At 36.9% G+C, this 72,089-nt stretch overlaps 1 protein-coding gene across 13 annotated transcripts; it reads left to right on the forward strand.

The window, feature by feature from the left end:
• The first annotated feature begins 3,679 nt into the window (after positions 1–3,679).
• On the forward strand, positions 3,680–60,246 carry LOC143024622 (putative RNA polymerase II subunit B1 CTD phosphatase RPAP2). 13 transcript variants are annotated; one of them, XM_076183573.1, is made up of 12 exons: positions 4,389–4,406; positions 7,451–7,577; positions 7,694–7,816; positions 32,982–33,096; positions 35,788–35,949; positions 36,073–36,241; positions 40,129–40,589; positions 41,886–42,009; positions 50,722–50,897; positions 54,230–54,471; positions 59,133–59,288; positions 59,503–60,246. In XM_076183573.1, the coding sequence occupies exons 3-12, from the start codon at positions 7,701–7,703 to the stop codon at positions 60,101–60,103; spliced, it is 2,322 nt and encodes a 773-aa protein (XP_076039688.1). In that variant the 5' UTR covers positions 4,389–4,406; positions 7,451–7,577; positions 7,694–7,700; the 3' UTR covers positions 60,104–60,246. The 13 variants fall into 13 exon arrangements, with proteins under 13 accessions (XP_076039638.1, XP_076039648.1, XP_076039618.1 ...); XM_076183550.1 differs by lacking the exon at positions 4,389–4,406 and adding an exon at positions 4,524–4,875; XM_076183565.1 differs by lacking the exon at positions 4,389–4,406 and adding an exon at positions 5,087–7,312.
• Positions 60,247–72,089: the final 11,843 nt, after the last annotated feature.

The raw sequence follows: 72,089 nt of genomic DNA on the forward strand, positions 1-72,089 counted from the left end.
CACGCCGACAGGAGACCCCGGCCCACATCTAGGTCGGATGCAAAAAAAATCATAATAATAATAATAGAATAATAAATAAAAACTACAAGAATGTAAATAACAAATTAAACACATAAATAAATGCACAGGCACAGTCAAATAACAAACAAACAGGCAAACAGCAAATAATAATAAATTGACATATAACTAATAACAAATGAAAATCAAACAGACAAATGATAACAAAACAAAAACAAATAATATAAGATAAATTATAATCATTACAGCATCTTGCTTAGGTGTTTATCTAAATGATTCTTAAAGCTTTGAACTGAACTACTTTGCACTACCTGTGCAGGAAGTTTATTCCATTCATTAACTACACGGTTGGCAAAGTTGTTTCTACCTACTTCCAAATTGAATCTATTTCCGGACAGTTTCAGACCATTGTTTCTTGTCTGATTCTCATTCAATGTGAAAATTTTGTCACTTTTGATGTCAATTCCCTTTAGAATCTTAAAGACATGTATCAAGTCACCTCTGAGTCTACGCTTTTTTTAGGGAAAACAGATTCATATGTTTTAGTCGATTTTCGTATGATTTATTTTTTATATTTGGAATCAGTTTTGTGGCTCGCCGTTGTACTTTCTATTTCGTCTCTCCTGCTGTTAATTTGCATGGTCCTTCTTCTTTTGATTAGGTTAGCTGTAGCTTTGGAGTATTTGTTTTCTCTAATACTTTTTGTACTTCCTACTTTCTCTGCCGATTCCCTAACGATATTCATTAAATTCAAAATCATATCTTCGACGGTGCCCTCGTTAGTTCTTAGAGCTTCGAATCGATTTTTAATTTCTAACTGAAATTACCTCTTATTATCATTAACCTTCGCAAAGCTTATTTTCTTTTTAAAACTAGTTTATTTCTCTCGGCTCTGAAATTGAATTTAGGCGTCCAACCTACCATTCTATGGTCACTAGATCCACTCATTCTAGGAGGATAGACCCCATCATCAACAAAGCCTGCCGCATTATAACGGGGGGCCCTTCGCCCGACTCCAACAAACTACATATACAGGCTCTCTGGTATATCTCCACTTGCGTTGTGAAGAGACACAATCAATAGAATTGAGAAAAGAAAACAAGATAACGACCCACGGCACCCACTCTACGGCCTTATACCAGCCCCGGCACGACTAAAATCTAGGAAAAGTTTTCCAACATCCATAATCTTGCCAACAAACGTAACACCCAGGAAATTTTGAATAAAACAATGGAACGGGACTGAACAAGCAATCATACAGCACCCAACCATCCCCGGGAAAATTGCCTAAAGGAACTATACACTGCAGAGAAGGGAATGGTGTGCGCTGAATCGGGCAAGAACCGGGGTGGGAAAAAACAAAACCAACCAGGGAAAATGGGGACTTGGCGAGTACACAACCTGTGAATGCAGACACCAAAGTCAGACCATGGATCATCTCACTACCTGTCCACCCGATACACATAACATCCGCTGACCTTTGTCAGGTCGACGACAGAGCAAAGGCATGGCTGTCTTTCTGGCGTGATGCGATATGATATGATGGTCACCTATGTTGATTTTATCTATGACCGTAACATTGTTAACGTTCTTGCTCTCATCTCCTAATATGAAGTCTGCTCCATTCTTTGTTGTTCCATTTTGACTAATCCAGGTCCATTTACGACCTACACGCTTTTGGAAGAAAGTGTTCATTATTCTCATGTTGTAATTCTCTGCAAAATTGACTCACATCTCGCCTCTGTCATTTATTTCATCTACTCCAGACTTCCCATTGCATAACTCATCTTCCATCTTCTTCCCCACTTTAGCATTAAAGTCGCCTATTACCAACGTGTACATATTTTTTCTTGATCCATTACCTAACTCAAATCATCATAGAAGGACTCAATTTCATCGTCTGAACTCTGTGAAGTTGGTGCATAAACCTGGACTATTTTTAGAGTGTACCTTTTACACAGCCTAATCACAGTCCAAGCTACCATGTCTGATAAACTACTGAACTTGACTATGTTACCAGCAACCTCTCGGTTTATCAAGAATCCTACTCCACTAGATCTTTCTTCGTCCTTACCTCAATAGTAGAACAGGTGGTGACCATCTTGTATCAGCTCTTCTTCCGCTCTTCGGACTTCGTTCAGTCTCACGATGTCCCACTTGATGTTTTCTAGTTCTTCCATTAAATTCTCCAGCCTGATTGGGTTCTTACGTTGTAAGTATAGATCTTCATTTTCTTCGTGTTGTTTAATGTCCAAGACTTGGGTCTGCTTGGACAGTGCTTACTCTTATTCGGTGGCACACTGCCCATAAGCACACAAAACAATGCGGTTGGATCTTTAGGAGACAATGATCCAACATAACACCCGGTTTTGTTTTGGTTGTACTTTTCATTGCTCTATGAAGGGATTTTGGCAATAATCTCACCTCCGTGCCAACTGGTTTCTGGTGAGACATTTCTCTGGTGTCCCCTTATTCATTATGTTCATATCTAGAGGGTGCCCAATGGTCCACGCCGTCATTATGACGGTACCCCATATATCTATGAGGAATTTCCCTGTTCACCATCAGGGACGTGCCAGTTAGCAGTGGGTCTTGCGACTCTGTGTGTGTGTGTGTGTGTGTGTGTATTCACCTTGGTCTTTGGATCACGTGTTGGGCTCGTGATCGACAGCTATTTCCCTCCCGGAAGAGAGCTCAAAGCTCGTATGACCGATCTATGGGTAATGCTATGTGTGTATTTACCTAGTTGTATTTACCTAGTTGTATTTTACGGGAAGGGGAGCTATGCTCGTGGGGTCCCGTCTTCATATCTCATTTTATCTAAACTATTTTTAAATTCATGTATTGTTTTTGCACACACCACTTTCTCATCTAACTTGTTCCAACTGTCTATTACTCTGTGAGGAAAGCTGTTCTTTTTCAGATCTCTTATATAGCTGTCTTTCTTGATTTTCTTTCCGTGTCCTCTTGTATTTCTATCATCCCATTTTATCAGATTCTCTCTATCAATAATTTCTATGCCTTTCATGATTCTGTAAATAGCTATCAAATCTCCTCTCTTCTTTGCTCTAGTGTCTGTAGTTCAAGTTTTGCTAGTCTCTCTTCATATGATAGTTTTGAGAGTGTTGGTGCCAATTTTGTAATTGCTCTTTGTATTCTTTCAAGTTTTTTTTTATACATTTTTTTGTACTTGGTGACCACATCGTTGCTGCATATTCCAATCTTGGTCTTATCAGAGTGATTAGAATTTTCTTCACTATTTCTTCATCCAGGTGTGTGTGTGTGTGTGTGTGTATTCACCTCGGATCTGCTGCAGTCTCTGTCGAGACAGCCAGACACCACCCTACGGCAGTGAGCTCAGAGCTCATTATTTGCCGATCTCTGGGTAGGTCTGAGACCACTCACACACCACACACCGGGACAGCAAGGTCACAACTCCTTGACTAACGTCCCGTACCTACTCACTGCTAGGTGAACAGGGGTTACACGTGAAAGGAGACAAACTCAACTTATCTCCGCCCGACCGGGGAATCGAACCCCGGTTCTCTGGCTTGTAAAGCCAGTGCTTTACCAATCCGCCACCGAGCCGTGTGTGTGTGTGCGCGCGCGCGCGTGCGTGCGTGCGCTCTGCTCTTTGTCTGATCTTTCTTACAAAACCTGTTCGATACGGGTGACCATGCAGAGGTTTCATTTCTATCGACATAGCATTTGTAATCATTAATTAAGATTCTCAAGCATATCCGCCACGTCAAGGTGTCAACTCTTGGATAGGTCTAATGCACAATCTAAAATAATGGTGCCATAATATATCCCGAATAACTAACCTCCTGGGCATTGGATGGCAAATTGCCGTGAACCTGGGAATAACTTAGATGTTCAGGTGGTGTATTTTTAAATCGTAATTGCAAATGAAATTCCGATGTATTACGCTGTGCTTATTAACTATTGTCGCAAAGAATGTCAAAAGCCATTGAAAGTGACAAAGTCAATAAATGACAACGATAGTTTCGTCTGAAGTTATTAGTCTTGTCCGGATTCATAGGTCTCGAAACGTTGTCCAATAAATATACTCATGTGTTCCAAAAAGGCCAAACCCGGGAAGGTCCCTGCTAATATATTTAGGGATTGGTAATACATATGATTGCGTTTGATTCATTGTCTCCACGATTACGTCATCGATTATTGTATGATATGATTCTCAATTACAGTTACAGTACTTTAGGTAGATGCATACTTTTGTAATATAATATATGGAGGTAGATATTGAGCAGTATATGTAAGGTAGGGGTATTTATTCTATTCATCGGTACCCGTGCCAAGGTGTATGAATTAACATAAACATCGCAACTTTTTTTTTTTTCCTAATGAAACTTCTGACCACAAGACAAGTATTAACATAAGCTAAGGACAGGTTATTTTGATGTGTTGTGTAGCAACACACAACAGTTCTCTTACGTGATTTTCCCATGGACTGACGTTTTATCGAAACAGTGAAACCCATTAAAACCCTCCACTTTATGTTGTCATATCTTGCTGAGAGTTCTTGTGTACAGTTGTTTTTACCCGTTCTTTCTATTAGCGAAACCAGATATTACTTTTGATGATGTGTAGATGTATATATTTGTGAAATGGTAGCCAGTTTCGTAATATTCCACCAGTATCGCTTGTAAAGATCATGATCATGAAGTTTTCTACTTGTTATATGATAGAAACACTAACATTTTATTTTATAGTGTAACCATTTTGTCACAGTTGAGGGTTTTTTCAAGATTGTGGGGTTTGGTGGATATCACGAAACTGGTCAATATCTCATGGACCTAGGCAGTTAGGCAAAAAAGGATAATAGTTTTTGGAAAGGTGAGTAAAATTCAGACAGCAGGTTATTTCATGATTTAAACACATTTTATGGGTATAAGCCAGTTTTACTGATTACTAGCAGGTTTTGTTTTGCTTAGATTTGGCTGTTTTTGACAGTGTCAACCAGTTTCCCACCCTTGCATCAAATGCTGAAGAGCAGCAAAAAACCACACTGGTGGTAATAGGAACCGGAAGTCAGATATATTCCAGTATCATGCTAACACATTATCACTTCTTGTTTACATTTGAAAAATGTAATTTTTCCATGGACAACTTAATGTCAAGTTGGAAATCTGTGATTATCATTATGTGATTCTGGAAATGATTTTGTATTTTGCAATTGCCGATGCCTCCACTACTTTTGCATTTGAAAGATGTAATTTTTCCATGGACAACTTAATGTCATGTTGAAAATCCGTGATTGTGTGATCCTGGAAATGATGTATTTTGCATTCACCGATGCCTCCTCTATTTTTGCATTTGAAAGATGTAATATTTCTATGGAATAGTTAGGTTAGGTTACATAGCTTAGGATTCATTGGACAACATTAGTTTCATGTTGAATATCTGTGTGTGGTTGTAGTATTTTACCAGATGTTGCCTTTTGCAATTGAACAATCATCTTTTTCTATGGAAAGGTTAGGTTATAAAAAAAGTTGGTGAGCATCCCTGCCCACCTGTAAAAATATGTCCGACTAAATTTTTTATTTTTTTATTTTCTATTTAATTTTTTTTTTTATAGCCTACCTAATCAGTTGGTGTGATGAAGTCATGATGCTCTAAACACAATTTATCTTATTTCTGTTACCTTAAAGAGTCACTGCAGAAATTGACTTTGCTGGAACTACATGGATCATGACAACTTTGAAATTTATGTTGTTTCTAATGTCTCTATTACTTCACTAGTAATTCACATGTAATCTTGAAGTAATATGATAATATGTTTTAAATCTTGATCCTTGTAATTCCATGCACAATCATTTAGGAACTTCAGTTCCCCTTAATTTTCTATTGCAAGGGTGTTTTTATGTGAATGCTGAGGAATGTCATCAAATGATAAACCCTAGATTCTCATGAAAAATAGAAATAATAATCTCCCTCCTATTTTTGAAAAATTGAAAGGACAATCACCAACTAATTTTTTTTATGTTGCAACATTTGTTTCATGTTAAATATTAGCTTAAGAACTATTGGACAACATAAGTTTCATATTAAATATGTGCGTTTCCAAGCAAACACAGATATTTAACATGAAACTTACTTTGTCTAATAGTTTATAATATAACCTAACCTAACTGAAACTATTACAGTGAGTCCTCGTTATACGGTACATATGCATTACTGAAAACCTTACCGCAAATTTAAATAACTGTATACTGAACCTAAGTTTTGAGTTATGGCAGATGTACCTTCTCCCTGCTCTTTCCTCTTCAAAATATCTAATTCTACCTCCAAAACACGAGTGGATACTGTATCTGTGAATTTTTCTTACAGTAAATAGAATCGAGGGTAGTAATTACCAAATACTGTAACTGTGAGTTTACCGGATAAAGAATTACTATATAAGGAGGACTTGCTGTATAGTGCATAGATACGTATCAGACAAAAGGGGGTGCTGTTGGGAAAGCCAACACCTGAGCAACATAAACGCGTGCAAACGAAGGTACACACAGATTGGAGAAAGGAAAAAACATTTTCAAGTTTTCATTTATGTGAGGTTTTTGTAGATTATAAATGGTATACATAGTGAATGAAGTTCTGATATTCATGTAGCAACAGAAAGAAAGAATGTAGGCAACATAAGGCAGGTTAAAGAAGCTTACTGGTACTGTTAAGGTTAGCCAAAGTTACCTTGAGACTGTAGGCCTACCATTTATGCTACAGTTACCAAAAATCCATGAATTGTAACACATTCAAAAACATTACCTATGTATAATGTGACCCCTTATTTTTTGAGTTAAAGAATCATAAAATCTCTCACTATACACAAGTATGTACAGTAGATCTGTCACTGCGTGGGGATCATACTATTGATGCATATTCCAGTCTTGGATGTATCAGTATTTCTACGAGTTTTTTCATCATCAGTTGTGTAGTGATCCCCTCCCTTAGAAAATGACCAAAATTCTGCAGAATTCTGAAGAAAATTTAATCAAATTAATTCAAAAGAGCGGTTGGGGGTTATTATCAGTACCACACTTGTATTTCCTAAACATGGTATGGGGATCATACTTCTGATGTATATTCCAATCTTGGATAGATCAGGGTTTCTAAGAATTTTTTCAACATCAGTTGGGTAATGATCACATTATTTTCTTGTATATTTAGTATGAGAGAATGCCCAAAATTCTGCAGAAAAATGAACAAATGAATCAAATGAATTCATAAAAGAAATTAGGGGTCATCAACAGTACTGCATTTGTATTTCCTAAACATGGTATGAAAAATTATGTTTTTCTGAAGTATATGGGTATATGATGAATAGTGTAGAGTAGGGAATATAAGATTTTATCAAAATTTGTATTGGATATGCCCCTGTAACACTGAGGTGATTTTTTTCTTTTCTTTCTCCAAGCTAAAAACAATTGGTAGCTCCAGGTCTCTCTTTGAGGAGACCCGCCCTCTCAAAGAATGTCAAAAATCAATGTTTCATAATTTGATTGATATGATATTGATTTCTGTATGACTGCCATCTAACCCAGGTACCTTACCAGCTTTCATCTCTTATCATCATTCATAAAATTCATTATACAACAAAGAGGTTTCAACCTGAAGCTCAGAAGGGTTATAATGATATGAATAACTGTTTCTTTAACAGGGTGACAATGGATAGAAATAAGTCTAAAAACAAAAGCAATCAAAAGAAGCAAGGTAGAAAATGTAATGGAAACAAATCAAAGCCAAAAAAGCCTCCTATCCAGCCAAAGCAGCCTTCGGAAAGGTAAATTTATTTATTCAAAATTGTGTTCATGTTCATTGCTATGCAGTTTCAGACATTTCTTTCTTGATTTCAATTACATCTTTGGAGACACACACACACACACACACACTTCAACGAATGGACGGCTTAGAAGACGTTCTGAAGAAAAGTGAAGTCTGTGGATCCCAACGCAAAGAGAAGTGCCTAGTGTTTTTGCAGGGTGGGGGGGAAATTGCTCGTGGAGTAGTGGGAACGTAGGGAAAGAGGAAAAGGGGAGGGATTACTGAGGGAAATGGAAGGAAATGAGGAGGGAGTAGACTTTGACCAGCCAGACAAGCGGAAGGTAAACAAAAGACTTAGCGAGGATCAAATGTCTAATAAAAATGTAAAGATTAGAAGTATAGAGAGGAGCAATACAGAAGAAAGTGACGAGAATATGTTCCAGGGATTTAAAGAGGGTGGGGGGGACACAACCCCCCCCCCCCCCCCCCCCCCCCCCCGACTGATAAGACTAGAGGAGAGAGTTGATAAGGTGATCGAGGACTTGGAGCGTAAGTTAGGTAACGTAGACTCCATTTTTCAAAGAATTGAAAGGTTGGAACAACTAGAGAAGGCTAACAGAAACTTAACTGAAGAAATAGAGGACCTAAAAAGACAGTTAGGAAATGTAAAGGAGGAGAATGAGAAATTGAAGAAGAATAGTAATGAAAACAGAGAGAAACTAGCTACAGAAGCTAAAAATTGGAGAATAACTCAAGAAGGGAATAAGGTTTCATTCACTGACATAGTCAAACAGCAATTGAAAGAACATAATGAAGACTCAGTTATTAAAGTGATGAGACAGAAGGAGAATATAGTAAGAGAATTAGCTGACAAAAAGAAATGTATAATTATATTAGGAATGGAAGAGAAACATAACCCAGATAGAACTGCAAGAATCAAGGAGGAAAAGGAAAGAGTAAGCAGTTTATTAAAATTAGTCCAGGAAGATGAACCAGAAATTATAAAGGAAATTGAGGAAAAATTCAGACTCGGAAAATATAGTACAGATAAGACCAGACCAATTAAGATTAAATTCAGGTCACAAACAACAGCAGAGAAAATTCTATCCAAGACAGGGAAACTAGCAACAAATGATCAATATAAAAAGGTATGGATAAAAAGAGAAATGAATAAGGAGGAAAGAGAGGCAGAAAAGCAGAAAAGAATTGAAGCTAAGGCAAAAAACGAGGAAAGAACGGAGTCAGAGAAAGAGAGATTCTATTGGAGAGTAGTGAACATGAAAATAAAGCAGTTCGACATACTAAAGAAAAACATAAGGGAAACAGAGAATACAATGGAAGTGGCAGAAAACTAAGAGTGTCTTACACAAATATAGATGGATTGATAACAGGATTGAATGAACTGAATGATTATTTGAAAGAAAAAGAACCGGACATAATGGGAATTGTAGAAACAAAATTAAAAGGCCCACTACCACCCAACAGTGTAGGACATGATACATACAATTATTGGATTAGAAACAGAGAGAAAAAACAAGGGGGTGGAGTTATGTTCCTGACTAAGAAGGATATAAACGTGAAAGGTGTCATATATGGAAAGAATACAGTAGAGATGATTATGATAGAAGTGGAAGACCGAGATAAGAAGAGCAGAAAATTTGTGATCAATTATGTGCCTCCGAAAACAGCCTCATGGGAGGAGAGTGAACATAAAAGTATGTTAGAGGACACAAAGATAGCATTAACTAAAATAATGGAAGACGGAGGAAGAATAGTTATGATGGGCGACTTTAATTGCAAAGAAATCTGCTGGGAAGAAATGACAGTAAAGAGTGGTGATGACTCATGGGGAAATGCTCTACTTGAGATGATTACTGACCATTCAATGACACAATGGATACAAGAGAACACTAGGTATAGAAATGAAGAAGAACCATCGAGGCTAGACTTAATAATTACATCTGAACCTAGAATAGTGGACAAGATTGAATATAAAACACCAATAGGTAAAAGTGACCACATATTGATTGAACTGGAACTTAATGAAGAAAAATATATGAAAAGAAATGAACAATATAGAAAAGGAAGAATGATGTATGAAAAAACAAACTTTGATAAAATAAGAGAATTCTTCCAACAAGAAAACTGGGAAGAAATATACAAAGAAGAAACAACAGTGGAAGAGAAATGGAATATTTTGACAAAAATTTACAAAAAAGGAGTGGAAAAGTATGTCCCAAGACAAAAACAAGAAAAAGAATATGTAAAATGCTGGTACAACAAAAGTTGTAGGGAGTTAAAGGACAAAAGAGACAAAGACTGGAACAGATGGAAAAAAGACAGAAGACCTGAAAAATGGAAAATATATACTGGTTATAGAAATGAATATGTACAAAAGTGCAGAGAGGAAAAAAGAAAATATGAAAAAGATGTTATAGAAAAGTGTAAAGATCAACCAAAACTATTCTACAGATTTGTAAACAATAAACTGAAAAACAAACAAGACTTAGAGAAATTAAGACAAGGAGGAGTTGAATACACTGAGGAAATGGAAATGGCAGTAATTATGAACAAACATTTTAAATCAGTGTTTACAAGGGAAAATATACAACCTGAAGAGATTGAGTGGAAGGAAAAAGTCCCCCCTATGGAAGAAATAGAAGTAACAAAGAATGAAATATTGACACACTTGGGTAATTTTGATGTCAGAAAATCGCATGGGCCAGATGAAATAACAAACTGGATTCTGAAAGAATGCAGGAATGAACTGGCAGACAAAATACATAGCATAATAAGCAGTTCCTTAAAAGAAGGAAAAGTTCCAGAAGATTGGAAAAAAGCAAATATAGTACCTATATATAAAGGAGGAAATAAAGAAGAACCTACCAACTATAGACCAGTCTCTCTAACAAGTACAATAGCAAAAATATGTGAAAGAATTATCAAAAGTAGATGGGTAAAATACTTGGAAAAAAACAACGTACTAAATCCAAGGCAATTTGGATTCAGACAAGGACGATCATGCGTCACCAATTTAATATGTTTCTATTCAAGGCTAATAGATATAATACAAGAAAGAGATGGATGGGCTGATTGTGCATTTCTAGACCTAAAAAAAGCTTTTGACAAAGTACCACATAAGAAGTTGCTTAAGAAATTAGAATATGAAGGAGGAATACAAGGTAAATTGCTAAATTGGATGGAAGACTTTTTGCAAGAAAGAAAAATGAGAGTAGTGATAAGAGATCAGCACTCAAAATGGAATGAAGTAATAAGCGGTGTCCCGCAGGGAACAGTTCTGGCCCCAATAATGTTTGCTATATATATTAATGATATGGATGAAGGAATTGAAAGCTATATGAGCTTCTTTGCAGATGATGCAAAATTACTGAAAAGAGTGAAAACTGAAGAAGATTGTGAATCACTACAGAGAGATCTAAATAAAGTACAAGAATGGAGTAGGAAGTGGGAGATGGAGTTCAATACAAAAAAGTGTAGTATAATGGAATTTGGAAAAAGCAAAAACAGAATAACAGGATCATATAATTTGGGAAAAGAAGGAATAAAAAAAGTAGAAAATGAGAAGGACCTGGGAGTCATTGTTATGAATAATATGTCACCTGAGAAACATATAAATAAGATTTTTGGAGAAACTTATAATTTAATAAGAACAATCAAAGTGGCATTTACATACCTGGATGAAGAAATGGTGAGGAAAATCCTAATCACCCTGATAAGACCAAGATTGGAATATGCAGCAACGATATGGTCACCAAGTACAAAAAAATGTATAAAAAAACTTGAAAGAATACAAAGAGCAATTACAAAACTGGCACCAACACTCTCAAAACTATCATATGAAGAGAGACTACAAAAACTTAAACTACAGACACTAGAGCAAAGAAGAGAGAGAGGAGATTTGATAGCTATTTACAGAATCATGAAAGGCATAGAAATTACTGATAGAGAGAATCTGATAAAATGGGATGACAGAAATACAAGAGGACACGGAAAGAAAATAAAAAAAGACAGCTATAGAAGAGATTTGAAAAAGAACAGCTTTCCTCACAGAGCAATAGACAGTTGGAACAAGTTAGATGAGAAAGTGGTGTGTGCAAAAACAATACATGAATTTAAAAATAGTTTAGATAAAATGAGATATGAAGACGGGACCCCACGAGCATAGCTCCCCTTCCCGTAAAATACAACTAGGTAAATACAACTAGGTAAATACACACACACACACACACACACACACACTTCAACGAATGGACGGCTTAGAAGACGTTCTGAAGAAAAGTGAAGTCTGTGGATCCCAACGCAAAGAGAAGTGCCTAGTGTTTTTGCAGGGTGGGGGGGAAATTGCTCGTGGAGTAGTGGGAACGTAGGGAAAGAGGAAAAGGGGAGGGATTACTGAGGGAAATGGAAGGAAATGAGGAGGGAGTAGACTTTGACCAGCCAGACAAGCGGAAGGTAAACAAAAGACTTAGCGAGGATCAAATGTCTAATAAAAATGTAAAGATTAGAAGTATAGAGAGGAGCAATACAGAAGAAAGTGACGAGAATATGTTCCAGGGATTTAAAGAGGGTGGGGGGGACACAACCCCACCCCCCCCCCCCCCCCCCCCCGACTGATAAGACTAGAGGAGAGAGTTGATAAGGTGATCGAGGACTTGGAGCGTAAGTTAGGTAACGTAGACTCCATTTTTCAAAGAATTGAAAGGTTGGAACAACTAGAGAAGGCTAACAGAAACTTAACTGAAGAAATAGAGGACCTAAAAAGACAGTTAGGAAATGTAAAGGAGGAGAATGAGAAATTGAAGAAGAATAGTAATGAAAACAGAGAGAAACTAGCTACAGAAGCTAAAAATTGGAGAATAACTCAAGAAGGGAATAAGGTTTCATTCACTGACATAGTCAAACAGCAATTGAAAGAACATAATGAAGACTCAGTTATTAAAGTGATGAGACAGAAGGAGAATATAGTAAGAGAATTAGCTGACAAAAAGAAATGTATAATTATATTAGGAATGGAAGAGAAACATAACCCAGATAGAACTGCAAGAATCAAGGAGGAAAATGAAAGAGTAAGCAGTTTATTAAAATTAGTCCAGGAAGATGAACCAGAAATTATAAAGGAAATTGAGGAAAAATTCAGACTCGGAAAATATAGTACAGATAAGACCAGACCAATTAAGATTAAATTCAGGTCACAAACAACAGCAGAGAAAATTCTATCCAAGACAGGGAAACTAGCAACAAATGATCAATATAAAAAGGTATGGATAAAAAGAGAAATGAATAAGGAGGAAAGAGAGGCAGAAAAGCAGAAAAGAATTGAAGCTAAGGCAAAAAACGAGGAAAGAACGGAGTCAGAGAAAGAGAGATTCTATTGGAGAGTAGTGAACATGAAAATAAAGCAGTTCGACATACTAAAGAAAAACATAAGGGAAACAGAGAATACAATGGAAGTGGCAGAAAACTAAGAGTGTCTTACACAAATATAGATGGATTGATAACAGGATTGAATGAACTGAATGATTATTTGAAAGAAAAAGAACCGGACATAATGGGAATTGTAGAAACAAAATTAAAAGGCCCACTACCACCCAACAGTGTAGGACATGATACATACAATTATTGGATTAGAAACAGAGAGAAAAAACAAGGGGGTGGAGTTATGTTCCTGACTAAGAAGGATATAAACGTGAAAGGTGTCATATATGGAAAGAATACAGTAGAGATGATTATGATAGAAGTGGAAGACCGAGATAAGAAGAGCAGAAAATTTGTGATCAATTATGTGCCTCCGAAAACAACCTCATGGGAGGAGAGTGAACATAAAAGTATGTTAGAGGACACAAAGATAGCATTAACTAAAATAATGGAAGACGGAGGAAGAATAGTTATGATGGGCGACTTTAATTGCAAAGAAATCTGCTGGGAAGAAATGACAGTAAAGAGTGGTGATGACTCATGGGGAAATGCTCTACTTGAGATGATTACTGACCATTCAATGACACAATGGATACAAGAGAACACTAGGTATAGAAATGAAGAAGAACCATCGAGGCTAGACTTAATAATTACATCTGAACCTAGAATAGTGGACAAGATTGAATATAAAACACCAATAGGTAAAAGTGACCACATATTGATTGAACTGGAACTTAATGAAGAAAAATATATGAAAAGAAATGAACAATATAGAAAAGGAAGAATGATGTATGAAAAAACAAACTTTGATAAAATAAGAGAATTCTTCCAACAAGAAAACTGGGAAGAAATATACAAAGAAGAAACAACAGTGGAAGAGAAATGGAATATTTTGACAAAAATTTACAAAAAAGGAGTGGAAAAGTATGTCCCAAGACAAAAACAAGAAAAAGAATATGTAAAATGCTGGTACAACAAAAGTTGTAGGGAGTTAAAGGACAAAAGAGACAAAGCCTGGAACAGATGGAAAAAAGACAGAAGACCTGAAACATGGAAAATATATACTGGTTATAGAAATGAATATGTACAAAAGTGCAGAGAGGAAAAAAGAAAATATGAAAAAGATGTTATAGAAAAGTGTAAAGATCAACCAAAACTATTCTACAGATTTGTAAACAATAAACTGAAAAACAAACAAGACTTAGAGAAATTAAGACAAGGAGGAGTTGAATACACTGAGGAAATGGAAATGGCAGAAATTATGAACAAACATTTTAAATCAGTGTTTACAAGGGAAAATATACAACCTGAAGAGATTGAGTGGAAGGAAAAAGTCCCCCCTATGGAAGAAATAGAAGTAACAAAGAATGAAATATTGACACACTTGGGTAATTTTGATGTCAGAAAATCGCATGGGCCAGATGAAATAGCAAACTGGATTCTGAAAGAATGCAGGAATGAACTGGCAGACAAAATACATAGCATAATAAGCAGTTCCTTAAAAGAAGGAAAAGTTCCAGAAGATTGGAAAAAAGCAAATATAGTACCTATATATAAAGGAGGAAATAAAGAAGAACCTACCAACTATAGACCAGTCTCTCTAACAAGTACAATAGCAAAAATATGTGAAAGAATTATCAAAAGTAGATGGGTAAAATACTTGGAAAAAAACAACGTACTAAATCCAAGGCAATTTGGATTCAGACAAGGACGATCATGCGTCACCAATTTAATATGTTTCTATTCAAGGCTAATAGATATAATACAAGAAAGAGATGGATGGGCTGATTGTGCATTTCTAGACCTAAAAAAAGCTTTTGACAAAGTACCACATAAGAAGTTGCTTAAGAAATTAGAATATGAAGGAGGAATACAAGGTAAATTGCTAAATTGGATGGAAGACTTTTTGCAAGAAAGAAAAATGAGAGTAGTGATAAGAGATCAGCACTCAAAATGGAATGAAGTAATAAGCGGTGTCCCGCAGGGAACAGTTCTGGCCCCAATAATGTTTGCTATATATATTAATGATATGGATGAAGGAATTGAAAGCTATATGAGCTTCTTTGCAGATGATGCAAAATTACTGAAAAGAGTGAAAACTGAAGAAGATTGTGAATCACTACAGAGAGATCTAAATAAAGTACAAGAATGGAGTAGGAAGTGGGAGATGGAGTTCAATACAAAAAAGTGTAGTATAATGGAATTTGGAAAAAGCAAAAACAGAATAACAGGATCATATAATTTGGGAAAAGAAGGAATAAAAAAAGTAGAAAATGAGAAGGACCTGGGAGTCATTGTTATGAATAATATGTCACCTGAGAAACATATAAATAAGATTTTTGGAGAAACTTATAATTTAATAAGAACAATCAAAGTGGCATTTACATACCTGGATGAAGAAATGGTGAGGAAAATCCTAATCACCCTGATAAGACCAAGATTGGAATATGCAGCAACGATATGGTCACCAAGTACAAAAAAATGTATAAAAAAACTTGAAAGAATACAAAGAGCAATTACAAAACTGGCACCAACACTCTCAAAACTATCATATGAAGAGAGACTACAAAAACTTAAACTACAGACACTAGAGCAAAGAAGAGAGAGAGGAGATTTGATAGCTATTTACAGAATCATGAAAGGCATAGAAATTACTGATAGAGAGAATCTGATAAAATGGGATGACAGAAATACAAGAGGACACGGAAAGAAAATAAAAAAAGACAGCTATAGAAGAGATTTTAAAAAGAACAGCTTTCCTCACAGAGCAATAGACAGTTGGAATAAGTTAGATGAGAAAGTGGTGTGTGCAAAAACAATACATGAATTTAAAAATAGTTTAGATAAAATGAGATATGAAGACGGGACCCCACGAGCATAGCTCCCCTTCCCGTAAAATACAACTAGGTAAATACAACTAGGTAAATACACACACACTTTCAACGAACGGACGGCTTGACGAACGCTCTGAAGAAAAGTGCAGATTGAGGATACCAACGCAAAGAGAAGTGCCTTTTTGTATTTGCAGGGGGGGGGAATTGCTCGTGAGGTAGTGGGAAAGTAAGGAAAGAGGAGAGGGGGAGGGATTACTGGGGAAATGGAAGGTAATGAGGATGTGGAGGACTTGGCCCAGGCAGACGGGCGGAAGGTCAACATGAAACGACCACCGGATGACGAAATGGCAAATAAAAATGTAAAGATTAGAAGTATAGAGAGGAGAAATACAGTAGAAAGTGACGAGAATATGTTCCAGGGATTTAAAGAGGGTGGGGGGGACACAACCCCCCCCAGACTGATAAGACTAGAGGAGAGAGTTGATAAGGTGATCGAGGACTTGGAACGTAAGTTAGGTAATGTAGGCTCCATTCTCCAAAGAATTGAAAGATTGGAACAACTAGAGAAGGCTAACAGAAACTTAACTGAAGAAGTAGAGGACCTAAAAAGACAGTTAGGAAATGTAAAGGAGGAGAATGAGAAATTGAAGAAGAATAGTAATGAAAACAGTGAGAAAATAGCTACAGAAGCTAAAAATTGGAGAATAACTCAAGAAGGGAATAAGGTTTCATTCACTGACATAGTCAAACAGCAATTGAAAGAACATAATGAAGACTCAGTTATTAAAGTGATGAGACAGAAGGAGAATATAGTAAGAGAATTAGCTGACAAAAAGAAATGTATAATTATATTAGGAATGGAAGAGAAACATAACCCAGATAGAACCGCAAGAATCAAGGAGGAAAATGAAAGGGTAAGCAGTTTATTAAAATTAGTCCAGGAAGATGAACCAGAAATTATAAAGGAAATTGAGGAAAAATTCAGACTCGGAAAATATAGTACAGATAAGACCAGACCAATTAAGATTAAATTCAGGTCACAAACAACGGCAGAGAAAATTCTATCCAAGACAGGGAAACTAGCAACAAATGATCAATATAAAAAGGTATGGATAAAAAGAGAAATGAATAAGGAGGAAAGAGAGGCAGAAAAGCAGAAAAGAATTGAAGCTAAGGCAAAAAACGAGGAAAGAACGGAGTCAGAGAAAGAGAGATTCTATTGGAGAGTAGTGAACATGAAAATAAAGCAGTTCGACATACTAAAGAAAAACATAAGGGAAACAGAGAACACAATGGAAGTGGCAGAAAACTAAGAGTGTCTTACACAAATATAGATGGATTGATAACAGGATTGAATGAACTGAATGATTATTTGAAAGAAAAAGAACCGGACATAATGGGAATTGTAGAAACAAAATTAAAAGGCCCACTACCACCCAACAGTGTAGGACATGATACATACAATTATTGGATTAGAAACAGAGAGAAAAAACAAGGGGGTGGAGTTATGTTCCTGACAAAGAAGGATATAAACGTGAAAGGTGTCATATATGGAAAGAATACAGTAGAGATGATTATGATAGAAGTGGAAGACCGAGATAAGAAGAGCAGAAAATTTGTGATCAACTATGTGCCTCCGAAAACAGCCTCATGGGAGGAGAATGAACATAAAAGTATGTTAGAGGACACAAAGATAGCATTAACTAAAATAATGGAAGACGGAGGAAGAATAGTTATGATGGGCGACTTTAATTGCAAAGAAATCTGCTGGGAAGAAATGACAGTAAAGAGTGGTGAGGACTCATGGGGAAATGCTCTACTTGAGATGATTACTGACCATTCAATGACACAATGGATACAAGAGAACACTAGGTATAGAAATGAAGAAGAACCATCGAGGCTAGACTTAATAATTACATCTGAACCTAGAATAGTGGACAAGATTGAATATAAAACACCAATAGGTAAAAGTGACCACATATTGATTGAACTGGAACTTAATGAAGAAAAATATATGAAAAGAAATGAACAATATAGAAAAGGAAGAATGATGTATGAAAAAACAAACTTTGATAAAATAAGAGAATTCTTCCAACAAGAAAACTGGGAAGAAATATACAAAGAAGAAACATCAGTGGAAGAGAAATGGAATATTTTGACAAAAATTTACAAAGAAGGAGTGGAAAAGTATGTCCCAAGACAAAAACAAGAAAAAGAATATGTAAAATGCTGGTACAACAAAAGTTGTAGGGAGTTAAAAGACAAAAGAGACAAAGCCTGGACCTGATGGAAAAAAGACAGAAGACCTGAAAAATGGAAAATATATACTGGTTATAGAAATGAATATGTACAAAAGTGCAGAGAGGAAAAAAGAAAATATGAAAAAGATGTTATAGAAAAGTGTAAAGATCAACCAAAACTATTCTACAGATTTGTAAACAATAAACTGAAAAACAAACAAGACTTGGAGAAATTAAGACAAGGGGGAGTTGAATACACTGAGGAAATGGAAATGGCAGAAATTATGAACAAACATTTTAAATCAGTGTTTACAAGGGAAAATATACAACCTGAAGAGATTGAGTGGAAGGAAAAAGTCCCCCCTATGGAAGAAATAGAAGTAACGAAGAATGAAATATTGACACACTTGGGTAATTTTGATGTCAGAAAATCGCATGGGCCAGATGAAATAGCAAACTGGATTCTGAAAGAATGTAGGAATGAACTGGCAGACAAAATACATAGCATAATAAGCAGTTCCTTAAAAGAAGGAAAAGTTCCAGAAGATTGGAAAAAAGCAAATATAGTACCTATATATAAAGGAGGAAATAAAGAAGAACCTACCAACTATAGACCAGTCTCTCTAACAAGTACAATAGCAAAAATATGTGAAAGAATTATCAAAAGTAGATGGGTAAAATACTTGGAAAAAAACAACGTACTAAATCCAAGGCAATTTGGATTCAGACAAGGACGATCATGCGTCACCAATTTAATATGTTTCTATTCAAGGCTAATAGATATAATACAAGAAAGAGATGGATGGGCTGATTGTGCATTTCTAGACCTAAAAAAAGCTTTTGACAAAGTACCACATAAGAAGTTGCTTAAGAAATTAGAATATGAAGGAGGAATACAAGGTAAATTGCTAAATTGGATGGAAGACTTTTTGCAAGAAAGAAAAATGCGAGTAGTGATAAGAGATCAGCACTCAAAATGGAATGAAGTAATAAGCGGTGTCCCGCAGGGAACAGTTCTGGCCCCAATAATGTTTGCTATATATATTAATGATATGGATGAAGGAATTGAAAGCTATATGAGCTTCTTTGCAGATGATGCAAAATTACTGAAAAGAGTGAAAACTGAAGAAGATTGTGAATCACTACAGAGAGATCTAAATAAAGTACAAGAATGGAGTAGGAAGTGGGAGATGGAGTTCAATACAAAAAAGTGTAGTATAATGGAATTTGGAAAAAGCAAAAACAGAATAACAGGATCATATAATTTGGGAGAAGAAGGAATAAAAAGAGTAGAAAATGAGAGGGACCTGGGAGTCATTGTTATGAATAATATGTCACCTGAGAAACATATAAATAAGATTTTTGGAGAAACTTATAATTTAATAAGAACAATCAAAGTGGCATTTACATACCTGGATGAAGAAATGGTGAGGAAAATCCTAGTCACCCTGATAAGACCAAGATTGGAATATGCAGCAACGATATGGTCACCAAGTACAAAAAAATGTATAAAAAAACTTGAAAGAATACAAAGAGCAATTACTAAACTGGCACCAACACTCTCAAAACTATCATATGAAGAGAGACTACAAAAACTTAAACTACAGACACTAGAGCAAAGAAGAGAGAGAGGAGATTTGATAGCTATTTACAGAATCATGAAAGGCATAGAAATTACTGATAGAGAGAATCTGATAAAATGGGATGACAGAAATACAAGAGGACACGGAAAGAAAATAAAAAAAGACAACTATAGAAGAGATTTGAAAAAGAACAGCTTTCCTCACAGAGCAATAGACAGTTGGAACAAGTTAGATGAGAAAGTGGTGTGTGCAAAAACAATACATGAATTTAAAAATAGTTTAGATAAAATGAGATATGAAGACGGGACCTCACGAGCATAGCTCCCCTTCCCGTAAAATACAACTAGGTAAATACACACACACACACACACACTTTCAACGAACGGACGGCTTGACGAACGCTCTGAAGAAAAGTGCAGATTGAGGATACCAACGCAAAGAGAAGTGCCTTTTTGTATTTGCAGGGGGGGGGTAATTGCTCGTGAGGTAGTGGGAAAGTAAGGAAAGAGGAGAGGGGGAGGGATTACTGGGGAAATGGAAGGTAATGAGGATGTGGAGGACTTGGCCCAGGCAGACGGGCGGAAGGTCAACATGAAACGACCACCGGATGACGAAATGGCAAATAAAAATGTAAAGATTAGAAGTATAGAGAGGAGAAATACAGTAGAAAGTGACGAGAATATGTTCCAGGGATTTAAAGAGGGTGGGGGGGACACAACCCCCCCCAGACTGATAAGACTAGAGGAGAGAGTTGATAAGGTGATCGAGGACTTGGAACGTAAGTTAGGTAATGTAGGCTCCATTCTCCAAAGAATTGAAAGATTGGAACAACTAGAGAAGGCTAACAGAAACTTAACTGAAGAAGTAGAGGACCTAAAAAGACAGTTAGGAAATGTAAAGGAGGAGAATGAGAAATTGAAGAAGAATAGTAATGAAAACAGTGAGAAAATAGCTACAGAAGCTAAAAATTGGAGAATAACTCAAGAAGGGAATAAGGTTTCATTCACTGACATAGTCAAACAGCAATTGAAAGAACATAATGAAGACTCAGTTATTAAAGTGATGAGACAGAAGGAGAATATAGTAAGAGAATTAGCTGACAAAAAGAAATGTATAATTATATTAGGAATGGAAGAGAAACATAACCCAGATAGAACCGCAAGAATCAAGGAGGAAAATGAAAGGGTAAGCAGTTTATTAAAATTAGTCCAGGAAGATGAACCAGAAATTATAAAGGAAATTGAGGAAAAATTCAGACTCGGAAAATATAGTACAGATAAGACCAGACCAATTAAGATTAAATTCAGGTCACAAACAACGGCAGAGAAAATTCTATCCAAGACAGGGAAACTAGCAACAAATGATCAATATAAAAAGGTATGGATAAAAAGAGAAATGAATAAGGAGGAAAGAGAGGCAGAAAAGCAGAAAAGAATTGAAGCTAAGGCAAAAAACGAGGAAAGAACGGAGTCAGAGAAAGAGAGATTCTATTGGAGAGTAGTGAACATGAAAATAAAGCAGTTCGACATACTAAAGAAAAACATAAGGGAAACAGAGAACACAATGGAAGTGGCAGAAAACTAAGAGTGTCTTACACAAATATAGATGGATTGATAACAGGATTGAATGAACTGAATGATTATTTGAAAGAAAAAGAACCGGACATAGTGGGAATTGTAGAAACAAAATTAAAAGGCCCACTACCACCCAACAGTGTAGGACATGATACATACAATTATTGGATTAGAAACAGAGAGAAAAAACAAGGGGGTGGAGTTATGTTCCTGACAAAGAAGGATATAAACGTGAAAGGTGTCATATATGGAAAGAATACAGTAGAGATGATTATGATAGAAGTGGAAGACCGAGATAAGAAGAGCAGAAAATTTGTGATCAACTATGTGCCTCCGAAAACAGCCTCATGGGAGGAGAATGAACATAAAAGTATGTTAGAGGACACAAAGATAGCATTAACTAAAATAATGGAAGACGGAGGAAGAATAGTTATGATGGGCGACTTTAATTGCAAAGAAATCTGCTGGGAAGAAATGACAGTAAAGAGTGGTGATGACTCATGGGGAAATGCTCTACTTGAGATGATTACTGACCATTCAATGACACAATGGATACAAGAGAACACTAGGTATAGAAATGAAGAAGAACCATCGAGGCTAGACTTAATAATTACATCTGAACCTAGAATAGTGGACAAGATTGAATATAAAACACCAATAGGTAAAAGTGACCACATATTGATTGAACTGGAACTTAATGAAGAAAAATATATGAAAAGAAATGAACAATATAGAAAAGGAAGAATGATGTATGAAAAAACAAACTTTGATAAAATAAGAGAATTCTTCCAACAAGAAAACTGGGAAGAAATATACAAAGAAGAAACATCAGTGGAAGAGAAATGGAATATTTTGACAAAAATTTACAAAGAAGGAGTGGAAAAGTATGTCCCAAAACAAAAACAAGAAAAAGAATATGTAAAATGCTGGTACAACAAAAGTTGTAGGGAGTTAAAAGACAAAAGAGACAAAGCCTGGACCGGATGGAAAAAAGACAGAAGACCTGAAAAATGGAAAATATATACTGGTTATAGAAATGAATATGTACAAAAGTGCAGAGAGGAAAAAAGAAAATATGAAAAAGATGTTATAGAAAAGTGTAAAGATCAACCAAAACTATTCTACAGATTTGTAAACAATAAACTGAAAAACAAACAAGACTTGGAGAAATTAAGACAAGGGGGAGTTGAATACACTGAGGAAATGGAAATGGCAGAAATTATGAACAAACATTTTAAATCAGTGTTTACAAGGGAAAATATACAACCTGAAGAGATTGAGTGGAAGGAAAAAGTCCCCCCTATGGAAGAAATAGAAGTAACGAAGAATGAAATATTGACACACTTGGGTAATTTTGATGTCAGAAAATCGCATGGGCCAGATGAAATAGCAAACTGGATTCTGAAAGAATGTAGGAATGAACTGGCAGACAAAATACATAGCATAATAAGCAGTTCCTTAAAAGAAGGAAAAGTTCCAGAAGATTGGAAAAAAGCAAATATAGTACCTATATATAAAGGAGGAAATAAAGAAGAACCTACCAACTATAGACCAGTCTCTCTAACAAGTACAATAGCAAAAATATGTGAAAGAATTATCAAAAGTAGATGGGTAAAATACTTGGAAAAAAACAACGTACTAAATCCAAGGCAATTTGGATTCAGACAAGGACGATCATGCGTCACCAATTTAATATGTTTCTATTCAAGGCTAATAGATATAATACAAGAAAGAGATGGATGGGCTGATTGTGCATTTCTAGACCTAAAAAAAGCTTTTGACAAAGTACCACATAAGAAGTTGCTTAAGAAATTAGAATATGAAGGAGGAATACAAGGTAAATTGCTAAATTGGATGGAAGACTTTTTGCAAGAAAGAAAAATGCGAGTAGTGATAAGAGATCAGCACTCAAAATGGAATGAAGTAATAAGCGGTGTCCCGCAGGGAACAGTTCTGGCCCCAATAATGTTTGCTATATATATTAATGATATGGATGAAGGAATTGAAAGCTATATGAGCTTCTTTGCAGATGATGCAAAATTACTGAAAAGAGTGAAAACTGAAGAAGATTGTGAATCACTACAGAGAGATCTAAATAAAGTACAAGAATGGAGTAGGAAGTGGGAGATGGAGTTCAATACAAAAAAGTGTAGTATAATGGAATTTGGAAAAAGCAAAAACAGAATAACAGGATCATATAATTTGGGAGAAGAAGGAATAAAAAGAGTAGAAAATGAGAGGGACCTGGGAGTCATTGTTATGAATAATATGTCACCTGAGAAACATATAAATAAGATTTTTGGAGAAACTTATAATTTAATAAGAACAATCAAAGTGGCATTTACATACCTGGATGAAGAAATGGTGAGGAAAATCCTAGTCACCCTGATAAGACCAAGATTGGAATATGCAGCAACGATATGGTCACCAAGTACAAAAAAATGTATAAAAAAACTTGAAAGAATACAAAGAGCAATTACTAAACTGGCACCAACACTCTCAAAACTATCATATGAAGAGAGACTACAAAAACTTAAACTACAGACACTAGAGCAAAGAAGAGAGAGAGGAGATTTGATAGCTATTTACAGAATCATGAAAGGCATAGAAATTACTGATAGAGAGAATCTGATAAAATGGGATGACAGAAATACAAGAGGACACGGAAAGAAAATAAAAAAAGACAACTATAGAAGAGATTTGAAAAAGAACAGCTTTCCTCACAGAGCAATAGACAGTTGGAACAAGTTAGATGAGAAAGTGGTGTGTGCAAAAACAATACATGAATTTAAAAATAGTTTAGATAAAATGAGATATGAAGACGGGACCTCACGAGCATAGCTCCCCTTCCCGTAAAATACAACTAGGTAAATACACACACTTTCAACGAACGGACGGCTTGACGAACGCTCTGAAGAAAAGTGCAGATTGAGGATACCAACGCAAAGAGAAGTGCCTTTTTGTATTTGCAGGGGGGGGGGAATTGCTCGTGAGGTAGTGGGAAAGTAAGGAAAGAGGAGAGGGGGAGGGATTACTGGGGAAATGGAAGGTAATGAGGATGTGGAGGACTTGGCCCAGGCAGACGGGCGGAAGGTCAACATGAAACGACCACCGGATGACGAAATGGCAAATAAAAATGTAAAGATTAGAAGTATAGAGAGGAGAAATACAGTAGAAAGTGACGAGAATATGTTCCAGGGATTTAAAGAGGGTGGGGGGGACACAACCCCCCCCAGACTGATAAGACTAGAGGAGAGAGTTGATAAGGTGATCGAGGACTTGGAACGTAAGTTAGGTAATGTAGGCTCCATTCTCCAAAGAATTGAAAGATTGGAACAACTAGAGAAGGCTAACAGAAACTTAACTGAAGAAGTAGAGGACCTAAAAAGACAGTTAGGAAATGTAAAGGAGGAGAATGAGAAATTGAAGAAGAATAGTAATGAAAACAGTGAGAAAATAGCTACAGAAGCTAAAAATTGGAGAATAACTCAAGAAGGGAATAAGGTTTCATTCACTGACATAGTCAAACAGCAATTGAAAGAACATAATGAAGACTCAGTTATTAAAGTGATGAGACAGAAGGAGAATATAGTAAGAGAATTAGCTGACAAAAAGAAATGTATAATTATATTAGGAATGGAAGAGAAACATAACCCAGATAGAACCGCAAGAATCAAGGAGGAAAATGAAAGGGTAAGCAGTTTATTAAAATTAGTCCAGGAAGATGAACCAGAAATTATAAAGGAAATTGAGGAAAAATTCAGACTCGGAAAATATAGTACAGATAAGACCAGACCAATTAAGATTAAATTCAGGTCACAAACAACGGCAGAGAAAATTCTATCCAAGACAGGGAAACTAGCAACAAATGATCAATATAAAAAGGTATGGATAAAAAGAGAAATGAATAAGGAGGAAAGAGAGGCAGAAAAGCAGAAAAGAATTGAAGCTAAGGCAAAAAACGAGGAAAGAACGGAGTCAGAGAAAGAGAGATTCTATTGGAGAGTAGTGAACATGAAAATAAAGCAGTTCGACATACTAAAGAAAAACATAAGGGAAACAGAGAACACAATGGAAGTGGCAGAAAACTAAGAGTGTCTTACACAAATATAGATGGATTGATAACAGGATTGAATGAACTGAATGATTATTTGAAAGAAAAAGAACCGGACATAATGGGAATTGTAGAAACAAAATTAAAAGGCCCACTACCACCCAACAGTGTAGGACATGATACATACAATTATTGGATTAGAAACAGAGAGAAAAAACAAGGGGGTGGAGTTATGTTCCTGACAAAGAAGGATATAAACGTGAAAGGTGTCATATATGGAAAGAATACAGTAGAGATGATTATGATAGAAGTGGAAGACCGAGATAAGAAGAGCAGAAAATTTGTGATCAACTATGTGCCTCCGAAAACAGCCTCATGGGAGGAGAATGAACATAAAAGTATGTTAGAGGACACAAAGATAGCATTAACTAAAATAATGGAAGACGGAGGAAGAATAGTTATGATGGGCGACTTTAATTGCAAAGAAATCTGCTGGGAAGAAATGACAGTAAAGAGTGGTGATGACTCATGGGGAAATGCTCTACTTGAGATGATTACTGACCATTCAATGACACAATGGATACAAGAGAACACTAGGTATAGAAATGAAGAAGAACCATCGAGGCTAGACTTAATAATTACATCTGAACCTAGAATAGTGGACAAGATTGAATATAAAACACCAATAGGTAAAAGTGACCACATATTGATTGAACTGGAACTTAATGAAGAAAAATATATGAAAAGAAATGAACAATATAGAAAAGGAAGAATGATGTATGAAAAAACAAACTTTGATAAAATAAGAGAATTCTTCCAACAAGAAAACTGGGAAGAAATATACAAAGAAGAAACATCAGTGGAAGAGAAATGGAATATTTTGACAAAAATTTACAAAGAAGGAGTGGAAAAGTATGTCCCAAGACAAAAACAAGAAAAAGAATATGTAAAATGCTGGTACAACAAAAGTTGTAGGGAGTTAAAAGACAAAAGAGACAAAGCCTGGACCGGATGGAAAAAAGACAGAAGACCTGAAAAATGGAAAATATATACTGGTTATAGAAATGAATATGTACAAAAGTGCAGAGAGGAAAAAAGAAAATATGAAAAAGATGTTATAGAAAAGTGTAAAGATCAACCAAAACTATTCTACAGATTTGTAAACAATAAACTGAAAAACAAACAAGACTTGGAGAAATTAAGACAAGGGGGAGTTGAATACACTGAGGAAATGGAAATGGCAGAAATTATGAACAAACATTTTAAATCAGTGTTTACAAGGGAAAATATACAACCTGAAGAGATTGAGTGGAAGGAAAAAGTCCCCCCTATGGAAGAAATAGAAGTAACGAAGAATGAAATATTGACACACTTGGGTAATTTTGATGTCAGAAAATCGCATGGGCCAGATGAAATAGCAAACTGGATTCTGAAAGAATGTAGGAATGAACTGGCAGACAAAATACATAGCATAATAAGCAGTTCCTTAAAAGAAGGAAAAGTTCCAGAAGATTGGAAAAAAGCAAATATAGTACCTATATATAAAGGAGGAAATAAAGAAGAACCTACCAACTATAGACCAGTCTCTCTAACAAGTACAATAGCAAAAATATGTGAAAGAATTATCAAAAGTAGATGGGTAAAATACTTGGAAAAAAACAACGTACTAAATCCAAGGCAATTTGGATTCAGACAAGGACGATCATGCGTCACCAATTTAATATGTTTCTATTCAAGGCTAATAGATATAATACAAGAAAGAGATGGATGGGCTGATTGTGCATTTCTAGACCTAAAAAAAGCTTTTGACAAAGTACCACATAAGAAGTTGCTTAAGAAATTAGAATATGAAGGAGGAATACAAGGTAAATTGCTAAATTGGATGGAAGACTTTTTGCAAGAAAGAAAAATGCGAGTAGTGATAAGAGATCAGCACTCAAAATGGAATGAAGTAATAAGCGGTGTCCCGCAGGGAACAGTTCTGGCCCCAATAATGTTTGCTATATATATTAATGATATGGATGAAGGAATTGAAAGCTATATGAGCTTCTTTGCAGATGATGCAAAATTACTGAAAAGAGTGAAAACTGAAGAAGATTGTGAATCACTACAGAGAGATCTAAATAAAGTACAAGAATGGAGTAGGAAGTGGGAGATGGAGTTCAATACAAAAAAGTGTAGTATAATGGAATTTGGAAAAAGCAAAAACAGAATAACAGGATCATATAATTTGGGAGAAGAAGGAATAAAAAGAGTAGAAAATGAGAGGGACCTGGGAGTCATTGTTATGAATAATATGTCACCTGAGAAACATATAAATAAGATTTTTGGAGAAACTTATAATTTAATAAGAACAATCAAAGTGGCATTTACATACCTGGATGAAGAAATGGTGAGGAAAATCCTAGTCACCCTGATAAGACCAAGATTGGAATATGCAGCAACGATATGGTCACCAAGTACAAAAAAATGTATAAAAAAACTTGAAAGAATACAAAGAGCAATTACTAAACTGGCACCAACACTCTCAAAACTATCATATGAAGAGAGACTACAAAAACTTAAACTACAGACACTAGAGCAAAGAAGAGAGAGAGGAGATTTGATAGCTATTTACAGAATCATGAAAGGCATAGAAATTACTGATAGAGAGAATCTGATAAAATGGGATGACAGAAATACAAGAGGACACGGAAAGAAAATAAAAAAAGACAACTATAGAAGAGATTTGAAAAAGAACAGCTTTCCTCACAGAGCAATAGACAGTTGGAACAAGTTAGATGAGAAAGTGGTGTGTGCAAAAACAATACATGAATTTAAAAATAGTTTAGATAAAATGAGATATGAAGACGGGACCTCACGAGCATAGCTCCCCTTCCCGTAAAATACAACTAGGTAAATACACACTTTCAACGAACGGACGGCTTGACGAACGCTCTGAAGAAAAGTGCAGATTGAGGATACCAACGCAAAGAGAAGTGCCTTTTTGTATTTGCAGGGGGGGGGGAATTGCTCGTGAGGTAGTGGGAAAGTAAGGAAAGAGGAGAGGGGGAGGGATTACTGGGGAAATGGAAGGTAATGAGGATGTGGAGGACTTGGCCCAGGCAGACGGGCGGAAGGTCAACATGAAACGACCACCGGATGACGAAATGGCAAATAAAAATGTAAAGATTAGAAGTATAGAGAGGAGAAATACAGTAGAAAGTGACGAGAATATGTTCCAGGGATTTAAAGAGGGTGGGGGGGACACAACCCCCCCCAGACTGATAAGACTAGAGGAGAGAGTTGATAAGGTGATCGAGGACTTGGAACGTAAGTTAGGTAATGTAGGCTCCATTCTCCAAAGAATTGAAAGATTGGAACAACTAGAGAAGGCTAACAGAAACTTAACTGAAGAAGTAGAGGACCTAAAAAGACAGTTAGGAAATGTAAAGGAGGAGAATGAGAAATTGAAGAAGAATAGTAATGAAAACAGTGAGAAAATAGCTACAGAAGCTAAAAATTGGAGAATAACTCAAGAAGGGAATAAGGTTTCATTCACTGACATAGTCAAACAGCAATTGAAAGAACATAATGAAGACTCAGTTATTAAAGTGATGAGACAGAAGGAGAATATAGTAAGAGAATTAGCTGACAAAAAGAAATGTATAATTATATTAGGAATGGAAGAGAAACATAACCCAGATAGAACCGCAAGAATCAAGGAGGAAAATGAAAGGGTAAGCAGTTTATTAAAATTAGTCCAGGAAGATGAACCAGAAATTATAAAGGAAATTGAGGAAAAATTCAGACTCGGAAAATATAGTACAGATAAGACCAGACCAATTAAGATTAAATTCAGGTCACAAACAACGGCAGAGAAAATTCTATGCAAGACAGGGAAACTAGCAACAAATGATCAATATAAAAAGGTATGGATAAAAAGAGAAATGAATAAGGAGGAAAGAGAGGCAGAAAAGCAGAAAAGAATTGAAGCTAAGGCAAAAAACGAGGAAAGAACGGAGTCAGAGAAAGAGAGATTCTATTGGAGAGTAGTGAACATGAAAATAAAGCAGTTCGACATACTAAAGAAAAACATAAGGGAAACAGAGAACACAATGGAAGTGGCAGAAAACTAAGAGTGTCTTACACAAATATAGATGGATTGATAACAGGATTGAATGAACTGAATGATTATTTGAAAGAAAAAGAACCGGACATAATGGGAATTGTAGAAACAAAATTAAAAGGCCCACTACCACCCAACAGTGTAGGACATGATACATACAATTATTGGATTAGAAACAGAGAGAAAAAACAAGGGGGTGGAGTTATGTTCCTGACAAAGAAGGATATAAACGTGAAAGGTGTCATATATGGAAAGAATACAGTAGAGATGATTATGATAGAAGTGGAAGACCGAGATAAGAAGAGCAGAAAATTTGTGATCAACTATGTGCCTCCGAAAACAGCCTCATGGGAGGAGAATGAACATAAAAGTATGTTAGAGGACACAAAGATAGCATTAACTAAAATAATGGAAGACGGAGGAAGAATAGTTATGATGGGCGACTTTAATTGCAAAGAAATCTGCTGGGAAGAAATGACAGTAAAGAGTGGTGATGACTCATGGGGAAATGCTCTACTTGAGATGATTACTGACCATTCAATGACACAATGGATACAAGAGAACACTAGGTATAGAAATGAAGAAGAACCATCGAGGCTAGACTTAATAATTACATCTGAACCTAGAATAGTGGACAAGATTGAATATAAAACACCAATAGGTAAAAGTGACCACATATTGATTGAACTGGAACTTAATGAAGAAAAATATATGAAAAGAAATGAACAATATAGAAAAGGAAGAATGATGTATGAAAAAACAAACTTTGATAAAATAAGAGAATTCTTCCAACAAGAAAACTGGGAAGAAATATACAAAGAAGAAACATCAGTGGAAGAGAAATGGAATATTTTGACAAAAATTTACAAAGAAGGAGTGGAAAAGTATGTCCCAAGACTAAAACAAGAAAAAGAATATGTAAAATGCTGGTACAACAAAAGTTGTAGGGAGTTAAAAGACAAAAGAGACAAAGCCTGGACCGGATGGAAAAAAGACAGAAGACCTGAAAAATGGAAAATATATACTGGTTATAGAAATGAATATGTACAAAAGTGCAGAGAGGAAAAAAGAAAATATGAAAAAGATGTTATAGAAAAGTGTAAAGATCAACCAAAACTATTCTACAGATTTGTAAACAATAAACTGAAAAACAAACAAGACTTGGAGAAATTAAGACAAGGGGGAGTTGAATACACTGAGGAAATGGAAATGGCAGAAATTATGAACAAACATTTTAAATCAGTGTTTACAAGGGAAAATATACAACCTGAAGAGATTGAGTGGAAGGAAAAAGTCCCCCCTATGGAAGAAATAGAAGTAACGAAGAATGAAATATTGACACACTTGGGTAATTTTGATGTCAGAAAATCGCATGGGCCAGATGAAATAGCAAACTGGATTCTGAAAGAATGTAGGAATGAACTGGCAGACAAAATACATAGCATAATAAGCAGTTCCTTAAAAGAAGGAAAAGTTCCAGAAGATTGGAAAAAAGCAAATATAGTACCTATATATAAAGGAGGAAATAAAGAAGAACCTACCAACTATAGACCAGTCTCTCTAACAAGTACAATAGCAAAAATATGTGAAAGAATTATCAAAAGTAGATGGGTAAAATACTTGGAAAAAAACAACGTACTAAATCCAAGGCAATTTGGATTCAGACAAGGACGATCATGCGTCACCAATTTAATATGTTTCTATTCAAGGCTAATAGATATAATACAAGAAAGAGATGGATGGGCTGATTGTGCATTTCTAGACCTAAAAAAAGCTTTTGACAAAGTACCACATAAGAAGTTGCTTAAGAAATTAGAATATGAAGGAGGAATACAAGGTAAATTGCTAAATTGGATGGAAGACTTTTTGCAAGAAAGAAAAATGCGAGTAGTGATAAGAGATCAGCACTCAAAATGGAATGAAGTAATAAGCGGTGTCCCGCAGGGAACAGTTCTGGCCCCAATAATGTTTGCTATATATATTAATGATATGGATGAAGGAATTGAAAGCTATATGAGCTTCTTTGCAGATGATGCAAAATTACTGAAAAGAGTGAAAACTGAAGAAGATTGTGAATCACTACAGAGAGATCTAAATAAAGTACAAGAATGGAGTAGGAAGTGGGAGATGGAGTTCAATACAAAAAAGTGTAGTATAATGGAATTTGGAAAAAGCAAAAACAGAATAACAGGATCATATAATTTGGGAGAAGAAGGAATAAAAAGAGTAGAAAATGAGAGGGACCTGGGAGTCATTGTTATGAATAATATGTCACCTGAGAAACATATAAATAAGATTTTTGGAGAAACTTATAATTTAATAAGAACAATCAAAGTGGCATTTACATACCTGGATGAAGAAATGGTGAGGAAAATCCTAGTCACCCTGATAAGACCAAGATTGGAATATGCAGCAACGATATGGTCACCAAGTACAAAAAAATGTATAAAAAAACTTGAAAGAATACAAAGAGCAATTACTAAACTGGCACCAACACTCTCAAAACTATCATATGAAGAGAGACTACAAAAACTTAAACTACAGACACTAGAGCAAAGAAGAGAGAGAGGAGATTTGATAGCTATTTACAGAATCATGAAAGGCATAGAAATTACTGATAGAGAGAATCTGATAAAATGGGATGACAGAAATACAAGAGGACACGGAAAGAAAATAAAAAAAGACAACTATAGAAGAGATTTGAAAAAGAACAGCTTTCCTCACAGAGCAATAGACAGTTGGAACAAGTTAGATGAGAAAGTGGTGTGTGCAAAAACAATACATGAATTTAAAAATAGTTTAGATAAAATGAGATATGAAGACGGGACCTCACGAGCATAGCTCCCCTTCCCGTAAAATACAACTAGGTAAATACTAGGTAAATACACACACACACACACACTCTCTCTCTCTCTCTCTCTCTCTCTCTCTCTCTCTCTCTCTCTCTCTCTCTCTCTCTCTCTCTCTCTCTCTCTCTCTCTAAATGTGTGTGTGTGTATATATGCATATATATATATACACACACCAAGGACTACTATAATAGTAGTCCTGATATATACATATATATACAAGTATATGTTACAATATTCATAAATGCATATATATACATTTATTTATATATCCAATATAAATATTATATGTAAGATTTCATTTTAATGATATTATGAAGCCTGTGTTGGAAGACAGGATATAAAAAATAATCTGTAAAATTTAAAGCATAACTTGGATATGTAAATTAGCCAAAATGTATATATAGCTGCATTTTCATGTGTATAGGCAATCTGTAATGCCAAATGGCAGTAAAGCAATGCAGTGTTATAGAATTATTTATCTCTTAATTACCCTTTTGTTTCAGGCAGAACAGATTTATAGAGACTGCTGAAGCAGCAAAAGCAGCCAAAGAGAAAGCACACAAAATTGTATTAGGTCTCATAGAGGATACCTGTGATCCACAGTCTTTTGTTGAGAAGGTAAGTTTTCACATGCAAAAAGTAATATATTTTATTTTACTTGGAGTACTTAAAAGTTTCATATTCCTCTTGAATTTCATTAGATCTTGTATTGCAGCTTGAAGGGATTGTTGTTAGATGGTCTTGTAAGGATATATGTTAGTCATCTCCCTGCTGGCCATATTCAGGCTCCATAAACTTCATTTCCATTTGAAGGTGGAGCCCCAAGGATTTAGTTTAGATTAGTATGGGGGGTCACCATATGTTGAAGTGGTAGGAGAACACCCGCTCCAACTGTCAGGCCCTTCTGCGGAAACACTGTATCTCCCTGCTAGTGCTGGTATTGGAATAAAAAATCTTTGTCGACAAATCAATAAAAAAAATATTCATGATGGTAACATATGTCACCATTCATTGTCAGCAAAATTATTACTGAAAATAAATGGAAAACAAATCGCACTTTCTAGATAATAGCCCATACCACTATGCACATTATCTTCACACTATCACAAAGTGTGTGATGTTTTGTCAGTGCCAGTTGCCGTGGTCAGTACCTCCACTAAACCTGTGAAAGAAAAAAAATGATATAAAATAAAATAGAGAGCAGGGAAAGGGGTGAAAGCACATTTTCCGTGTGATGAAAGATTTAATTTGAAATTGTAATATCAATGTTTTTACTCAGTTAAACATGAAAAAAAATATGAAAGCATTCATGAAAACTAACTTGTAAAACTTGTGCTGTTTGACAGAATTGACAAAATTATATATATATTTTTTTCTTTGTAATGTCCCTGCACAAGTACATTTTGCATGATGACACCATAAAATGGCTATGCCATGCAACTCTATGGACTATGTAAAACTGCAGACTAGATGTAACATACTGTGCACATATTGAAAGTCTGCACAACCACACTACCCATAATTACATTATTATGTAACTGGCAGGTGTTGCATTCATGTCATGTATGCTAGTGGCCTTCTTGTGCAGATGAGCACATGCTTTTATGTGGTCAGTTCACATGACACACCTAGGATATGTAGCTCTAATATTGAACACTTTTAGTAAGATTAATTATTCAAAAGATCATCCTCTTCATCGTTGCCATCATCATATAAATTCATTGTCATCATTCCTCATTATTCGTTATCAGTTATCATATGATATCATTACCTTAATTTCATATGTTCATGACATAATCTCAAATTCTTGATTGTATTCATAGTCCAACTACATCATCAATGACTCCATCTTTGTGAATTTTTCAGGTATTATTCATCTGTTTTTTTGTGCATGACATTGAAAAAAGACCTCTCCTTTGTCAACAAGAGAGCATCCCTGTCGACATGTTACATACATACATATACCAAGGCTTTTCCCCCATACAAGGGAGGTAGCCAAAAAGGGAAAGGCATAAAATCATTTCCACCCATTCCATCCCTGAATACACTCCACACCCCTCCACCCTCCCTCTTATCTGAGCACCTCCTGGATGACGGGTCATCCCTGCACCTTATGTAGATTAAAGGGGCAGTAGAAGGGGTTTTTATGTGTTTAAAGTGTATGTGTGTATTTAGCTAGTTTACCTAGTTGTATTTACGTAGTTGTATTATATGGGAAGGGGAGCTATGCTCATGGTGACCCGTTTTTGTATCTCGCAAGATCAAGTTTGTTCTTAAATTGTTGTATTGTGTTTGCACACACTATTGTTTTCGTTTGGTTGCCCCTGGTCTATATTCTATTTCAGCAAGTCGCAATGACACGACGTGTTGGATGGCTCACCATAATAAAGGCTTGCAATCTGACAAGATGTGTGTCATTGAGACTCGGTGAAATAGAATAAAGACTGAGCTACCCAAGTGTTGTTTGTTTTGTATGGTCTAGATTGCTCAAAGCTATAGTCTTTGCTTCATAATAAGCAGTCGCTAATGCAGTTTCCTTGCAGCGGAGCTTATTTCCATTTGTCACAATGACACATAACTTGTCAGATGGTTCACCATAATAAAGACTCATGAAATAGAATATAGACTGAGCTACCCAAGTGTCATCTGGGAACTAAATGACTTGGACAATGGGATCAATAGTGATGTTAGTAAGTTTGCAGACGACACTAAAATAGGATGCCAAATTAGGTCAGGAGACGATGCCAAAATTCTGCAGTATGATCTTTACAGATCGTTCACATGGTCTGTGAAATGGCAGATGGACTTCAATATCTCAAAGTGCAACATGTTAAATGTAGGGCTATACAACCCTGAAAGCAGATATAGCTTAGATAACACATTTTTAGCTGGTGAGAGGCAATATGACTCTGCCTGGAGTGGCATTTCAGCATGCTACACCACTGCTGTACATATTGTTCTTTATCAATTACTTACAAATATGTTTCTAATAAGTATGGTGAAACAAGTTGCATATAACAATAGAATATGGTGATTTAGTTTAACATTGCAAGCTCCCCCTATCAGGAGGCTGGGATGATGCTCCTTACAGAGTACTTTGTAGCTTGGAATTTAATGTACCATACCCTTGGTCCAGCTCTTGGGTGGCACAGTCTGAACTGCCATCATCATGATCTCTGCTGCAAGTAGCAACACTCTAACCTGCTTGGTTAACAAGTACCCAAGGCATTATTAGCATATGTATTTTAATACAAGTAGATCTTGTAGAAAATTATGTGTTTATGATTAGTAATTTTTTTTCCTTCACAGTGTAAATACATAGACCCAGATCTTTATGAAGATGTGGTTACTGAACGAAGCATTGCTGAAACCTGTGGTTATCCATTATGCAGAAACACTTTCAGAGACACATATGGTGATCGAACATATGTGATTAGGCATAACTCAGTGTATGACATTACAAACAGAAGGGTAAGTGTGCTGCAATTGTTGTCTCTGTATTTTGTTTGAATCATCCCCCACTCATTGCCAGATACTTGTAGCAGTGTGTGCCGCATCACAGTGTATATACTATTTACTTGTATTGGTCTTCAGAATTTTTGCAGTGATGTTTGTTATGAGGCTTCGGAGATAGTTCAGAAGCAGATATCTACAGCTCCCATGTACCTGAGAGTTGAAGAAGAGGAAGAGGAATCGTCAGCCATCACCATCCCAGATAGGTCTGATTTAAAAGGAATCCCTGGGAAATTTATCAATATCAAAGGTGTAGTACAAGAAGTTTTATTGCTGCTTGAAGATGAAATTGCACATAGGTTAATATGGGTACCTTGTGTGGATGTTATTTCCTGAAGAGAGTTCTTATATACAGTAAAACCTCTGTTTTTGAACATAATTCATTCCAAAAATCTGTTCTAAAACCAAATTGTTTGAAAACCAAATCATATTTTCCAATTACATACATATACCAAGGCTTTTTCCCCCTTACAAGGGAGGTAGCCAAAAAGGGAAAGGCATAAAATCATTTCCACCCATTCCATCCCTGAATACACTCCACACCCCTCCACCCTCCCTCTTATCTGAGCACCTCCTGGATGATGGGTCATCCCTGCACCTTGTCCACTGCCCTGGACAAATAATGTAAAAGAGATTAATTAGTTCCCAAGCACCAGATGAATGCTTATTTACCTAATTACACTTTATATATCATATAATAAATAAAACATAAAATTGTAAATGAAACAAGAAATGCAACAGAAGTAAATTTAATGACAAAGCAACACTGTACAGTTATTATGTAATGTATGTACTGTACCCTTTTGGCTGAATGCAATAAAATTGATAACAGAAGCACAGCGCAACTATACAGCTCATTGTTCAACAGAGAACTGTTTACGTTTTGTCAGTGGCCACGTGTCAGCTTCATTCGAGAACCGAAATTTTGTTCGAAAACATAGGTATTTCCAGCTCAAATTTTTCATTTGAAAACCGATTTGTTCGAGTTCAGAGACATTTGAAAACAGGGGTTTGGCTGTATCAGTAAGAGATGGGTCTGGTTAATGTTAGGGGATTAAGTTTTGGATATGTGACAAAATAACAGTCTAAGCTTTTATTCACAGCCTTGGAGATATGAAGATGGGAGAATTAGATTGTATATTTAACTTTATTCATTCAGTAATACTCATGATATGTTGTATCAATTATGAGGCATCTCTTCAGTCATCATGATATTTTTTCATTTTGTATTACTGGATATACCCTGGTCATTTTATTTGTGATAATGTATCACAAATTGTAAACAGAAAGGATGTAATTAATTATTAGTATGTATACTAAAAGGAATTTTCTTCCTTGCAATGGGGGTGGTATATAGTGATGCAAAAAAAAAAAGTTTTTTTAATCGCAAGTTTAAAAAAAACTTTTTATGATTTTTTTTTTTTTACACGTCCAAATTTGTTCAGATATTAGATATCAAGTATATAAAAACAGGTGTAAGTACTTGATTCATCCCTCCACATATGTGTTTCTACCTTATCCAAAGAGACATCAGACACAGTATGAAAATAAACAAGTACCGTATATTTACGTGTATAAGACGACCTTTGTATAAAACTAGGTACAAAATTAGAGCAAATTTTTATGAATTTATCTCATATCGGTAGTATAAGACGACTGCTAAATTACAAAAGCATCAGTGTATCAAACCTACCGTACAAAAAGAATTGTTTTGATTACGTTTATCAGCTGTTTTTTCCGCTTTTTCTCTTTTCTTTCTCATTACTTAATTGTATCCTTATACCAGATAAATTACTTACTATATCCTTATAAATTTAAAATAAATGAAATAACAAAGCAAATCATGTATCATGATTTTCTGAGAACACATGTCAACTAACTAACAAAAATGATTTGTTTACGTTCCTGGTTCGACGTAGCTCACTCCACCGCACACAACGGTTGGCACACAACAATCTTGCGTTTATCAGCTGCTTGCCCATATCAATCATGGAGCCACCAACTAAAAGAAGAAAATACGAGGCAAGTTTCAAATTCAAAGTTATAGAAATAGCCAAGGATTCGAACAATTGTGCTGCGGCAAGAATATTCGATGTAACTAAGAAGATGGTGCGAGAATGGAGAAAGAAGGAGGATGATCTAAGAAAAATGCCCAAAAAGAAATGTGCAATGCGAAGTGGAAGTGTACGTTGTTAAATGTGTTTACATAGAGTAGTTAAAAGTACCGTAATTTCATTAATATAGAATTATTCCTCAAATTTATTAACAATTGCCATTTACTATAAAGATATGCCAATAATATATAAGGTAAATATGATTTAATTACCTTTATTACCAGTTCTTATCATAATGTGAATCATTTCCTTTGTATCGGTGGTTATCGACAGGCTAGCCTACCAAGTCATCTCATGTAGAATTCAAGGTCTGATTTTTATAATGGTAGTATAAGACGACCCCCAATTTTAAGGGGTGAATTTTTGGATTTTAGGGTCGTCTTATATGTGGAAATATACGGTAATTAACCTTTTTAGTCAGGACTCAGATGCTGCAACAAGTGTAGATACTGTATATGGACCAATATGGCTACCTTACAAATTTACTCTTTATATAATCTTCAAAGATGAAACACTCCAAATTTCCTTGTCATGAATGGTTAAACATACACATAAAATAGGATATACAATAAGGTATGCACAAATTAATCATGGTCTATGGACCTGGATTTTTTTTTATTTTATTATTATTTTTTTTTTTATAAAAAAAAAAACATTATTATTATTATTATTATTTTTTTTTTTTTTGCATCTATAGTGGTATAGCCAAAGCATACACCTACTCTTCACCCATCTCACACCCATCCAAAAACCTATTTGTTGTCCCTTGCACCTTAGGTCTTTTTGGATGAAGGGTAATCTCTGTTACCCAATTTCTGCTTAGGTCAGAAGCAGTGCAGCAAGATGCAGCATTCCACAGCACTTCCACAGTATCACCACAGCAGGGCCTGACAGCCAAAGCTGGTTTACCCCCACAACTCCATTACATGGCAACCCTTCCTCTCATCCACTCAAGAATTTACAGACCAGACAAGAAGAAATCCCTTCAAGCTTTGTCAATTTCTCATCCATTCACAACTACTCTCCACTCACATGTTTCTCTTTCTCCCTTTCCTGTTTAACAGACATTCCCTTTGTATCCAAGACCACCTTCATCCCATCTATCCATCCCATTCTTGGTTTTCCCCACCCGATCCACGTCTGCTTTCTACACACTTTTTTTTGCTAATCTATCTTTACTCATTCTTTCCAATATCCAAACCATCCCAATATTGTTTGATCAACCCTATCTGCCAGCTATGTTCACCCTTGCTTGCTGTATCTTCAACTTTCCTCCACATTTTCACTCATACTTCTTAAACACTTCATCTCAAACATAGTAGTGGAGTATTTCCATTGAGGAAGTTGATAAATGTGATGCTAGGGACAATATTGAAGAAATATATTTTGAGATAAATGTAACTTTTCCAAGGAGCTAAGTGAAATTGCAGTTCAGTTGAAAAGATTGAGAGGTTTATTTTCTGCCCATGAGTCAAGATTACATGACCTAGAGGAAAAGCATGAACAAGAAAAAGAAACAAACTTGTCCCACATATTTACTTTGAACTTGCTCCTATCGCATACCTTCCCAAACTCCACACATTACTAGAACTGCATTCAGGTCATCACCCTACATTGAAACGGTTTCAACACAGAATTGGCCTGTCTATATCAAATGCAACCACCACACAGAAGACAGTGATCACCTCATTTCCACCGCCCTACTCTTCCTATCCAGATATAAACACAGAATCTCTTCTCTAAGTGACTTTATGGGCTCAAGTGATTCCTGTAACTAGTTACCAGGGGACAGTGGGTCTCCTGCAAGACCTAGAACAACAGATTGATTGATTTCTAAGTATAAACAGAGTGGCAGAGGGTAGGGTGACCCTTCTTTCGTAAGGGACTGAGATGGGAGGAGAAGGGTGAGTGGACCCTTTGTTGTTGGTATGTGAGTTGAAGTGGCCACTTCCCTTGTAAGGGGAAGAAGGCCATAGGTACATTCATATAGTATCAGGAATTCTGTAATCTCTGATGTTTTCAGGTCCTGTCTTACAATTAGAGGATGACGATTTCCCTGAGAAGCAAAACAAAAGGAAGACAAACTCAAAAGGAAGTGAAGGATTAACTGTAAGTGATGTTGCTCACTCTGGTTTGATAAACTGTGCAGAAAATTGTACTCCTCCAGAAGATGAAGTGAAATCAGATTCAAGAACTAAGACTGAAATTGAAAATAGTGATGGTACAAAAGTTTATAAAGTAGACACCACCTGTAGTGGTTCTGAAAAATGTGAATTAGATAGTGAAAGACAAGATGTTCAGGAGTGTATAGACACCAGTATAAATAACTTCAACAAGTCAGAGAGTTCTGGAAATCATAGTCATACAGCAAAAGGTAAAACTGCCCATAGTAGCAAGACTAGAAGCAAGGACCAACGAAGTAAAAGTAAAGGAGTGGAAAAAGCTAGTAAAGCCCCAGCTGATCGATTAGCAGAGGTTAGAGAGGTATGTATAGTGCATAATATTACTAAGATATTAACTTTTTTCATATATCAGTAGTTCTCAGAAAAGAAAGGAAAGATTAAATTTACATTTTTAATTTTGACCAAAAGTTTGATCTATTCTGCACTTGGGTATTGACTGCATGGTAATATGTATCCAGTACTTTAGGGAATGTTTGGTGGTGCCTCTATAGACCAGAGCCACATATTGTTTGTTTATGTTAGAGCAAAAATCCGTACTCATAGAGGAATGATGCTAATTGTGTACTACAGCTGTCCCTCTTATCCTGTTCCCTTGAACTTGTCTTTCGCCACTTCTATGACTACATCCTCTGAATCTCCCTGTGGTGGAAAGTTAGGAAAAGAACTCTTACATTGTGTTTCTCATACATATCAGTAGAGGCAAAAAGTGGGACAGTATGATGGGATTAGGGATACAACACTCTATTCCTCCTACAAAATGTCAAGGCATAGGAGGAACTGAGAGAACTCCAACTAAAATTAATAATTTGGTCATTAAATGCGCTTTATTGTGGTACAGATTAAAGTAAAAAGTAAGAAATTGGTGATTTGTTTGTTAGAAGGAAGATGAATGAGTTAGTGTCAAGTGAAATCAAATGAAGGGGAGGGATGAATTTAAGGTTGGTAATGTGATGGGGATGGATTCAGGAGTGATTAATAGGCAAGGGAAGGAAGAAATGGCTCTGCTGTTAAGTGATGAAATAGGAAAGTGTATGGTGGAGTGGAGGGAAGTGTCTTTGAGGATAATGTGGGTGAATGTGAAATAAGGATAGGAAATATGGAATTTTGTGCTTGTATTGGTTGGTGGAGTAATGGGAAGTGTGCTGGGCTTGCATTCACTTAGTTGTGGGTTCAAATCCCACACTTCTCTGAAGGACTGGTCCTAAACATTGGGAAATAAACTCATAAAAGTTTACCATTGTTTTTCATCCTACCTCAACCAATACCATCATATACTTGTAGACTTCCAAGTTCTATATTTCACTAAACTCCTCTGGAAACCAATCTATGAGTGGAGAGATTAGCCTCTGTATTTCACTAAAATCCTCCTGAAACCATCCTAAAACTGAGGAGACTAACCTCTAGCCATAAAAGAATACTGCATGACTAGTCCATATGAATGTCACCTGAGTTCCTAGAATATTAACTGCATAAAACTTATGGAGTCAATATCCCATGCAGGGTTCTGTAAAATAGAACAAGGGCAACAGATTGATTGATGACCTCTGTTGTTTCATTTTCTTCCATGCATGAATAGGTTCAATATATCTTTCCCCAGGTTGAAATTTACCTCCGAGAATGGATGAACTTTGAATCCCTGCGTTTCATCCTTGGTGATCTCTATGTGCGAGGAATGCTTGAAGCATTTGGTCGGCAGTGGGAAGATTATGACTCTACAGCAGGTATTGCCAACAGTTTACCTTTTAAGGAGGGTGGAGTTGTCAATTAGTATGAGTGTGTTTTGATTACATAGTTCTGTTATAGAAGGTAGTTTTTTTCATTTATGTATTTACTTAGTTGTATTATACAAGATAAAGAGTTAGGCTTATAAACCCCTATCTGTGCATTCCCATTGGTTAAATCTGACCTTAAATCATATAGACTATTCCATTAATCAATGTGAATCAATGATCCTATTCAAAAAAGTGTATTTTATAATGTATTTAAAAATCGGGGGGTCGCCGATTTAATGAAGCGGCCTTGCTGTGGATGTGCTGTGTCTTGCAACACTGCTTCTGACCCAGGGCAGTGGACAAGGTGCAGGGATGACCCGTCATTCAGGAGGTGCTAAGATAAGAGGGAGGGTGGAGGGGTGTGGAGTGTATTCAGGGATGGAATGGGTGGGAATGATTTTATGCCTTTTTCTTTGTGGCTACCCCCCTTGTAAGGGGGAAAAAGCCTTGGTATATGTATGTATATATGTATGTATTTAAAAAATATTTCTTTTTAACTTCATCTCATGGATTTTTTTTTTTTTTTATTATTATTCTATCACTAAGAATTATACAAGATGTCTGCATTCCTATTGGTCAAATCTGACCTTAGTTCATCTAAACTATTCCATGAATCGATAATCCTCTGCAAAAAAAGAAAACAATGTATTTAAATTTTTTTGTCTTTTTTTTAATTTCATCTCGTGGAATTTGGTCAAATCCATCACCAAGAGGTCTTCTCTGTCAAGTATATCCACACTCGCTTCTCAATGGCTCAAAACACTGCTGTTAAATTACTCTCCTTTCCTCTATCATTGCCAGTCCCAGAATATTCAGTTGTTCTTCATATATTTCATCAGGATTATCTAGAAACATATTAGTCACTGTTTTGAATTTTCTCTTATCATGTGTATATCATTTTGTGTGGTGACATCAGTATGTGGAGCCTGCAAATGGTGATGTTACAGAAGATCAATCAGTCCACTGCCCCAGGGTTCGTGCGGGTGACCTGTGGTTCCCTAGTAACTGACAGTGGGCCACCAGACAGGGCTTTCAGTCATTCATGGAATTTTTTTTTATTTTATTGTGTAGGTGATAGAATGGGGCAGTGTAAGATGAGAATGGAAATACCAGGAGAAACTGATAGAAGTGTGGGAGGTGTTGAGGGATAGGGGAAAAGCAGGTGTAGAAGAAGAATAAGTATGTTTGAAGGAGGAAGAGATTGAATGTTCAAAGATGATAAATGGGACAGGGAAGAAAGGAGGGAACAGGAGAGGTAGAGAACAGTAGGATGAAGAGGTGAAGGTGTTAGTAGCTGAGAAGAAGCAAGTGAATGAAGATTAGTTGCAAAGTAGAACAAAGGAAGCGTATAAAGGCAGAGCATGCTGACAGGAGACCTTTTGGTCCATATTAAGGTACAAGAAGAGTGGAAAAGCAAATGCAAAGTGAGGAAGGCAAAGAGCATGGCATTTGTCAAATCGGGTGGGAGTTTAACAGAGAATTTTAAAAAGAATAAAAGGATGTTTTAGAAAGAAGCAGAGAGAGTGAGGGGGTATCAGGTAGATAGGAAAAGGTAAAGGTAGCAGATGGAGAGACATTAATGGAAGTAAAGGCAGTAAGGGGAAGATGGGTAGAATATTTCAGAGAATTGCTGAATGTAAAGGGATTAGGGAAGGAATGATTGTAGCAGTGGAAGGTGCTAGGAAAAGGACTGATGGTAGAGGAAAATTATAGTGCAATAGAAAAACATAAGATATGAAGAGCATTAAAATTAATGAAAGCTGGTAAGGTATCTGGGTTGGGTGGATGTCATGTGGAGTGCCTGACAAAAGGAGATACTGCTACATTGGATTGGCTATTGAGGTTTAATGTGTGTCTAAGGGAAGGGAATGTGTTTGAGGACTGGAGGAGGAGTACTTGTATAGTTCTGCATTACAAAGGAAAATGGGATAAATATTATTATAGCAGTTTTAAAGGGATCAGTCTGTTGAGTGTAGTTGGAAAAGCTTATTGTAGGATGTTAATTTAAAGGATTAGGAGGGGAACAGGTGTTATTGAGGAGGAACAATGGAGTTTAGGAAAGGTGATCAATCAATCAATTTGTTTCCCCTGATTTCTCTTGTAAGACCCACAGCCTCCAAGATACCAGCAATAGACTCTAGCCAGGACCATAAGTCACACAGAGAAGAGATATGTTGTTGTCTGGGAATTGTATGGGGCATAGTAGTCAAAAGCAAAAATCTTGATATGATAGGAATAACTGAGACATGGTTAAATGGTACAGAGTTCGAAGCTGAATTTAATATTGCGGGATTTAAACACTTTCATCAGGATAGAAACCACAAGAAAGGTGGGGGTGTTCTATTGTACGTTAAAAACAATGTTCATGCTTGTGTTTTAGAGAAAGTGAAACAGGATGCATATGATAGTTTGTGGGTTGAGTTAACCCAAACAAATGGACAAAAAATGAATATAGGTGTAATATATAGGCCAAAGACATTATCATTAGCAGACGACAAACTGTTATTTCAAGAACTGTCTAGTTTCTGCAACCGGGATTTATTGATAATGGGTGATTTCAATTTTACTGACATTGATTGGATGACCCTTGAACATGGCCATATAGGTAGTCGCTTGTTTGATTTTCTTGGTGACAATTACTTAATTCAGCTTGTAAAAGAGCCCACAAGATATGGAAACTTACTCGATCTTTTGATCACTAGCCGCGAAAGCATGGTAACTGATGTAGAAGTCGGTGAATCTGTTGCAAATAGCGATCACAACCTAGTTAGATTCAAACTCCTAAACAATTTTAGAATAGATACTTGTGTTTCTAAAATACCCGATTTCAGTAAAGCTCAGTTCATAGAACTACGTCAGGAGCTTCAGCTTACAGATTGGGAGGCAAAATTAAACGAAAGACCTGTAGATCAGATGTGGGAAATATTTCAAAATACGCTCACTAAGATGATTCAAACTTACATTCCTTTTAAGGACAGACGTCCCCCAAATCAGGCTCGCCCAAAGTGGCTCGACAAAGAAACTGAAAAAAGTATTGCTAAAAAGAGACAGGCTTATAAGAAATATAAGTGCTCGGGTGCATCTAATGAAACTTATGTATCAATACAGAGAGATTTAAAAAAGACAATAAGAAAAAGAAAACGACAATACGAAATGAACATCGCTGAGAAATCCAAAGAGAATCCCAAAGAATTCTATAGTTACATTAGAGATAAAAAGGTTGTTAGGAATCACATTGGTCCACTATTATCTGCTGACGGTCAACTTGAATATTCAAATGAAGGAATGTGTAATATCTTAAACAATTATTTTAGCTCGGTATTCTTAAACGAAACACCTCAAGATGAATTCCAAACTGAAACCTGTGAAAAGTCTAGGGTAAACTTACTCGGTACGGTAAATATAACAAAAGAAAAAATTAAAAGGTGTATAGACAAACTCAAAGTTAATAAAACACCAGGGCCTGATGGTTGGCATCCAAGAATCTTAAAGGAAATGAAAAATGAGATTGTTGTTCCATTAGAAATTATTTTCAAGAAATCCATCATATCCGGAGATGTCCCAAGAGAATGGAAGCTAGCTAACGTTACTCCCATATTCAAAAAAGGTGACAAAAAGAAACCAAATAACTATAGGCCTATAAGTTTGACTTCGATCGTAGGAAAAATAATGGAAACTATCATCAGAGATGCTATGGAACATCATTTAGAAAGTAACCGTTTGATAAATGATAGCCAGCATGGTTTCAGACGGAAACGTTCTTGCGTGACTAACTTACTCGAATTCTACAACACAGTTATCTCGAATTATGACAAAAGAAACAATATAGATTTAGTATATTTAGACTTTGCAAAAGCTTTTGATACCGTCCCACACGAAAGACTACTTACTAAATTAGCTTTGCATGGAATAAGTGGTAGCCTATTAGGTTGGACTAGTAATTGGTTGAATGATCGAAAACAGAGAGTTGTTTTAAATGGAAAAACTTCTGGATGGAAAAATGTTGCAAGTGGAGTTCCTCAGGGTTCCGTTCTTGGGCCACTTCCATTCATAGTACAGTCGTACCTCGGTACTCGACCATAATCCGTTCTGAGGTGGTGGTCGAGCACCGATTTGTTCGAACACCGAAACCAATTTTCCCCTTATCACTGTCTTTCTTTGGACCCATTATTAAGGGCTAGAGCAACACGAAAAAGTTTAAATCTGGGAAGAAATACTCGAACAAACTGCGTACGTCTTACTCCGCTGGCGGTCTGAGTCGAACTGACGCTTACCCACTGTTCGAGCTAGTCGAGTACCGAAAATCTGTTCGAGGTCCGATGCATTTTCTACTCGAATTTTTTGGTCGAGCACCGATTTGGTCGAGTATAGAGGCGGTCGAGTACCGAGGTACGACTGTATATATAAATGATATAGACCATGGACTAAAATCTACTGTTTCCAAATTTGCTGATGATACAAAACTGTGCGGAGTGGCAAATGATCACTCAAACCAATTAGATATTCAAGAAGATTTAGATAAATTACAGCAATGGTCTGAAAAGTGGCTAATGAAATTTAACACAAGTAAATGCAAGGTAATGCACATAGGTAAAAATAACACTAAGTACGATTACAAGTTATTTGGAAATTCGTTAACAAAAGTGGATAGTGAAAAAGATCTCGGCGTAATTATCAGTAACGACCTCAAATCATCCAAGCAGTGTATTTCAGCCTCTGAGAAAGCAAATAAGATTCTAGGACTGATTGTGCGATCTTTTGATTTCAAAAGTCCATCACTCATTAACAAGCTATATAAATCTTTAGTTCGTCCACATTTGGAATATGCTGTTTCCGTATGGTCACCGAATCTCATTAAAGACATTGACAGATTGGAAAGAGTACAACGGCGAGCCACAAAACTGATTCCAAATATCAAAAATAAATCATACGAAAATCGACTAAAACATATGAATCTGTTTTCCCTAAAAAAGCGTAGACTCAGAGGTGACTTGATACAGGTCTTTAAAATTCTAAAGGGAATTGACATCATCAAAAGTGACCAAATTTTCACATTGAATGAGAATCAGACAAGAAACAATGGTCTTAAACTCTCCGGAAATAGATTCAATTTGGAAGTAGGTAGAAACAACTTTGCCAACCGTGTAGTTAATGAATGGAATAAACTTCCTGCACAGGTAGTGCAATGTAGTTCAGTTCGAAGCTTTAAGAATCATTTAGATAAATACCTAAGTAAGATGCTGTAATGATTATAATTTATCTTATATTATTTGTTTTTGTTTTGTTATCATTTGTCTGTCTGATTTTTATTTATTATTAGATGTCAATTTATTATTTACTATTTACCTGTTTGTTTATTATTTAACTATACCTATGCATTTATTTATTTATTTTATTTGTTATTTACATTATCATAGTTTTCATTTATTATTTTATTATTAATATGATTTTTTTTTTGCATCCGACCTAGATATGGATCAAAAGGTCTCCTGTCGGCATGCTCCGCCTTTGTAATCCTTTGTATGAGGTGTTCTGTATCTTCTTTCCAGTGGTTGCATATAGGACAGTTTGGATCTGTAGCCAGGGCAATTCCATGTTGGTAATGATGGATAGTGTCCCCGGGTGCTTTGCCATTTTTCGTTTCTTTTATTGTTTGTCTGACTTCTACTCTTGTGATAGCACCCTTAGTTTTTAGTAAATTGGATGTTTTCATTATTATCTTCATCTGGTCCTGCATTTCATAGGTTTTTAAAGATACTTTCTTCATTACATGGAACTGCCCAGTGTAGGCCTTATGATCTCTTGCAGTCTCCTCCATTTTTATGTTCTTATCTTTTTGCTATATTTTCCATCTTGGTTAAATTATTTTTAGGATTTTCATCCTTAACTGAATAACTAGATTGTAAAGCAATTTTCTGGTACCTTCCACATCCTGGCTTAGGCCTCAACCTCTTTAATACGATTCAAATTCTCATGCGCAGCATCGGATGCCTAACATACAATGATTCAATGATGTATCACACTACTTGCATAATAGAATATAAAGTCACTGCTGTATTACTCATTCTCTTTCACCCTGAGTAATAATAAACACAGAAAACGTGATCAAGCCAGTTCACAGAACACAGGGGTAACTCAGCTACAACTACACATACATATATACATATACCAATGGCTTTTTTCCCACATACAAGGGAGGAAGCCAAAGTCAAAGGCATAAATCCACTCCCACCCATTTCATCCCCACATACTCCACTCCCATTCACCATCCCTCCCTCCCTCTTTTCATGGCTCCTCCTGGATAACGGGTCATCTCTGCATCTCTCCTACTGCCCTGGGTCAGAGGTAAAGTGGTTAATAGCTGCTTTCACCTCATCTTTCCTTATTTCTCCTCCATTTTCCTCATTTTTCACTATCATTTTCTTAGTGTTTCCCACTGCAACTACCTATCCTCCTTCACACTTAGCAACTCCCTAAAATACTCTACCCATCTTCCTCTTACTGCTGTCTCTTCCATTATCATCTCTCCATCTGCACCCTTTACCTTTTCTTCTCAACTTGATTCACCTCTTCATCTCTTGATTTCCTTCCAAAACAACTACAAAGTAAATATAATCAAGATGCCGACACAAACGCCCCATGACACCCACAAAGGCATCATCGTATGGAAGAGGTTAACTTATTTTTTCTCATAGTTCTCCCTTTGATCTCCTCTCTATTGTTTCACACTTGTTTCACAAAAAAAGAAAGAAAAAAAATTGCTATAGAACACTTCAAACAACAGGCGATGTAAAAATGTATGAAAATGTAATTATAATGGGAGATTGAATTTAATGGACATGTAGGAGAGGAAAGACAGGAAATTGAAAATATAGTTGGAACCTTTAGCATAAAATCAAGAAACAAGGAAGGAGATAAAATTATGCAGGGTGAATCATAATGCATCTGAACAAAATGTCCCATGGCTTTGGAAACAGATTACACTAACCTGCTTTTCATTCCATCATGGTGGAAGTGTTGCTGTTTTGGAGCAAACTGGATGATGATGTGGTAAGCCTTAAGGCTCAGCCAGACAGTCTAGGAAGTGATGACAATAACAACACCAACATCAACACCAACACCAACACCAACACCAACAACAACAACAACCTGCTTTGCATTCTTCTTAGTAACCTCTCAATACCAAATCAAGAGTAAAACACCTATGCAGATGACCTGACAATAATAATCCAGGATAGCATTTTCAAATCAGCTGTCAAGAACATCCAAATATACTTAGGCAAATTAGAACTGTCACTAAGGCAAAACAGAATGGAAGCCTCATTATAGAAATCAGACATTGCTCACCCCAAGCAATCACAAATTAAAGAAACATTTAACAATAAAATTGAATGGTCAATTCTTTACATTGAACAAAAGCCCTAAAACCCTGGACTTTCTTTTGATATGTACATGTTCTTCAGTCTGCACATCAAGGACCTAATAATGAAAATCAATGATAAAATAAACATACTAAGATCAGTAACAAGCATGGTTTTTGATTAGCTGAAAGAAACTCTATTCACAGTTTACAAACAGTACATAAGAAGCACACTCAAATATGCCTCCCTAGTATGGTTTCTTACAATCAAGAAAACAAATCTAGATACTCTAATGACTACCCAAATTAAAGCACTATGAATGATAACAGGATGCATGAAACCACCCTAATACATCTGCACATATAAAGCAAAATCATCATCCCCATAGATCAGCAAATTAGAACGACAGGAACACAGTTATTTGTAAGAGCCCTCAATTCCATCCATCAATCTCACCACAACACAAGCCCAACTAACAGAAAAAACAGTAACATACTATACAAACATCCAGTTATAAAACAATATCAAGGGGACCCACTGCCACAGAATAGGCCTGTCCACAGAAGCAAATTGTTTCACATGTAGTCACCACATATAAGAGACCAAACACCTTATCCTGCACTGCCTTATTCTAGCCTTACCCAGACAACAACACAGTATTTCTTCCTTGACAGACTTATGGGTCAATCCACTGGTAGTTGCCAGTTACATGGGAGGCTATGGGTCTCTGCAATAGAGACCTAAGGTTAACAGAATTGATAGTGACACTCCTATAAACTAGTCATGTAGCATTTTCTTATTATTGACTATTCCCTGTTTAAAGAAGAATGCTGTCACATTCAACTTCTATTACACCTTTCTGTTGCCCTCATAAAATATCTCTTTTTTTCACCACAACTCCATCACTTTGGCAATGATAATGTCCCTAAGGATAAAAGTGCTGGTTATTGGTGATGAAATACTCCAATTTGGTTTGTGGTAGTCAAGGGTGAGCAGTGTTACTGAGAACCTTTGAGGGGATGCTGATATTTTGTTTTGTGTCAGCCATAATTCTAGTTACTGAGTGCAGTTGTAAAAATAAATGGATACTGTAATTATGTACCCTGATTTTTTTTTCTTATCATATTTTCTGTATCTGCTCAGTGGTTATGTAAATTTGTAGTGTGTTTTCAAAACTTATGTTCATGCAGATGGAAAAAGTATGCTATAATTGATGAAGTATGAAAATAGTGCAATGATTTCTATGAATGTAATTATAGTAGCATATTTTAAATATCTGAAGAATACATTTTGTTCCCAGGACTCCGTTTGGGTATGGAAGCAAAAGCCAAATACATTGCCCTCTGCCGCAGACTGGATAGAGAAGATCGAGAAGATATTTTGGATATACAGCAAGATTCCAGAAATGAGAACCCTACAGAGACCATGCCTGATCTTGAGCAGCTTGCAAAAGATGCAAAGAATCAGAAGTTGAAGGTGATCAGCTTAGAGCTTACTTGTTTGAGAAAATGCCTTTTCTGCTCTTCTTAGAAAGAATGAAAGTGTACATGCTATAGGAATGTGTTCAGGAGAAGGAGACCATGAGGGAAACTTCATGTAAAATGAATGAGTGAGCTTTCATTGTTAGGCTAGAATCTAGCACACATATTGTGCAGAAATACATACGATCCCAGCCACATTGAAATTTAGAGCTTTTTCAGTGTTACATTTAGAGTATAAGAAGGGGATTGAAAGACGAATGGGTAACTGATATGAGGCACACACCGTTATAAGTCATAAGTGCCCCTTTTTAAAAATCTGAGAAAACATTTCAAGTTTTCAAACAACAAGATCTCCAAATCCAACCATATGAATTTCATCTAGTTTACACCATTTTAAAAGGAATTTATCTCTATAATACTTGTGCTTTAAGCATTTGCTACAGCATAAAATGTCAGTGGTTTGTAGATCTGTTATTTTACAAAATCATGTCTTCTACTGCTCAATTTTTTTTTCATATTCTAGTAGTAATAGTAGCATACACATGATAATCATTCATTATGATAATGGTAAATAATAATGAAAAATGTTGTTCACCAATAATCTGAATTATACCATAATGTCATAATGATAAATTACATTAGGCATAGAAGGGTAGGAGAGAGAGAGAGAGAGAGAGAGAGAGAGAGAGAGAGAGAGAGAGAGAGAGAGAGAGAGAGAGAGACTGAGAGAGAGACTGAGACTGAGACTGAGACTGAGACTAAGACTGAGACTGAAGGTCAGCAGGAAGGAGCAGTGCAGTACTCACCAACTCTACCAAATACTCTCTACTTCGAAAGTTATGAATGAGGAAGGAACATGTTGGCTACTCATAGTCTGAGTGTTTCTAGGGAATCCATGTTATCCACTCCAGCTGTGTCTAATTCTTTGTCAGGGATATCAGAAAGGTTGCCTGCTTCTTGCCTGCTGATGTCCTTCAAGTACTGGGCACCCTCAATTGGGGCAATGTACATGAGGAGAGTCTTGAGATTTTGTAGCTTCTCAGTCAACAGAGGTATGGGGGAGGTATACTTAGGAGGCAGGGAGACAGCAGACAGGTCAAAGAACTTGCATGAGAACTTCCTTGTGCCTTTCATGAGTCGTCCTTGATGCTGGTCTGTAGTGTCTGCCATGTCATAACTGGTCTTGATGGCATAGCCCCTCATGTACCTGCTGTCATACAAAATGGCCCAGGCATCTCTCAAGTTTAAAGTCTTTGCTCTCCATTTTGTGATGTATGCCTGGAGCAGACCAAAGTTAAAAATGTCATTTTGGGTCATGTCAACTACAGCAAAGCCACCCATAATAGCATGTGTAATAAGTTCAATATACTCAGCTTTGCTGTGGATCATGCTCTCCCTCCTTAGCCTCACTTATATATCTCCAAAATGCTTACCACAAAGCATATAAGAGTGGCCCAGGACTAAGAAGTAATGTTTTACTCTGTAAAACCTCTTGCTGTGCAAGAGATTTAGGCACCCCAGGATGGCATTTATATTCTTATTTTGTTTAGCACATTTATCAGAAAATAGAAGCTTTATCTGGTTGTTATCATGATTAACCTTGTTGTAATGGTCAACATAGCTCATTATCTTGGTTGAACTGCTGTAATTTTACCCCACATGTGCATAGTAGATTTCTGAGTCTTGATGTTAAAAACACAAAAGTAGTATGTACATAGTTTCCTTTTGTAAAAAACTACACTGGTACTGAACTTTGGTGTCAGCAGTATTTGTTGCAAATCAAAGCATAAGGCCATAATGTCTTCACTGTTGTCACTAATAAAACTGTCAAGGGGAGCCACCTTTTGTACATTAAGTTCACATTGCATCCAACTGAGCCTATCTACAACCCATTTGTCTATAATTTCGAATGTTAGCTGTCAACAAATCACAGGTGTTGCATGTGTCAATAACTAGAGGCAAGAACCCATTGTTAAGCCTATTCCTGAACACTACTGTAGTAATTAAGTGAAAGTTGATCAGTGTTTTTATGTTCGTCTTTTACAAACTTCACATACATGTCATAGAGCTTGACAACACTGAGATTCGAATCCATGTACCTGTGGTTACAAGATTTTGCACAAAAATAGTGGGAACTCAGGCATGGCAACATCTTAACCACTTCAGTACTATTCAAATTCTTGCATGCAGCATCTGCTGCTATAGGTAATTTGCATCACACTATTCACATCATAAAATATAAAGTCACTGTTGTATTACTCATTCTCTTTTATTTTGAGTAATAATAAACTGAAAACATGATCAAAACAGTTCATAAAATCTGGAGTAACTCATGTACAACTACAAAAATATGTATAATCAAGATGCTGTTGCCAGTATCCTCATGTACCCACTGTGCTGCATGATGCCTTCATAGGCATCGTTGTACTGAAGTGGTTAATGTGTGTAAATACAAGGTCAGCTTTTTCTACCACAATTTTGTTTGTAGTAGGATTTTTTCCATACTGGTCAGGCACAGTAGTCTTCTCCATTGTCAGTTTATGTTTAGCCATACACACTCTTTTCTCAATCTAGAAATTGAAAAAAAGCCTTTTTTGCAGACGCTACACCTTGTCACCATACATCATACCATAAAGAATTGTTTGGGAGCATTTGCTTTCTTCTGCAGGTTTCCTGTGCTGTTGTATCGGGACTGAAGTTATGAGCCTTTGTAGGTACATAGTCTGGGCATCATAGATTCCCATGCCCCTGAATTCCTTAAACAGCACTTCTATCACAGGTGTAGTCATTTTCTCAAAGCAGCCGTCACCATATGAAGGTCCCATCTTTTGTGCTTCCACCAGGTTCTTAGTCATATGGTTGGTGTAAGCCTTACCTTCATTAAGAAGTTTTGTCACCACGTTGGCTCTCCATTTGTTTGAATTTGGTTGTTCACATATAGTTGATGCGATAATGTGTTCATTTAACTCGATTGTGAAATAACCCTGAGAACTGATTTCCAGACAAAAGATTATCTTTTGATTACCCTGTGTTGGTCTTTCTGTAGGAAATTAGAAAATTAGAGTAGAACCTATAGGTTATTTAGAGGATGCTTATTGACTGAGCAGGTTAGAGCATAACTACTTGTAACGGAGGTCGAGGTGACGGTAGTTCTAACCATCCCACCAGTGAGTTGGACCAATTCCACAATACAAAGTCCTCTGGTAGGGGCACTGTCCTAACCTCCTGATAGGGGGAGTTTGTGACATTAAACCAAATCTAAATTGATATTAGTTGTTGACATTTTGCTGGTACAACAATTAGTAATAATAATTTTGTCTCATTCAGGTGAGAGCTTTTTATTCTGGTCAGGAGGAACTTGAAGATTCAGACCCAGAAGAAGAGAAACAACTGGAAACAATTCCTGAAGAGGGAGAAGGCAATACTGATAAACAACACACAGTAAGAAGTAAGAAGCTGCACAAAAGGGATATAGTAGATGAAATGGACAGTCCTGCTCTTCCTTTGATTGATTCTTACTCACAAATGGCATGGAGGAGAACTGTTGTGATGGAGAAAATAGACACTGTGTAAGAGTAATTCTTTTCTTTCCTTTGTAGCACAGAATTAGCATGAAGAAACAGTGGAAAGTAAAATGTATAATTAATTAGAATATAAGCAAGCAGATTTTATTTTGACTTGAAATGTTATATATATATATATATATATATATACACACACACATACAGGGGTGGAAAGGGGGTTGGGAGATAGGGTTGATGAAAGAGTATTAGGATGGTTTGGACACATGGAAAGAATGAGTGAAGAAAGACTAGTAAAAGAGGTATGGAAGGCAGATGTAGAGGGAGTGAACATGAAGGGACATCCTAGGATGAGGTGGATGGATGGGGTGAAGGGGGCTTTGGGGAAGAGGGTAATGTCTGTTGAGGAAGGACGGGAGAGGACAGAAGACAGGGGTGAATGGAGAATGGTTGTATATGGATGATGATGTGATGCATGAGGTGGAATGGGCAGGGGGATGGGGGGTGAGGTAGCATGTGTGAGCAATTTTTGACGCAGCCCGAAGGGATTTTTCCCCGTCTTCTCTTTTATGCATGGGGGGGATGGAGAGGGGTGGTCTCCAATTTAATGAAGCAGCCTTGCTGTGGATGTGCTGTGTCTTGTGACACTGCTTCTGACCCAGGGCAGTGGACAAGGTGCAGGGATGACCTGTCATCCAGGAGGTGCTAAGATGAGAGGGAAGGTGGAGGGGTGTGGAGTGTATTTAGGGATGGAATGGGTGGGAATGATTTTATGCCTTTTCCTTTTTGGCTACCTCCCTTGTAAGGGGGAAAAAGCCTTGGTATATGTATGTATGTGTATATATATATATATATATATATATATATATATATATGTATATATATATATATATATATATATATATATATATATGTATATATACACAGACGCTCCTCTACTTATGTTCATTTGTTTTATGTTTTTTCGATTTTATGTTTGAACTGACTGTAAAAAAAAATTGTAAAAAAAGTTTTTTTGAGTGAATTTTTTAGTTGAGCGCGCTCTCCGTAGTTCAAACGATACTTACGCATGACACTGCGTCCATTGTTTACATGGCACAAACGACAGACTGAACGTGCCTTGCCTCCTCCTCCTCCTCCTCCTCCTCCTCCTCCTCCTCCTCCTCCTCCTCCTCCTCCCCCTCCTCCCACCATCTCAATTTATGTTGCTTGAATTTAATTTATTTGAAGTTAATGTTATCATTTTACAATGTTATGTGTATAATTAATGATTTAGGGGTGTTTTATAAGATACGGTAATAGAATTTACGGATGTATGGTACAGTAACAACTTACGTTCATTTTCAGCTTACGTTTGGCCGTTCAGAACGTAACTAAAACGTAAGTTGAGGAGCGTCTGTATGTGTATGTATATATATATATATATTTATATATATATATATATATATATATATACATATATATACATATATACATATATACATACATACATATATATACCAAGAGTTTTTTCCCCCTTACAAGGGAGGTAGCCAAAGTGAAAAGGCATAATTACACTCCCACCCATTTCATCCCCACTCATTCCACTGCCATTCACCCCCTCCCTCACTCCCTCTCATCTTGGGTCCTCTTGGATGATGGGTCATTCCTTCATTTTGCTCATCACCCTGGGTTAGAAGCAATGCATGCAGCAAGACACAGCACATCCACAGCAAAACCATTTCATTTGATCAGCGACCCCCCTCTCCATCCCATTGTGTGGTAACATTAAGACGGAGAAATCCCTTTGTGCTGCGTCAAAATACCATTCACACATAACCACTCCCTAACTCCCCCTACCCCCACCCACTCCCTTCCATGCATCATGGTATCATCCATACACAGCCAAGATATGGATTTTGCCAACTTTTTGAGATACATTTACCCCTTCATTTAACATATCTCCATTTAATATTTTTGTGTGTTGTGTGTATATGTACCTAGTTATAGTATACGCAGTTGTTGTGGTTGTTGTTGTCATTCCCTAGGCTGTCTGGCTGAGCAGTCCCACCTCCCTGAGGAACACCATAGCTGGAGTTGGGTTTTCCCACAGATACCTTATAGAAAAAGATGCCCAGAAAGACATACATTAAAAAGGAGGCGAAAGCCACCTCATGCATAAGCCCATGAAGGGTTGTCTGACTTTGCTTCTGTGTGCTAATACAAGTGGAGACTAAAGTTAAGCCTTTACTGGTCTACCACCTACAAAATCCTTGGTCATTCAAGTAAAACAGCATCAGGATATCTGAATTGAATGTGATGAGGCACTTAATTACAAAGCCATAGGTTACAAGGCTATTCTTTTTTTGAGTAGGTCACTGAGGTGTTCACACCTCAAGTGAAGCCATATCTTGAAGATTAGGTCTTCTCCTCAAGGCTCTTCTTGTGATGGAAAATGCCCCTGCCCATCCTCCTGATTTAGAAGATGATTTATTGGTAGAAAATGACTTCATTAAGATCAAGTTTCTGCCCCCTTTATCCAGCCCATGGACCACCAAGTCATCTCTAACTTTAAGAAGCTATACACTAAGAACATGTTCCAGATATGCTTTGATGTGATGAATGAGACTGATTTGACTCTCAGAGACTTTTGGAAGGATCATTTCAACATCCTTCATGCCATCCAGATCATTGCTGCTGTAACTACCAGGACATTGAACTGTGCCTGGAGAGGGGTTTGGTCAGAATGTGTAGTTGTTGTTGTTGTTGTCGTTCCCTAGACTGTCTGTCCGAGCAGTCCCGTCTCCCCAAGGAAGGCCACAGCCGAAACTGGGTTTTCCCACAAATCCTTTATAGAGTGTATGTTGTGTTGTTTGCGTGCATGATTGTGTATAATGCAGTCTTCCATTATGTGTTGTATGGTATGGGGTGAAGTGTTACATCCTGGGCAGCTGCAACGTCTACGTCGTGGGACCACCCCCCAACCCCAAGAGTTGGGGGCCAATCAGCAGCAACTACCCCTGGCCATCAGCTCTACGCAGATGGCACCGATCCCCAAGGAGGAGCTACGCCTACCTGGGGGAGTACCACAGAATGTGTAGTTGATTGAGACTTTGAGGGCTTCCAGGAATAACTTGTTATTCCAGCTATAGTGTCTCTAGGGACATCCATGGGCCAGAAGTTGTTAACCAGTGATGTGGAGGAGCTCCTGGATGAGTGCAAGGTGGAGCTGACTATAGATGAACTCCAAAACCTCCTTGAGCCAAACAAGCAAGAAGATGAAAATGAGGTCCCTGCTACAGAGGAGGAGGAGGAAGAAAAGAAGAATCTGCCTTCTGAGAAGATTAAGAAGCTCCTCAGCCTTTGGGAGGCAGTGCAGGCCATTGTAGAGGAGACATTCCTTAACAGGGCAATGTCAGACAGATGTGTTCACATTTTCAATGACAATGTAATGCACTACTACTCAAAATATTGAAGGGACGCCAATGTGCTGGATCAAACCTCCACAAGTGGCACCACTGAAGAAAGGCCCTCATAAAGGCAAAAAACACCAGAACCTTAAGTGGAAGTTCCTAACATTCTTATGGAAGGCAATTCACCTTCCAAAAGGTTCTAAGAACCTCCCTCCCTCAAAGTCCTCAAAGTTAAGGATCAGCTTGACATGAAAGACACATAAACATTTGCTGCAGCCTCCACAAACACAGCACACCCATTACACTGCATAGTAAAACACCCACACATGTCAAGAAACATCAAAACAACACCCAAATACTCGTATCATACACAAATACTCTCTTCTCTTCTTCCACAACTACCAGACACAGGTCTTCAGAATCATATCCATAATCATATCCCCCACAGCTCCATCAACAAACTGAAAGACAATACATTGCTGCATGCCAGACCCCCTGATATCCATCCCTCTGAATCCTCTCTCCCCCAAAAGGACAGAGTCTACCTGGTCAGACTATGATGTAGCCAGTATCTAGCCTTTCTAAGCGCATTTCAGACAGTGGCCCAGGATTTAACACTCCACCTCATCCTATGCAACACATTATGGAAGATTGTATTGTACATAGTCATGCACGCCAACAACACAATATAAAATCTCTAAAGGATTTGTAGGAATATCCTGTTCATGCCGTGGCATTCCTCAGGTAGACGGGACTGCTCAGCCAGACAGTCTAGGGAACAACAATGACAATGCCAGAACCCTTGACACCACACACCATTCACACTACATCTAATAAGCACCACCAGCAGAATAATAATAATAAAAAAACACCAGTAGCATACTGCTCAAACATTTATAACAACCTACCACATCATTAAGAAAAAAAAAAAATGCAGACAAAGACCTTCAAAGCACTAAATGAGGCTTTCAAGACAGACCACTAAACTCAGTATTCCACAAACAACTCCCAGACATAGGCAACACAGAATAGGTCTGGCCACATATTCAAACTGCCCTAGATACCACCACCACACACGACATAGAACTCTTCATACTACAGTGCCCTATACTAACAGTCTCTAGACAGCAACACATTGTATCTTCCCTGAGTGATTTTTCAACCTGCATGGAGGCTGTTACTGGTTACCTGAAGGCCATGGGTCTTCTGCCAGAGAGAACAGGTGCATTGGATTAATTCATTGATCTGCAAGAGAGACCAGGGGCAATGTACTAATTGAATTATATGCAAATTCATATATATGTATTTTCCTCTCAGGTTGAGTGACACTCTGTTGGTGGTTAACATGAGGGAAAGCTACTCAGAAATCCATTCCCTGATGAAGGAGTTGGTCTCCCTCTTTGACTTGGCTGCACACAACATCATGATGACTCCAGCCCAATGGACTTTGGTCATTCTAGTCATGTTGAAAATGTTAGTTGCAACCCCAGGTTTCTTTAATTGTCAATTACACTTCTTAAAAATACTGAACTTGAATGCTTTCTTATTTTGTGATTTATACCACATTTTCAGTTTTTTACATTTTTCATTTTTTGTAGTTTTAACTTTGTATTTGAATTTGTACATAATGAAATAATCATAAAGTGGTAATGATTGTAGTGTCAGTGAATTATTGTTTTCTTTTCAGGTTTTCTGTCAGATATGTAAAGGTAGACCAAGATCTGAAAAGTGAAGAAAGTTCAAGAGGCATTATGGTTATTTTGCAGAATTATGGTTTGGACTTCAGCTACTTAGATAGAATTTTGTCCTATCTTACAGAAATTCAGTATATAATTTCTAAGTATCATAAGGTGGATAACTATAATGATCACCAAGATTTTAAGGAAAGGAATGAAAATTCTCATAATGTGCATGAACCAGGTACACAGAAAAGCACTGATGTGGATTCAGTGAGTGCTGGAAATAAAAAGTGTGAGCAAGTTTCAACTTGTGGTACAAAGAAGTTAGAAGCAAATTCTATGGAACTACCAAACTTAAATAAAACTGAAATAATTTTGGATAAAACATATGGACAGGGTACTCAAACTGAACTAGATCTGTCAGGACATAGAACAACAGTAGAGGAAATGACACAAATAAAGCAGATTGCAATCTCTGATATGATGCAGAGTATAAGCCTACAAGAAGGGGACCTAAAGGAAGATCCCTACGCTGATTTGCCACCTTTAGAAGAACTCGATGATTCACCTGTTCATCTTAAATACACAGACATTGAAGAACTTGATTAAGTCTTTATAAACTTATGGAAGAAGGTAAAATATATGTACAAATATACAATTTTTTTTCTTTGCTTTCATAAAAAAATTCTGACATGAATATTATTTTATATGTATACATGGCTGCTATGTAAAATTAAATTTATTGGATCTTTTATTGTGAATATTGTATTTATTTGATACATTTGAGGAAGCTCGCTGGCTGAGCGGGTTAGGGCGTTGTTACTTGCGGCGAAGGTCGAGGTGAGGGCGGTTCAAATCCTGCCACCGGCGAAGTTGAACCAAGGGCATGGTTCATTAAATTCCAGGCTACAAAGCCCTCTGTGAAGGGCACCGTCCTAGCCTGCTGATAGGGTTACTTGCGGCGAAGGTCGAGGTGAGGGCAGTTGGAATCCTGCCACTGGCAAAATTGAACCAAGGGCATGGTTCATTAAATTCCACGCTACAAAGTCCTCTGTGAGGGGCACCGTCCTAGCCTCCTGATAGGGGGGGAGTGTGTGATGTTAAACCATATAATTTGATACATGCAAAAGATAGGAGTGAATGGCAAGTGGCTGTAAATAGATGAGAAAATGACACAGCTCAGTGGGATACTCTTATCGAATCAGTAAGTCCCTTCAGTGGAGGCGGGGTAGGATGTAAACCAACTGCAGCTGTTGGACCTGTGTCCTACTGAAATTCTTTTGACCCGTGCAGTGTAGTACTATTGAAGGGACCAACAATAGGGGCTGACACAAAATGATCCATTTTAGAGGTGAAATCTTATTTTTCAAGATAGACCACCACAAATAGTTCCCCAACATCAGCCCTTGAGAAAGAACCCTCTCACATCTAGTAAGAACTACACTAACACAGGACACCATCCAGTATTGAAAGAGTACCAACACAGATTCAAACTGCCACAGATGGAATCACCATACTGAGAACACATACTACACAATAGTGAAATTATGTGAAAGGATTTTGAAAGATTGATAGACCAAATATCTTGAACAGATGAACATTCTGACAGATGGTCAGATTGGCTTCAGATCTGAAAGGTTGTGTATGGAACCTTTTAAGCTTTTACTCAAAAATGATTGATCTGCTGTAGGAGAAAGAGAGGTGAGTGAACTGTGTGTATCTCGACCTAGAAAAGGATTTTGATAAAGTATTTAACAGTCAAATTATGTGGAAATTGGAGCAAATTGCAGGACTAAGAAAAATTACTCAAATGGATAAAAGATTTTTCACTTAAAAGCTTTTACTCAAAAATGATTGATGTGCTGTAGGAGAAAGAGAGGTGAATGAACTGTGTGTATCTCAACCTAGAAAAGGATTTTGATAAAGTATTTAACAGTTAAATTATGTGAAAATTGGAGCAAATTGCAGGACTAAGGAAAATTACTCATACATACATACATACATATACCAAGGCTTTCTCCCCCTTACAAGGGAGGTAGCCAAAAAGGAAAAGGCACAAAATCACTCCCACCCATTCCATCCCTGAATACACTCCATACCCCTCCACCCTCCCTCCCATCCTAGCACCTCCCAGATGACGGGCCATCCCTGCACCTTGTCCACTGCCCTGGGTCAGAAGCAGTGTCACAAGACAGCACATCCACAAATGGATAAAAGATTTTTTGAAAGGAAGATACATAGAATAAGATTTTTTGAAGGGAAGATACATAAAGGATATCAAGATGGAGAGCAGTAATGAATGGAGTACCACAAGGCTCTGCATACACCAATAATGTCTATGTCAGTGACATAACTTTCACATGATACAACAAGCTAAGTCAGCATGTTTGCAGTTGATGCAAGAATCATGAGATGAGTGAAAAATGAAGAGGACTATAGGCTGTTGTGAAAAGATCTAGACACTGTTTTTGCATGGAGCCAAGACTGGGAAATTAAGTTGATTACCAAAATATGCAAAGTGCTGGGAATTGGCAATAGCTGCAAAAGACCATCTTTAAACTGTTTCTTAGTATAAGTGAATCCATTACAAAAACAAAAGAGGGGAAAGATTTAGGAGATTTGATTAAAGACAACCTGTCACCTAACAGACTTGTCAGCAGGATTGTAGGAGAGACTTGCAAACTGCTCTAGAAGATTAGTGGCTTTTCACTATATGGATGAAGAGATGATGAAAAAATTATTGAAACCTTAATTTATTCAAGACTGGAATATGTGTCAGTAGTATGGTCCCCACACAAAGTGAAACTTGTATAAGCAAGATTAAGAGAATGCAAAGGGCAGCAACTAAACTGGTGGTACTCACCCAGGTAACTAAAGCTGCTCCAAGGGATTGGTGCCACCTGTGTGAGAGCTGGTGGGAGTGGTATGTTGTGGCTGGTTGGCCTCCAACTCTTGGTGTTGGGAGTGGCCCCACAACAAAGATGCTCTCACACCAAGACCAACATAGAGAGCAATCTTGGGCCCAACATGCTCCAAACCCATCACCTTGAGCCGACAGACAAAGGGCTCAGTTCAGTGCAACTTGTGCAAAAAATGGGCCCACCTCACTTGAACAACACTTGCTGTCATAAAACAATACACCCATCACCTCACTTCCACCATCACACCCTCCAGCCTGTACCCTTAACCACACCCTGACCCTTGCCATCCCCTTTCCCCCTGCCCTCCTTCCCAAACACTAATCTTCCTCCTTCAGACCCAGATCCAAATTCTTTCTCATGAGTACCTCACCCCTGTCCCGCAACCTACAACATGTACAGAACACACATCATCACCTTACAACATACAGAGTACATTGTTGTTTTGTGCTTGGAAAACTTGTATGTGTGTCTTTGTATGTTCACTAGGGAAGAGAGTCTTTGGGATGATGAGCACTGCATGAGTGTGTTTCAAGGGTGGAGTTGATTTGTTGTTGAATTCCTCTGTGAGGGGCAAGCAGGTGTCCTCAGGTGGTGAAAGATCAATGGTATTTACTGGATGTTTTGTCCTGAGTTTTGCTGATTTGGACATGTGGGAGGAGTTAATGCATCTATTATGTATGGAATGCAAATCCCCAGATGTCAGTAAAGTAGTAGAGTTAGAGTCATGGGAAGGTGTTTGGGTGGTGGTGCCATTTGTGCTAGCAGCTGGTGCATTCTTGTGTGATGAAGCAGAGTGAATTTGAATGGGGGGATTTCAAAATAGTGACATGTTTTGTTTCAGTGCAGAATTTGTGGACACTGTGTACTGACATGATATTAACTGGGGAACCTATATCGAGAAAGATTGTCACTTTGGTGTTGCTAGATGTAACATTGAAAGTTAAGGAATGGGAAGATACATCCAGGGTATGTACCAGTAGAGTTTATGATTGAATATCAGGGTATGGAGTAACTGTCCTTGGTGTGCACTGAGTGTGTATTCTGTAGTCACAAAGGAGATTTGTTATGTGAATGCCTTGGAGGAGATGTATTACATGAATGCCTTGCAGAAAATGTGTAATGTGAATGTCTAGGGGGAGAGCGATCAGGGGATTCTGATCTGTGTTGCCTGCGTGCTAGCAGCACACGGCAACGATCACTCGTGTGAAAACATGTATCGTGATGATCACAGTGTTTGTCTGGTGACGGGTCCCCGTGGTAACACGTGTTAATGAGGTGTTCTGGTTTGTGGCAGTATGTACAGGACATTTGTGTTCTCGATGAAGAGCGTTGGCGTGAGCGATATCGCGTGCGAGATGTACGCTATTATCTCATGTGAGGGGGGACCGTGTGACCTGGGCTATTGTATGGGTGGGTACAATGGGTACTGACTGGCTCTGTATCTGAGTGATAGCTTTGTCTGTGTTGGAGAATTTCCTGAAGAATTCGCCTAGTGTGATACCTGGTGTGAATGGAATTGTATTAGCTTTTTGGAGTGTGTCTAGGTGTAATTGGGATAGTAATTGAAAGCATGCCATGAGTGAGACTATGTGTTCCAATGATATTTTGTTGTCTTAGACCCAGTCTGAGTTTTTGAGGCTTTCTCTGAGTTCACTTTTAAATGTTGAGGCTATTTTGACAGCTTTTTCCTTTGTGTTGTGTGGATCATGATTGTAAGCTTTTGCCAAAGAGTATAGGGGGAAACGTGCTCCAAGTGGCTCAAGTGCAGGAAAGGACTTTTTAAAGTGCTGTACAAATTCCTGATTGTGGTTTACTCAAATAAACCAAACTGAATGACATTGGCTACTGATGGCGCGACGATCGTTGGCGCGTAGATGATCGTTGGAATGTAGTGTTGGCTCGTAGAATATGATCGTTGGAGCGTTGTAGTGCTGGCTCATAAAAAATGATCATTGGCTGTTGTTCCAGTGACGTGCGTAGCGCGATTCGATGTTGGAGAAGGGGGGTCGTCCAACTCGTCTCTCGTCTCGGTGTTGGCGTGGAGGCTGCGGGCGTTGTGGATGCTGGAGAATGCTTCGGAGGGAGATTTCCTCGTAGATGCTGGAGGATGCACAGCGTAGAAGTAGGACTCTCCGCTTCGTAGTAGGATGCTGGGTAAAGCAGCTAAGAGGGATTGCCTCGTATGTGATGCTTGGCTATACAGGGGAGAGGGGTCTGTGCTTCGTAGCGATGCTGGATTTCGGCGAAGATGGTTGGGGATAGCTGTGTTCAAACGGAGCCACTCTCGTAGAGTTGTTGCTTCGGATCCCACTTCTGCCGCCAGATGTAGATGTGTAGTTTTGTCTACAATATTAGGAGAGACAAGTCTGAGTGTTGGAGAAGCAAAGGCTGAACGGTGTCTTTACTGATTCCAGTATTCTTTCTGGTTTCTTAATACAATGCAACCTCCAGAGTAACCTCGGGGGTTACCAGATTTATATATTTACAAAGGTTGCCATATATATTGGAAAATTATAACAAAAAGGTTCGTCGTGTTAGTTTGGAGCGACGTGACAGGAGCCAGATAGGCACTGTTTCCATTGTAGTTGAGAAACGTGAGATCCCTTGACCGGCGCCGCTTGTTAACGGGAAAGCATGAGGTCCGTTCGGTGCAGGTGTCTCAGGCTTTGGCTGCAAAGTCTGATCCTCGGGTCACTAGGAACAATAGACTGTCCCTTGGGAGATCCGGAGGACAGTAGATGGTCTCTGGAGAGTTGGTTTGAAGACGTTAGAGTTCTGCTTGCTCTATATATGTGTGTGCACGCTGGACATCGAAGGAGGCGATAACATAAAGATTTTGACTGAAATATAAAAAAAATCTCGCGGAAATATGGCAAAATTGGACGCTTTCGGTGCTTAATTTATTTTAGTCTATCCCACACGCTCATATATGCGCTCAGGGCTACATTACTGAACGTTCTTTTAAATAACAAAAATATGATATTAATACTGTACCAATATTTAGGACATGTTTGTATGATTGCGTGTTTATTTGCGGTCGTACTAATTACCAACATCTGCCTACAACTCCAGTTATATTGATTGTTTTTTTTTAGTTAATATTGGGGTGAAAAATTATTTGTGTTATAGTTTACCGTTTCTGTAATTTCTAAAGCATTTGGCTGCATCCGTATTAAGGTAAGATGTGGTGCACCGACTACTCGACGCGAGGTTCGAGACGCCACGAACTGCCTCGTAGTTTGTGTTGTCGGTCAAGTCAGTATATCCAGGGCATATCAGAAATCTTAGTATCTCGATATTGACGTGGCCACATGCATTCAAATTCGCATAGATGAAGAAATATGGTGCAAAAATAAAAATATTAAAAAGTGAACATAATGGGAGTTGAACGTAGTAACAGAACTGCCTCGTATTTTTTTTTGTAAGATTAAAATGTAATAATATTAGAGGAAGTATTTAGTCCTAGACTTATTACTACTAATCAACATTCAAGAAAGGTCCATCCTTAGACTTCCGTTCGTCTTCCATAACAAACAAATACAAATATGGCGTCTCGAAGCTAGAGTCGAGCTACGAGTTGTCGTTAGTGTATCGCATCTTGAATTTCGATACTGATGCGGCCTAGTGCTTTAAAACTTAGATACGATGTGATATAGCACAAATAACTTGCATATACCAATATAAACTAAATATAATTATCACGGACCCTTTATTATACGTAACGTTCAACACATGGAACCTACGGACAAACGGCTCGGACCAGTAGTCCCCTCTTTTTGTCCGTAGTTTCTGGGTCGGTCGCGCTCTCTCTCTCTCTCTCTCTCTCTCTCTCTCTCTCTCTCTCTCTCTCTCTCTCTCTCTCTCTCTCTCTCTCTCTCTCTCTCTCTCTCTCTCTCTCTCTCTCTCTCTCTATATATATATATATATATATATATATATATATATATGGAGAGAGAGCAAAGGACCACAGTTATGGTCGAAATATACAGATCGTCTGTTTCTTTTGCTTTGTTTCTCCGACAGTGAGTTATAGTTAAACACACACACACACACACACACACACACACACACACACACACACACACACACACACACACATATAGATATATATATATATATATATATATATATATATATGTAAACAACCACAATGCACTTTAATTCTAAGCCATCAAAGGCCAGCATGCTGAAATTGAAGTGTGGTACTGCCCAGTACTCGAACCCGGCATCCTCATGACAAGTGCGACAGTGACTTTCCAACAGTTGGAAAGTCACTGTCGCACTTGTCATGAGGATGCCGGGTTCGAGTCCTGGGCAGTACCACATTTCAATTTCAGCATGCTGGCCTTTGATGGCTTAGAATTAAAGTGCATTGTGGTTGTTAAAATGTATCTAATCACTGGGACCCATTCAGTGTTGTACAAATATTATGTATATATATATATATATATATATATATATATATATATATATATATATATATATGTATATATTCTAGAGTTGACACCTTGACGTGGTGGATAGTCTTGAGAATCTTAATGACTACAAAAGCTATGTTGATAGAGAGGAAATCTCCGCAGGGTCACCCGTATCGAACAGGTTTTACAAGAAAGATGAGACAAAGAGCAGCTCACATACACAGAGTCGCAGGACCCACTGCTAACTGGCACATCCCTGATGGTGAACAGGGAAATTCCTCATATATATATATATTATATATATATATATATATATATATATATATATATATACCATATATACATATATATTATATATATTATATATATGTATATATATTATATATATATATACATATATATACATATATATATATATATATTATATATATATACATATATATATCTATATATATATTATATATATATATATCATATATATGGGGTACCGTTATAATGATAGGGCACCATATATATATATATATATATATATATATATATATATATATATATAGAGAGAGAGAGAGAGAGAGAGAGAGAGAGAGAGCACCGAATATAATAAGGTGACACTAGAGAAATATCTCACCAGAAATCAGTTAGCAGGGAGGTGTGATTACTGCCAAAATTCCTTCATAGCAAAATTAATTGCACACCCAAAAGAAAACCGGGCATTCTTGTTGGATCATCGTCTTCTAAAGTCCAACCGCATTGCCTTTTGTGCTTACGGGCAGTGTGCCACCGAATGTGAATAAGTACTATCCAAGCAGATCCAAGTCTTGGACATTAAATAGCATGAAGAAAATGAAGATCTATACAACGTAAGCACCCTCTCCAAAGACCACAGGCTGGAGAGTTTAATGGAAGAACTAGACAACATTAAGTGGGACATCGTAGGACAGAGCGGAAGAAAAGCTAGTATAGTTACAAGATAGCCATCGCCTGTTGTACTATAAAGGTAAAGAAAAATAAAGATCTGGTGGAGTAGGATTCTTGATAAACCGAGAGGTTGCTGGTAACGTAGTCAAATTCAGTAGTTTATCAGGCAGGGTAACTTGGATTGTGATTAAGCTGTGTAAAAGGTACACTCTAAAAAAAAGTTCAGGTTTATGTACCAACTTCACAGAGTTCATACGATGAAAATGAGCCCTATGATGATTTAAGTCAAGTAATGGATCAAGAAAAAAGTACCGGTACACATAAGTAATAAGCGACTTTAATTGGTAAAGTGGGGAAGATGGGAGAGGAGTCGTGCATTGGGAAGTTTGGAGTAGGTGAAAGAAATGACAGAGGAGAGATGTATTTTGCAGAGAACTACAACATGAGAATAATGAACTCTTTCTTTCAAAAGTGTGTAGGTCGCACATGGACCTGGAGAAGTCCAAATGTAACAACAAAGAATGAAGTAGACTTCATATTAGGAGATGAGAGCAAGAGCGTTAATAATGTTACGGTCATAAAGTCAACATAGGTAGTGACCATAGAATGGTAGGTTGCACAGTTAAATTCAATTTCAGAGTTGAGAGAAATAAACTAGTTTTAAAAAAGAAAATAAGCCTTGCGAAGGTTAAAGATAATAAGAAGATTGTTAGAAATTAAAAATATATTCAAAGCTCTAAAAACTAACTAGGACACCGTTGAAGATATTAATTTGAATTTAGTGAATATCTTTAGGGAATCGGGGGAAAAAAGTAGGAATTACAAAAAGTATTAGAGAAAACAGGTACTCCAAAGCTACGAAGACCTAATTAAAAGAAGAACCATGCAGATTAACATCAACAGAGTCAAGAGAGACGAAATAGAGTAGAATTAAGCTTATCAATAAAAGGCAGATATCAGAGAAAAGAAAGAGAAACATGGATGAAATAGAGGAAACTATTCGGAAAGGTAAAAGTATTAAAGGGGCCGAAAGTAGACATGCTTTAGGTAAATTATATGTTTGAAAGATAAGAGATGGAGAGATCAGTAAATGCAGAGACTGAATGGTAAAAAGTAGAAGAATTTTACAGAGTTTTACTCGTCGAAGACGGTAGTTGAGTCAATAGATTCATCTGTAGACGTTAGTAGTGTAACAGAGATTACAAAGGAAGAAGTAGAATTTACTCTAAAATATGAAACTAGGAAAAACACCCGAGGAAGATGGTATATCGACAGATCTTTTGAAAGACGCAGGGAAAGAAGTTCATATTAAGTTAGTTGTACAGCCAGTGTTTTTGAATCATGGTGCAATACTATAGTAATTTTGCTTCATAAAAAAGGAGACCAGAAGGACCTTTGTAACTACCGACCTATTAGCTTGCTATCAATGTATAAAAAGTATTCTCAAAAGATCCTTACAAATAGACTAAGACAAATTTTAGATGGAAACCAACCGAGAGAACAGATAGCCTCTAGAAGCGGATATCCCACTCTAGACCATTTACAGGCGATGAACCAAATAATCGAGAAGACGACAGAATACAATATACTTATTGGTTTAGCTTTTGTAGATTACGAGAAGGCCTTTGACTCAGTGGAACAAATAGCAATAATAAACTCGCTACGCAAGCAGGGTACAAACGAACAGATCGTAAGCGTTCTCAAAAAGATTTATGCGAAAGGAGTACGGCAAGGCGATACATTTTCACTCGAATTATTTACAGCTTGTTTGGAAGATATTTTCAGAAGGTTGAATTGGGAAGAGAAAGGTTTGAAGATTAATGGCGAATATTTGAACCACCTAAGATTTGCGGATGACATTATTCTTATTTTAGAAAAAGCAGAAGACTTGCAAGATATGCTGAGTGATCTGAATAAGGAAAGTCTTAAAGTAGGTTTGAAAATGAATAAGAGTAAAACCAAAGTAATGTTCAACACCAAAGTCTTGAAGTTGAGTACAATTATTTACACCAGATGGTGAAAATGACCCAAGATCATGATAATGAAATAAAAAGACGTATTACAATTGATTGGAAAGTGGTAAGTGAATTTATATATATATATATATATATATATATATATATGTATATATATACAAATATATTTATATATATATATATATATATATATGCAGATATATGTATATATATGTATATGTATATATATACACAATTATGTATATATATGTATATATATATATATACATATATATATGTATATGTATAATATATACATATATATATGTATATGTATATATATACATATATATATAAATATATGTATGTATATACATATATATATGTATATGTATATATATATATGAAAATGTATGTATATGTATATATATACATATATGTATATATATATATATATATATATATATATATATATAGATTTATGTGTGTGTGTGTGTGTGTGTGAGTCATGACATTTAGAAATAAATTCTACTGTGATTCAAACCCTCGCCTGAGCGGCTTGCTTTTTTTATAAGACTAAGACCATACCATCACGCCACCATGACCCTACAATACGGAACTGAGTCGAACTAAGTCGTTCCATTTTGTAGGGTCATGGTGGCGTGATGGTACGGTCTTCGTCTTATAAAAAAGCAAGCCGCGCAGGCGAGAGCTCGAATCCCAGTAGGAGAGTTTGTTTCCATATGTATGTATATATATATATATATATATATATATATATATATATATATATATATATATATACACGTATGTATATATATCACAACTACCACCACAGTCGGAATAGAGTTGAATAAATTAGCAATCGAAATAAATTCGCTTATTAAACTGTCGACTGTGATGTCAATTTTGATTTATAAATGTTACCACATTTTTCACCAATGATTTTATACTCGTGTATATATATATATATATATATATATACACTATCTATATATATATATATATATATATAAATATATACATATATATATATATATATATATATATATATATATATATATATATATACACTGTATATATACACTATATACACACTGAATGGTTCCCAGTGATCAATTGATATCTTTTTCCAACCACATATCACTTTTAATTCCGTGCCATCGCAAACGATACTGAGAATCGCTCGAAGGAGGCATCCGTGGAAATTGAAACGTAGACGAGCTGAGGATTCGAACACAGCGAACCCGTAACAAAGTTACATTGACGTAACCCAATACGTCAGTCTCGTTTGCGATGGTACGGAATTAAAAGTGATAATGTGGTTGGAAAAAGATATATATATATATATATATATATATATATATATATATATATATATATATATATATATATATATATATGAGAGAGAGCGTGAAAGAGAGAAAAGAGAAAAACCCTTTTTGGTGTAAGAGTATCCTGTATCTTTTTCCATCTCTACATAAGAAGTTAACTTATCCTAATTAACTCTCACGTCTATATTTTACTATTGTTTTTTCTGGCTGCTGATAGGAATTTTTATTCAGACCTGAAAATATTATGATAAAGTTGTTGCAAATGGTACGCCAAAATTTTAGCTACTTCGAGAAAATTCCGTACTGTGAAACAACTGGGTAAGTATACACTTCCAAGCACTCACATACAGCCACTTTCACACAGCCACACGTAGGGATGCATTATAGGACCCGTGGGTGGAGGCGGGAAGAGAGGGGCTGAATAATAGAGGGGCCCAGGTGACCAGGGCGGCCAGCAGACGGCCAACACTTCTTGGCCCCTTTTGTCCGACAGTCATAAATGTAGATCACTGACTCATTCCACCCACTCCATTCTTAGGCTTAGACGACAGAAACGTGGGGAAGGAAGCGCCAGGATTTAAGAAGCATTGTGCGCGATGAAAAATGGGGCAGGAAGGCCAAACACCCACGACTGAGTTTAAATTCACTCGCAAATAGGCGAGGGCGGGAACTGACGTCGACGCGAGTCTATTGTTTGCATTGTCTTCCGGAGGCTGGCCGACGAGCCATCCGAGACCATCTGGACTCGACTAATGGGCCAAGAAAGTGTCGGCCTTTTTGGACGCGATTTAATGACTGCAGGAGAAAAAGAGGAAGATACAGCATTAGACGAAAGAGATGATTATGTTTTTTTTCCTGGTCCCCAACTTTTTCTTTCGTTGGGAATAATGGTATTTGAGCGCCTCAGGCAATGGAGATGTAGCCTAGCTCTACTTGCAAGGAATCTTTTAAGTATATATTTCCTGCATATTGAACATTACGAAACGAGGGCTTTTATTTCGGTTTAAACTAGTAGATGAAAGATAAGTCCTAATTTTCATGATGAACTTCAT

This window comes from Oratosquilla oratoria, chromosome 1 (genome assembly GCF_046742065.1).
Source record: "Oratosquilla oratoria isolate Oo_2021 chromosome 1, ASM4674206v1, whole genome shotgun sequence".
NCBI classification, from domain to species: Eukaryota; Metazoa; Arthropoda; class Malacostraca; order Stomatopoda; family Squillidae; genus Oratosquilla; species Oratosquilla oratoria.

Bases quoted from the DNA above. Each gene is read 5' to 3' on its own strand.
- LOC143024622 (XM_076183503.1), top strand. From the start codon at position 4,091: ATGTGTTCCAAAAAGGCCAAACCCGGGAAGGTCCCTGCTAATATATTT. The intron at 7,817-32,981 runs GTAAATTTATTT...CTTTTGTTTCAG, and splicing joins CCAAAGCAGCCTTCGGAAAG to GCAGAACAGATTTATAGAGA. The intron at 54,472-59,132 runs GTAAGAGTAATT...TTTTCCTCTCAG, and splicing joins ATGGAGAAAATAGACACTGT to GTTGAGTGACACTCTGTTGG.